The 71,741-nt window shown below is 43.4% G+C and overlaps 2 protein-coding genes across 4 annotated transcripts in view; both read right to left on the reverse strand.

Moving 5' to 3' along the window:
- STRIP1 (striatin interacting protein 1) overlaps positions 1-12,460 on the reverse strand; it is a 22,740-nt gene extending 10,280 nt beyond the window's left edge. Inside the window, exons 1-10 of the mRNA XM_002810474.5 lie at positions 9,566-12,460; positions 6,413-6,482; positions 5,617-5,691; positions 5,069-5,203; positions 4,860-4,980; positions 3,680-3,748; positions 2,740-2,846; positions 2,521-2,648; positions 1,113-1,295; positions 527-744 (exon numbers count right to left, since the gene is read on the reverse strand). Coding sequence (XP_002810520.3) covers positions 527-744; positions 1,113-1,295; positions 2,521-2,648; positions 2,740-2,846; positions 3,680-3,748; positions 4,860-4,980; positions 5,069-5,203; positions 5,617-5,691; positions 6,413-6,482; positions 9,566-9,838 — 1,379 coding nt within the window. The 5' untranslated portion in view covers positions 9,839-12,460. The remainder of the gene's footprint in view (positions 1-526; positions 745-1,112; positions 1,296-2,520; positions 2,649-2,739; positions 2,847-3,679; positions 3,749-4,859; positions 4,981-5,068; positions 5,204-5,616; positions 5,692-6,412; positions 6,483-9,565) is intronic.
- A 7,665-nt stretch (positions 12,461-20,125) lies between these two features.
- On the reverse strand, positions 20,126-59,562 carry AHCYL1 (adenosylhomocysteinase like 1). Of its 3 annotated transcripts, none has more exons than XM_002810476.4 (17): positions 59,153-59,562; positions 34,737-34,848; positions 32,523-32,666; positions 31,428-31,528; positions 30,875-30,977; positions 29,012-29,106; positions 28,338-28,444; positions 27,408-27,524; positions 27,138-27,201; positions 26,289-26,377; positions 25,854-25,924; positions 25,403-25,497; positions 25,220-25,318; positions 24,749-24,817; positions 24,243-24,321; positions 23,010-23,130; positions 20,126-22,190 (listed from the first exon to the last, which is right to left on the reverse strand). In XM_002810476.4, exons 1-17 carry the CDS (start codon positions 59,270-59,272, stop codon positions 22,184-22,186), a joined length of 1,593 nt encoding a protein of 530 aa, XP_002810522.1. In that variant the 5' UTR covers positions 59,273-59,562; the 3' UTR covers positions 20,126-22,183. The 3 variants fall into 3 exon arrangements, with proteins under 3 accessions (XP_002810522.1, XP_054385853.1, XP_003775665.1); XM_054529878.1 differs by lacking the exon at positions 59,153-59,562 and adding an exon at positions 58,780-58,798; XM_003775617.5 differs by lacking the exon at positions 59,153-59,562 and adding an exon at positions 39,763-39,949.
- Between the last annotated feature and the right edge of the window lie 12,179 nt (positions 59,563-71,741).

The following is a 71,741-nucleotide window of genomic DNA, read 5'->3' on the forward strand; positions in this document are numbered from 1 at the left end:
AACTGAGGCTTTACCTGGATCAAGAAAGTGACTTCTATATCCTCTCACATGTTCATCTATTTCTTAAGTTGCTGCCTATCAAACAGACACCATTTATATATCTCCAGGTACCGTCCCATCCATCAATTTACCCACATATATCTCAAACATTTTCATTATGGCTCTAAAGAAACTCTTCCTTAATCTATCATTTTTCTGTTAAAAATCATATACAACCCCAGGATGGGTGGAGACATGTTTGCTTAAATGCTTTTGTTTTTATTTGTTTCCTACCCCCCTTCACTAGCACATCTAACCAAGAGCTAACTCCAATTACTGACTCAGTAGCCACATGAGGGCCATGTTGTGTGAGACCAGCAAGGCCAGCCTCCCTGAGACGCTCAGGACAGCACAGGGTGCTTTAAGAGAGCCTCATCCCAGAGCCCACGGTCAGCCTGTCCTGCAGAGGACCACACATGGTGGCACACGCCAGGTGGCAGGCCTGCGGGTGTGACAGCTATGAGTGCTCTGGAGGTCTGAGACTCACCTGACCTTGGGAGCCCACGGGAGCCCTTTGGGGCAAGTCAGCCTGTCAGTCTGTGGGTGCTGTAGCGGGGGAGGCATCACTTCATCCCGTTCCAGGGGAAACGTCTCCCCCTCCAGACTGTTGTCATCATCATTCTCCTCTTCCTCTTCTCGAGAGTCATCAGCCTTGTAGGGATCCCGCTCGTTGAAGGCATCTAGGTTGTCCTGCTTTATCAGAGCCTGAAACCAGGGAAGGGAGATGAGACAGGAGCTAACTGAGGACGCAGACCAGGGAAGTGCGGCCAGAGGAGACACAGCACATAGGGGTGTCCGGTAGAGGCAAGAACAGTGGAAAAACCAGAGAGGGAGTCAAGACGGGGGCCAAACCATCAACTACTTCTTGCTCCAGTCCCTCAAAAGCACCACGTGCTGAGCACTCACCATAAACTGGACCAGAGCTGGGGACAAAGTGTCCTTGCCGTGGAGGCATGATTCTGACTGGCTGATCAGAGATCATTTCCAGCAGCCCTGCTCCTCCAAGGACTGTGCTGCTGCAAGCATGCACCTTGAGGGCCCTCAGGAGTCACAGGGACCTCTGTCGTCCTCACCTTGTGCTCTCGGCGGCCCCGTTTCTGCTGCTGCTCAATCAAGTCTGAAGCAGATGCTGGTGGAGAGGCTGCCCTCATGTTGCGAATCACTTTGATGCTGTCCTCAGGAAGCGGGGGGAGGCCCAGGATGCTGCGCTTCTCAGCCTTCATGCTCTGCAGCTCCTCAAAGCCGCCTAGTGTGCACTGCATCACAGACAGGGAAGCAGAGCCAGGGTCAATGTGTCCACAGGCTGGTCCCTGACCATTGTGTCAGGCTCAGAAGCACCCATGACATCATGACCCATGTCTTTATAGAGACCCAGGCAACCCCTGAACAACGGACTGAAGCCACTCCCAAGGAGAATTCCGCGACATCCGCGAGGGAAAGGAGAAAAAGGAACAAGGAAAGAGTAGAGACGCAGGCTGACTGACCTGAGTACAGATAACACTAACTCTGCACCTATGACATACTCTTCAATTTAAAAACAAGCAAAGAGCCTAACCCTGCAAGTTCCTAGAAAAGTTGGTGAGACTCATGTTTCACAAGTTGTACATGCAAGTCTTTCAAAGTCAAATTAGAAATACCATTGGTTGCTCAAATTTAAAAGAAAAAAAAGCTTCATCTAAACATCTCCCAAGAAGCAGAAACCCCAGCAACATCCAGCTTTAGACTGCTTAGTTTTACTGTTTCTGAGCAATTCGGCTTTCCTCTCTGGCCTTAGCAAGGCTTTATGAAGAACAGGATGTGTGGCCAAGATAAAATGTGTCAATGACTCTTAAGAAATCCTAAACTTACTGAGCCCTGGCTCCAGAGTTGACCCATTCTGAAAAGAAGGATGAGCCCCAGTGTAGCAGAGGCCCAACTCACCTCCACCGCCTCCCCATGCCACTCCTCCTGGGAAGGCTTCCTGGCATGGCCTGGCTGCTAACAACACTCCAAGCCCAGTGTGCTGGACGGCCCGCACTGGCACCCAGTCCCTCCCTACCCAGACACAGAGTCGGGTTGACACCATACCCTGAAGAAAATGGAGGCTGGCTCAGGGCTCACTTTTGCCCCTTCAAGTCATATCCCACCAGCGCCCCAATTACACCAGCTGTAACTTTGCCTCAAATCCCTTTACAAACTCCAGGTCCAGAGCTGCTTGCTGAGAGGCAACTTGTCTGGGGGAGAGCTGTTCTATGACAGAAAACAGCTTCCAGGGGTCAGAGAGCCAATAGCCTACTCTGACTCAAGGCCTACATCCTCGTTGGCTACAATGGAACAATAGTGGCACTTCTTTTGTCATCTCCTTTTGGCAGCTTTTTAAATAACTTTTTTACCAAAGCAGTTTTACAGTCACATAATTCAATATTCAAAAGGATATTCAAGGAACAGTCTCCCTACTGCCCATCCCCTAGCACCTGAGTTCTCCTCCAAGGAGGTGCTCACCAATACTGTCTTCCAGAGCAGCAAGAGAACTTTCTTCATGGGAAAGTGAGGGGCATGACCACTGCAAAATTTGGTCACCATCCCAAACAGCATGATGGCAAATGGCTCATTGTTGTACAGCGGGGAGCCTGGAGGTGACACAAAGGTATCAGGACCCTCCCAAAGCCTTCCGCCTCAGCTTCCAGGCAGGGCCTCTAGAGAGGATCCCCAGGGTCCTACCCAGCTCGGCTCTGAAGGTCTGCCGCATGGTACTCCACTCAGCCTTGTCACCCTCACACTCCTGATGAACGGTCTCCACTATCAGGTACATGATGTTGAGCAGGACCCTGAGGACAAGAGCCAGCTCACAATGGAGTGGGATGGGGGTGTCAAAGGAGCACCCTAGTGTCTAACAAAGTGCTTACACAAAGCAGGGGCTTACTATTAATAAATGGTAGCTGAATAAATGAGTATGAACAAGAATGGCCAAAAGCATTTACCACCCTAAGCTTCCTGAAAAGAAAAAAACCACAGAGGTGGTAGTGAGCTGTAGGGCCAAAGCAGAACAGGGTCACAGTGAGAACAAAAACAGGGTTTATGATGAGGAAATGGAAAGCAGGAGCTGAGAGGTGACACCCAGGGATCCTAACACCTAGGAGGGAACGCTACAATCACCTAGTCTAAAAACTTCCAAATTCATAAAAAGAGCCAGATTTCAACCCTCAAAAACGGAGGGGTGATCTTGGTGGTCAGCAGTTGCTGTGAGCTCCTGGGCAGCCATGAAACATTAGGAAGCTGTCAGGTCTAACCCAATAAAGATGAGCATCAAGCTGTGTACACAAGAAGGCGGGAGTCCAGGGAACATCATCAAGTGTTTCATCCAAATACAAAACACCCCACGACCAGGTCCTGAGGAACAGTGTGAGTAGGAGGCCCCCACTTAGCTGTGGCTCTAATAAGTCACTTGACCCTGGATTGCCTTTGGGAGTCTCAACCCAGAGTCCCACCTAGGACGAGCCCTCAGCAGTTCCTACTAATCATTCACACTGAGCCCATCACACGTGCAGATGACGTGTACAGAAGCACACACAGCAATGACACCCATAGACAGCCTCCCACACCCTGCTCTGATCTCATCTCTGACTAATGCTCGGGAGCCCAGGCTTGCTGCTCGCCTCACCTGAGGTCTGTGCTGTCAGCCAGGGAGATGGCAGGCTTCCTCACAGCACTGCTGCAGGCGGCACTGTTGCTGCAAGAGATTTTGAGAGTCAGCATCTTCCTCCAAGAAGGAAGATAAGTGATGTCCCTGACAAGTACTGACCAGTGGGGAAACAAAATGCTGTGATACGTGCTTGGACTGCACAAGAGGTCACAGGACACGGTGGTTAAGAAACCAGGCCACGGCTGGGCATGGTGGCTCATGCCTGTAATCCCAGCACTTTGGGAGGCTGAGGTGGGTGGATCACCTGAGGTCAAGAGTTTGAGACCAGCCTGGCCAACATGGCGAAACCTCATCTCTACTAAAAATACAAAAATTAGCCGGGTGTGGTGGCAGGCACCTGTAAACCCAGCTACTCAGAAGGCTGAGGCAGGAGAATCGCTTGAAGCCGTGAGGTAGAGGTTGCAATGAGCCAAGTTCGTGCCATATCACTCCAGCCTGGGCAACAGAACAAGACTCTCTCAAAAAAAAAAAAAAAAAAACACAAAAACAAAAACAACAAACCCAGCCATGCATTAGACTGCCACGGTTTGAATCCTGGCTCTAACTGCGCCTTTGTTGCCTCATCTGTAAAATGGGGATGATAGTAGTACCTGCATCCTTAACATGAATTAGCACATGTAATATTCTGAGAACAATGCCCGGGACACACAGGCACTCAATGGGCAGTCTTAGCTATTATCATTGATGGTGTTATCCTTAGATGAGCAGCAGCTGACCTGTCCACTGGACAAAGGTGACACAGGCAAGGCCAGGCACTGGTTGAGCCCATATGTCAGTTTTCTGCCTGGCCTCCTGCCAAGGTGGAAACTGCAGGGTGAACACAGCAGTGTCTGCAGGTTCAAAAGAGAGCTCAAAGTGAAGAGTCTCCTTCTGAGGAGCACCCCAGGCCTGGGCAGGGCCTGCACTATCTGGTGTAAAAACTCTGGCATCAGGGAGCTGCAGGGACCTGTCATTAGTCTCCATTAGTCTTCAAGATGTAAATGACCAACTCTGTTATTCAACCCTGGTGGTCAGAACACAGCCTGGGACCAGACCTTCTGCCCCATTTAACCCTCTCAAAGCCAGTTAGTTCTGCAAGCTCTGTCCCCCTTCCCACCCCAGCCTCCCCTTCCCTACTCAGCCTCTCAAAAATGCTCACTCTATTTCCATGTTCAGAAGCTCCACCAAAGCATTGAACGTGCCCACCTCCAGGAGGAGAAAGATGTTGTAGCGCATCCAGGACTGCACCTCTGCCTCCGAGCTGCACTCCCCAAACGTGCCTGCAATACAGGGTTCAACTCACTGAGCCCCTCCCTGCATCTGAGTGGGCAGAGGTGCCAGGGAACCCTGGGGAGGTCCACTCAATACCTTGAGCAACATAGAGAATTGCTCGAGCCACCTTGAGTCTCTTCTCCCTGGCAGTGACTTCCAAGCCATCCAGGAGCCTCATGGCATGGGTCCGGTGCTGGTTGGTATCCAGCTCAGTCCACTTCTTGTCTGTCACTGCAGGGCAAGAAACCAGTTACACCTGAGCCTAGAAAAATCCTCACAATGGCATGGACCCATGTTAACTCACCAAATTCAGGACTGCCATAGGACCAGAAAGACAAGTTACGCCCTATGTAAGTGGTAAGATCATACTGCTGCTCTATGAATTTGATTTCCAAACTGAAACGCTGGTATTTTGGGTGCAATTTTAATCACGATTTTTTTTTCTCCCCCAATATGCACATTCTGAAAAGCCCCCACCGATGTGCCACAAGCCCACTCTACATGTATCTGGTTTTGAACCATCAGGGTTCAGCAGGCTTCTCAGGCCGTTCCAGGATGACTCAGGTCATTCAGATGCCTAAAAGAAACCTGCAGCTCTCATTATGCAGGGCAAAGGAAGCAAGAAGTGCAGGAAATCATCTCACCATGGATCCGGAAGTCCTCCTCAAAGCATTTTCGATTCATCAGGAATTCTGGCCCTTCCGTGTAGCTGTAAAGCTCTGTCAGAACAAAGTCTCATCACCATGGGTTCCATGTCTGCATTGCACACCAGGTCTCACAAGTGCAGAGAAGGCAAGGCATTTGCTTCCACTCTCAACTCTGCCCCTGAGTCATAGTGACTCCTGGAATAAGCTCTCTAATTATGAAGGGGATCTTAGTGCTCTGATGTGCACAATAGAGAGAACCAGAGTGCCAGAATGCCATCTGGACACTTCCAGTCCGATGTGCATCCATCCCACCATGCCATGCCAGGGCTGACGGCCACCTGGGATGTGTCTCTCAAATGGCTGCTACCTCTTGAGCAGGATGTGTATTATAGAGGCTGGAGAAGCAGCTCACACCGACCTCGCATTACATGAGAGTGGCAGTGGCAGCAGCAGATGGGCACAGATGCAGGCATCCCTCACGACCCACTGCTGGAGGAGAGACCACTGTCAGGGTCACAGTGGATAGCCAAGGAACATCACTGTCTCACAAGGGGACTGGGCTCTAGCCAGCTTCATAAAAGTAAAGGACAACACAAAGTTATAAGATACACAAGGCTTGAATCAAATAACATGTTTTATACATACATACATACATACATACATATATATATATATTTGATAGAACTAACTAGGGAAAGCAATGAAGAATGAATAAATGATATTCATTCTTAATTTTATTAAAGACCAATAAGGAAAAAACCTCCCCCAAATAACACAAAGGTCTGTGTGTTACCCGAGAGCTCTGCAGCCCACTTGTCCGTGTCAGCATACTCAAACTCCAGGTCTGGTGACTCCGAATAGCCCTGCTGACAAGAGGAGAGAGCTTTAGGAAAAAGGATCATTCTATTTATCAAAGAAACACATGCTTCGAGATGCTGTTGTGTTACAGGACACCACTGCCTCCATTTTTTTTATGTTTTTTCACATTTTGTTCCCTAAAACCTCTCAGAGAATCCTATACTTTTCCTTCAGAGCACTTATCATAACTTATCATTATAGGATGTGTTTAGTGTCTGCCTTTCCACAAGACTGCAAGTTCCCTGAGAACAAGAACATCATCCATTTAACTTACCAATGATTTCACAAGGTCCAGCATGGTACTTGGCATGAATAAGTGAATGAATGAATGGTTTATACTCACATATTTGTTAAATGAATAAATACAAGGTTTCTATGTATTTTGTGCAGTAAATGACCATTCCATAAGATGCTAAGATTCCAGAAGTCTTAACTTCTTTCTGGCTAGTGGGCTGTCAACACCTCAGGACAAAAATGAGTATTGAAACTCTCAGCTTTCCCACCTTTGTCTCAAATTTCAGTGAGAACTGACAAAGGCAGCCGCCAAACAGATCAACTTCCCTCCCACACATAAGAGAAAATGTGACAAAGACAATCTTTTTCCTGCTGGAAATAGGTGATTACTGAGAACACACCATCTTGGAAGCCTTGTACTGGGAAGAGAGAAGTGAGAAACAAATAGGTAAAGTCCTTAGGTTTAATTACAATCTACCTGGGAAGACAAAGACCAGCCACAAAATGACATAACATACCCACAATGGCCAGGCGAGGTGGCTCATGCCTATAATCCCAGCACTTTGGGAGGCCGAGGTGGGCGGGTCATTTGAGGTCAGGAGTTCGAAACCAGCCTGGACAACATGGTAAAACCCCGTCTCTAATAAAAATATAAAATTTTTTAAAATATATTTTTACATGGTGGGGCGTGCCTGTAGTCCCAGCTACTCACGAGGCTAAGGCAGGAGAATCACTTGAGCCCCGGAGGTGGAGGTTGCAGTGAGCCAAGATCGCACCACTACACTCCAGCTTGGGAGACAGACGGAGACTCTGTCTCAGAACAAAAAACAAAACAAAACAAAAAACATACCCACAAACAAGAACTCCACGTTGTGTTCAGAGATAACACAGTGTACACTTCCACAAGTTACTGAGCTTCGGTTTCTTCATTCATTGAATGGCAATGATGAAAATCTACTTTGAAGATTTTTAAGGACTAATCAAAATTATGTAGTACATAGTGGGCTCTCATCAAATGTCAGCCTCCCTGTCCTCCAGGCATTCACTGATCAGGCTCCCAAACTACCAATTTCAGCTATGACTAAAGAAAGATCATGGCATCAGCCTCTCTATAAAGAAATGGATTTAGACAGGTCTCTGCTTAAATGTGTCCATTTGACTGGTCTTTCATGTAATGAGTCTATGTGGAAATTTTTTTTTTTGAGATGGGGAGAGTTTCGCTCTTGTCACCCAGGCTGGAGTGCAATGGTGCAATCTCGGCTCACTGCAAATCTCCACCTCCCAGGTTCAAGCAATTCTCCTGTCTCAGGCTCCTGAGTAGCTGGGATTACAGGCACCAGCCACCATGCCCGGCTTATTTTTGTATTTTTAGTAGAGACAGGGTTTCACCACATTGGCCAGGCTGGGCTGGAACTCCTGACCTCAGGTGATCCACCCGCCTCGGTCTCCCCAAGTGCTGGGATTACAGGCGTGAGCCACTGCACCCGGCCTCTATGTGGAAATTAAAGGGTACAAAGAGAAATTAAAATTCGTCAAAGGGTATTTATTTGACCATTCATAGCTACTCTGGAAAATTTTAAACCATTTTTCAAAATGATAACTCCTCTCATGATGAAGGTAGGTTCACCCCCCTCCACTTTCGTAATCTTCCACACTTGAAAAACTGAGTAGTTGACACTGATGTCCATCATCCCACCATGCCAGGGCTCCTAAAAGGTCAGTGTTTTTGTTTTTTCAAATAATTCACTCCAAGCTCAAATTACATCCACTTCGGGCTTGCCAATTATTGACATGTTTTCTCAGGGGTTTAGGCTTGCTAACAAAAAATAAAAGCTTCTGAGGAACTGATTCCACAGGTCTAAAGGTAGTATCATTGCTCTTTGGTATGAATTGGTACATTATGCTTGGACAACTAGGAATTCCCTCTCATTAACTTGGCTGATCAGTTTGGCTGCTGATCAGTCTAGGAGATGGCATAGTAAGTGCTCTGGGAACCTGCTGATTAAGAAGCCCTAAAACGCTGCGACATGAGTATCTTCATTCATGAATTCTGCAAAAGGAGGCAGTGGGAGGAATTCTTCAATCTGGGGTGAGGTTACTAGTCAGCTCCAGACTATGCCATCCATCTCCAGAACGGCAGGAACGGCTCACCAGCGAGAGAGGAAGGAATGCTGGGTCCTAACGCATGCTTAAAATGTCTATTCCTCATCTTTAACAGTTCAGTATCAGGCGCACTGGGCACAATACCCACCACAGGTACTGTCAACCCATGGCCTGATCTGGCTCAGGTCAGAAGAACAGGGCATGTTTCCCCCTCCTACTCTAGTCTCAGTGATAATTAGCTCGGTCCGGCTCTAAGTGCCTTCCACATCCTCGCCGGCGCCTTCCCTGCCCACACGCGCCTTCCTCTGCGAGCGGCAGGACCCAGGAGCTGGCGCCCGCGTGCCAGGGACAGACGCCCGAGATGATTAGGTTGGGGACGCGGCCGCCCAGCGCCCTGGAGTGCACCAAGACCCCCGACTCCTCACCCCCGAGCTGGGGCGAGGGCGGCTTCCCCAGGGGCTAGGGCCTCGAGGCCACGCCCACAGCCGGGGCCCAGGGGAGCAAACCAGCAGTCGCCGGCTCCGGGAAGCTCTCCCGAGCGGCGGACCTAAAGCAAGGACTCCAGCTTCATGCCCCCGACCCCAGGAGCTGCCAGCGTCGCTTCCTGCTCCTTTCGCTGTATAGTGACAGTTGTCGGACGGGCTCTACCGAGCCCTCCGGGAAGCCCAACCTGGCCCCTAGAGTGGCCCCGGGCCCGGGACCCCCGGCGCCGCCCGACCCAGTGCGAGCCTCGCCCCCCGAAGCTCCTGACCTCTGAGTCTTTGCGCTGGTTGCGGTTGAACTCGCGGGCTTTGCCCCCAGGCAGGAGGCCCGCGGCGGCCCGCGGTGCCCCGGGTGGTGGCTGTGCGGTTGCGGGCGGCGGAGGTGGCGGAGGCTGGGGCTGTTTGTTGTTCACGATCAGTGGGCCCGGACCGCCGGCTGCCGGCTCCATCTTGGCTGCTCCACACCCCCAGCTTAACTCGCGGACAGCCGCCGTGATGCAACTCTCGCGTGATTTTCTCCAGGAAATTTCCCTGGCCGCCATATTAAGTGTGGCAGCCAGTGTTAGAAGCCATCTTAGCTGACCAATACCTCGCGATGTTCTGTCTGTAGTCCTTCCCTTGTTGATCTTTTTAATTTTCTTCCTTCCTTTCAGTTTCAGTTTAGATGTAATTTTATCTGTGAGGCTTCCCTTAGCTTCTTCAGTCAGTTTAGTTACCCCTCCTTCCTCTAAATCGCTTTGCACTTATAACTCATAGCCTTGTTCAAGGCTTAGGCGGAATTTTATAATGAACAAAATGGATAGGATCCTAGTCTTCAGAGAGTTACCGTTGTGACAAGTGCTTGTCATTCATTCATTCAACAAACATTTAATAAATGTCTCCTGTGCACCAAGCAGTGGGATAAAATGAGAAACAAGTGTCTGCAGTCATGGTACATAACAGTGCTTGGTGGGTCAGACAAACAATAGACAAATATAGAGAAATAAATGCTGAAAAGTGTTAAAGGAAAATTTGTTCATGGTAGTAATTAAAGATGGTAAGGCAGACTTTATGTAAGAGAGCCCATGGTGATAGTTACAGGGACCACTACAACCAGATCTTGCAGTGAAGAAGAGGAATTAGACTCAACTCTGACTCCAACAAGAAACAGTGGGAATTTATAACCAAAGAGCAGGATGAGGGTCAGTGGACGGAAAACTACTAAGAGAAACATCAAGGATAAGAAGTTTCTTGCTAAACTGACCTAACAGGATTATTGCTGAAAGCAGGACAGGGTGCTAAGATGTTGAGGGTGGTCAGATACCGAGTGCTATGGTTTGACTGTGTCCCCGAAGTTCCATACGTTGGCAACTCAATCCTGAAGTTCATATGTTGATGGTATTTGGAGGTGGAGCCTTGAGGGGGCGATTAGGATTAGATAAAATCGTCAGGGTAGGGACCCTGTGATGGGACTGGTGGCTTTATAAGAAAAGGAAGAGTGATCTGAGCTGGCACACATGCTCTTGCTTTCTCATCGTGAGAGGCTCTCTACCATGCAGTTTAAGAAAGCCCTCACCAGATGCAACCCCTCGACTTTGGGCTTCCCAGACTCCAGAACTGCAAAAAATAACTTTCTTTCCTTTATAAATTACCCAGTGTTTGGTATTCTGTTATAGCAACAAAAAATGGATTAAGATGCCAAGAGTGGAGAGTTCTTGCACAAACTGGATTCAACAAGGACAGAAAGGGAAGCCCAAAGGGTTAGTCCTAGTAGGCAGAGGACTCACAGGAGCCTGATTAGAGTTTTGGCCAAAGAAGTGAATCTTTGCCAGAAGTAACAAAAATTAAGAGGTTAAAAGGTGGCAGTGGGGCGGGGGGCGGGGGTTGGTGGAGGCAGAGAATGTGGCTATAATACAAGCATGCTGCCCAGGGAAGGCAGGCATGAGGGTGTGATTTTAGATGAGTTCTGAAAGAAGAGAGGAGAAGCCCTGCAAAGTTCCAGGAAGGGCACACAGACAGAGGAAACAGCTAAATGCAAAAGCCCTGATGTTAGAGTGTCTGGAATTGAGTGAGCCAAGGGAGGGATAGGAATTGATAGAGCCATATAATGATAATGCAGGGACCAGAAGAATGCAGGGCCTTGAAGGTAGTGGGAAGGAGTTTGAGTTTTATTCTAAGTGAAATGGAAAACCATTCGAGGGTGTTAACCAGGGAGATGTTATGGTGTGATGTTTACAAGTTCAATCTGGCTGCTTTTGGAGAAGGGATTGGAGAGTTGCAAGAGTGGATAAGGCAAGACATGTTAGGGGACCATGTAGATGGAGATGATGGTGCCTGTACCAGAGTGGAGCATTGGGTTGATATTTCTATATTGTGTAGGTAGGGGGACAGGATTTGCTGGAATCTTATCAGCTGGGTAGGGGGAATAAATAATAACCCCCTTGATCTAGGTTTGGGCAACTGAGTGGATGGCTGTATCACTTTAATAAATAAGTAAGCCTGAGAGTAAGAAAAACAGGTTTAGAGGAAAGATCAAGACTTCAGTTTTGGACACATCAAGTTCGAGATACTCATCAGACATCTTAGAAGTGTTGTGTAATAATAACTCTTACTATTATCTGTTGTTATACTGTGAAATCCTTAAAGGCATTTTATCCATCTTTGTCTCTCCAGCTTTACACATTGCCTGCTTTACACCCCAGGCTCAAGTCCAGAAAGTCCCTGTGATACAACTCTCCAGTGATTTCCCCTGAGGTCCAACCTAGTAGGTGCTTAAAAAGTCTTTGTTGTAAATTAATAAATTAATCCAAAACCACCACACTGCTATTTCCTCCTACCTATCTTCCTGTGCCTATCATAAGCTCTATCACCTGGGAAAAACATTTTTCAGCTAAATTTAGAACAGGGAAGGTTTTGGTTCCATAATTCCACTTCTAGTAATAGATTCTAAGGAAATAATCAGATTTAGATAAAGATAGGTGTACAATAATATTCCAGGCAATGGTGTTTTCAATAGTGTAAAGTTGGGATCAACCTAATTTGAAAAATAGCCAATAAGATAATGGCTAACTTTGAGGGGCCAGGCACCATGGCTCATGCCTGTAATCTCAGCACTTTGGGAAGTTGAGGTGGGAGGATCATTTGAGCCCAGGAATTTGAGACCAGCCTGGGCAACAGAGCGAGACCCTATCTCTAAAAAAAAAAAAAAAAAAAAAAAATTAAAAAAATTTTTGAAAAAGAAAAATGGCTAACTAATGGAATGGGGCATGCATAAGACAGAATATACAGATCTAGAAGGAAAAAGAATCCCAAATGTGAAGGAGCAGAAGCACAGCTGGAGAGCTCACTACTCTAACTTGCTAGGAAACTGTGAGAAAAGCACAATCCAGTAGTGAGTAGAAGCTGTAGGTGTCTTCATGCACTTCTCTTTTTTTTTTCCTTCCCCATCTGTAAAATGAGAATAATCCCGCCTGTCTTTTTGTCAGAGGTGTGTAAACCACAGCAACTCCATCTTGAACAGGGGCTGGGTAAAATGAGGCTGAGACCTACTGGGCTGCATTCCCAGGATATTAGGGCATTCTTAGTCACAGGATGAGATACGAGGTCAGCACAAGATACAGGTCATAAAGAACCTGCTGATAAAACAGTTTGTAGTAAAGAAGCCAGCCCAAACCCACCAAAATCAATATGGTGATGAGAGTGACCTCTGGTGCTCCTCACTTTTACACTCCCACCAGCACCAGGACAGTTTACAAATGCCATGGCAACACCAGAATGTTATCCCAGATGGTCTAAAAGGGGGAGGCATGAATAATCCACCCCTCATTTAGCATATAATCAAGAAATAAGCATAAAAATGGGCAACCAGCAGCCCTCGGAGCTGCTCTGCCTGGGGAACAGCCATTCTTTTATACCTTCACTTTCATAATAAACTTACTTTCACTTTACCCTATGGACTTGCTCTGAATTCTTTCTTGTGAGAGATCTAAGAGCCCTCTCTTGGGGTCTGGATTGAGACCCTTTCCTGTAACATTTTGAGCCGCGGTGGGACATGCCTGTAATCCCAGCTACTCAGGAGGCTGAGGCAGGAAAATTGCTTGAACCTGGGAGGCAGAGGCTGCAGTGAGCCAAGACTGCACCATTGCACTCCAACCTGGGTGACAGAGGAAGACTCTGTCTCCAAAAAAAAAAAAAAGAAAGAAAGAGAAAAGAGAAAACTATAAAGCATTGTTTGTTTTGTTTGTTTGTTTTAAAAAAAGGAGAATTATTACCAAGAGGTGATACCCAAGGTGAGAAGCACTTCCTTCACCACGAGCAGTCATTGTTCAAGAGACTGGAGGAAGAAATTTCATATTTGAGCCATTCTGGTATTGCAGGAGCTGCAAGAACATAGTGGCTGCTCCAGTTGGGCTCTGTAGAAGGAAACTGGCATGTATTCTGTGCCTACAGGGTGTCAGGTACTGGGTAAGATGTTTCACATTCATTGATACCTAAGTATATGCTGGGATGCAGAGTGAGCCTGTTTCTAGCAATTTCCATCATAGCCCTGGACTGTAAATACATTGCTGGTCACTGAAATGCTCAGTATTAATCTATATAGCATATAAAACATCTATGGGTCCAGTCTTACCCTCTAGTTACTGTGTCACATGGAGTTCTCTCCATTAATGGCTATGAGAAGAGGATAATATTAATAATGTTTTGGTTAATTAACTAATAGGGCAGATAACTAATAGTTAATGCTGTCTTCCAAAGGGACCAGCCAGCTTCACTCTGTCTCAGGTAAGATTAATTTATAAAATCTCAGCTTTCTTATATACAACAGGAATTAGTCAAAAGACTAAGTCAAAGCTGGTCATGGTAGCTCATTCTTGTAATCATAGCGCTTTGGTAGGCCAAAGTGGAGGGATCACTTGAGATCAGGAGTTTAAGACCAGCCTGGGCAACATAGTGAGACCTGATCTCTAGAAAAAAATTATAAAATTAGGCATTGTGGCACGCTTGTCATCCCAACTACTCAGGAGTCTGAGGTGAGAGAATCGCTTGAGCCCAGGAGTTCTGGGCTGCAGTGAGCTATGATCCTGCCGTTGCACTCCAGCCTGGGAGAAAGAGCAAGACCCTGTCTCTAAACAGAAAATTTTTTTTAAAGATTAAGTCAAAGTATTATGTAATATACTGTGTCTTTAACTATTTCCTAAACACCTGGGAAATTCTCAATTTCAAAACATAGGAGATTCAGGGAAATAATTCCAGACCTGTATTTTATTATCCTTTGTTGGCAAGAGACCCTGACAACCAGATCACATGAGAAAACGCGCCATCTGGTGGTTGTAGTGGAGAGCCACGCCACAAGACAGCCAGATGAGGAAGAAAGGCCTGGATCAAAGAAAAGTACCATCAGGGCCACAACCCAGGACAATTCCTTCTGGAGGACATTTTAAAATGTCTTCAAGGGCCGGGCGGGGTGACTAACACCTGTAATCCCAGCACTTTGGGAGGCCGAGGCGGGCCGATCACGAGGTCAGGAGATCGAGACCATCCTGGCTAACGCAGTGAAACCCCGTCTCTACTAAAAATACCAAAAAAAAAAAAAAATAGCCAGGCATGGTGGCATGCGCCTGTAGTCCCAGCTACTTGGGAGGCTGAGGCAGGAGAATCGCTTAAACCTGGGAGGTGGAGGTTGCAGTGAGCTGAGATTGTACCACTGCACTCCAGCTTGGGCAACAGAGTGAGACTTCTCAAAAAAATAATAATAATCATAAAATAAAATGTCTTCAAGGGCTGCCTGTGTGGACAGATGAGATGCTACTTCAGCTTAATAAATTAATATTCAATATATTAAAGTAACAAAAACATTACCTAAGCTTTTCAAAGTTCAGCTTATAGGCCAGGCACGGTGGCTTGCACCTGTAATCCCAGCACTTTGGGAAGCCAAGGCGGGTAGATCACTTGAGGTCAGGAGTTCAAGACCAGCCTAGCCAAGATGTTGAAACCCCATCTCTACTAAACATACAAAATCTTAGCCAGGAGTGGTGGTGCATGCCTGTAGTTCCAACTACTCAGGAGGCTGAGATGGGAGCATCACTTGAACCCGGGAGGCAGAGGTTGCAGTGAGCCGAGATCACGCCACTGCACTCCAGCCTGGATGACAGAGAGAGACTCCGTCTCAATAGAAAAAAAAAAAAAGTTCAGCTTATAAATCTTATTGTAAAAACCTAGCAAATATTAATGACTTCTAGGGGGTTTTGAATATCCCACTTAAAAACTTAAACTCCTTTAAACCTTTTCAAATATGTTTATACATTTAATATATTAAGTTACCTTTTGGGATTACTTCAACTGTCTGGCACAAAATACAAACAAAATAAAAGCAAACAAAATACTGTTCTTTTTTCTTTCTTTTTCTTTTTTTTTTTATTTGAAACAGAATTTTGCTCTTGTTGCCCAAGCTGGAGTGCAATGGTGCAATCTCGGCTCACTGCAACCTCCACCTCCCGGGTTCAAGCGATTTTCCTGACTCAGCCTCCCAAGCAGCTGGGATTACAGGCACATGCCGCCACACTCGACTAATTTTTTGTATTTTTAGTAGAATTGAGGTTTCACCATGTTAGCCAGACTGGTCTCGAACTCCTGACCTCAGGTGATCCGCCCGCCTCGGTCTCCTAAAGTGCTGGGGTTGCAGGCATGAGCAACCATGCCTGGCTAAAATACTATTCTTAAAAGTTCTGATACTGTGTACTTATATGTTTCCAATACATAATATAAATTTACAATACTGTATGTAAAATTGGTTGCAACTTAAAATTGCAAGTTTAAATTGATTACTCAAGTGCATATTCTAAATTGCAATAACAATTACCTTCCCAAGCACTGTCTGAGTTGCTTTATCAGTTTGCTGAGATTTTCTAATCCTAAAGTGAATCCTGGCCAGGATGCAGGTGAATTTAGCATCTGCAACCTAGACTGGAAAACTCTTTGATATCCTTTTCTTTCTAATATGTTCATTCTCTGTTTCTGCTCTCACACAGAGATCCCTCTTCTTACCTAACAGATTGCACATCAGACGCATTCTGATACATCTTTCCCTTTATACCTGACACAACCTTTATACCTGGGATCAGCAAACTTTCTGTAAAGGGCCAAATAGTAAGCATTTTAGGTTTTTTAGGCCATTTGTTTGCACCTATTCAACTCTACCACTGTGGCATGAAAGTAGCCATAGACATTTCATAAATCAATGAGTGGGGCTATGTATAAAAGTTCCATTTATGGACACTAAAATTTGAATTTTATATAATTTTCACGTCACACAATATTAGTGATTTTTTTCCAACTGTTTAAAAATGTAAAAACCATTCTTAGCTTGTGAACTACACAAACACAAGCAGTAGGCTGGTCTGGCTGGTGGGAGAGCTATAATTTTGCCAACTATTGCTCTAACCCAGTGTTTCATACCCAGTTAGCAGAGAAGTACCGACCTTAATTCTTCTTTTACGTTCTTTCAAAATTTACAAATTTCTCTAGAAATGTCCTGAATTCAGAAGTTATTTGGTGGGGAAGACTTTGTTCAGTATCCATAACCAAGGAACACTCTGGAGTAGTTTCTTGCAACCCCACTTGTCACTTTTTTTTTTTTTTTTTTTTGAGACAGGGTCTCACTCTTCCACCCAGGCTGGAATGCAGTGGCATGATCAGGGTTACACTGCAGCCTTGACTTCCTGGGCTCAAGCAGTCTTCCCACATCAGCCCTCAAAGTACTTGGGACTACAGGCGTGCAGCACCACACCCAGCTAATTTTTTAAATGAGTCTCACTAATGTTGCGTAGGCTGGTCTCAAACTCCTGAGCTCAAGCAGTCCTCCCACCCTGGCCTCGCAACATGCTGGGATTACAGGAGAAAGCCACTGTACCGGCCTCCACTTTCTTGTCGAACCCCCTGGTCTGTGTATTACTTTAGTTGTGATGTATTGTCAATGAAATACTTTTTTTGTATAGACATGTGAAATACTGTTTTTCTGTTGATTTTGTTTTATTTTCCTTTACTAATCCAAAAGCCTTCACCTTTATTTTTGGTCTAAGATGTCCCTAAATAGAGCACAATTGATTTTTAAAATTTTCTCAATCAAGATGGTCTGACTTTTTTATCTTCAAATTCTCATTGAACAAAATTTTAACTTTGAAATAATCAAACTAACAAAAAAGTAGCAAGTATATTACAAATAATTTTTTTTCCGGACCCATCTGAAAGTGAATTGTTGACTTGATAACCCATCACTTCTAATACTTTAGTGTTGATTTCCTACAAACAAGCATTCTCTATAACCACAGTTCAGCCATTAACATTTGGAAATTAACAGATATTACTATCGTCTAATCCTCTATGCCCTTTCAAGTTTTACCAGTTGTCCCAATAAGGTCTTTTGTATCTTTATATAGCAAAATGAACAAGTTCAGGATAGCATTTAGTTGTTGTATTAGTCTCCTGCAGTTCTTTAGTCATTCTTTGACTTTGATACTTTAGAATATTATAGGCCAGTCCTTTTGTAAAATGTCCTTCAAAGTGGATTTGTCATAGAAGGGATGCTGTGTTCTTCTCAATGGAACTTATCTAGATTTGTCTAGATCTTGTGAAGATCTAGATTTGTCCCATTACTGAAGTTCGTTTCTTTCCATTGATTAAGGTGGTCTGCCAGCCAGACTTCACTACTGTGAAGCTACTCTTTTCCCCATTATTGTATTTAAGAAATACTTTATGGAAGGCTACTTTGAAAGTATACATAGGCCAGGCAGTGGCTCACGCCTGTAATCCCACCACTTTGGGAGGCTGAGGCGGGTGGATCACCCGAGGTCAGGAGCTCAAGACCAGCCTGGCCAACATGGTGAAGGCCCATCTCTACTAAAAATACAAAAATTAGCCAGGTGTGGTGGCGGGAACCTGTAATCCCAGCTACTGGGGAGGCTGACGCACAAGAATCGCTTGAGCCTGGGAGGCAGAGGTTGCAGTGAGCCAAGATCATGCCATTGCATTCCAGCCTGGGTGACAGAGTGAAGCTCCATCTCAAAAATAAATAAATAAATAAATAAAATAGAAAAAAATATATACATATACAATTCCTCATTAAACTTCTGTTTACTTACTCATTCATTTCTATTAGCAGAGTCATAGTTTTCTATTTTGTTCAATGGGTTACAAATCATTACTATGCTGATGCTCAGGTTGTCTCAGATTTACCCCATGTAAACCCCTTAAAGCTGGCTTGTGTATACTTTTTTAAGCCCTTCCTTGCTTTCTGGCTTATCTTGTACTTTTTTTTGCTCTGCCATGGAATCAGTCATTTCTCCAGAGTCCTGGCTTCTTTCAGTGGAGAATGTAGTGCCTAGACCTGGAGGTCAGGTGTGTGCACTGGGGGAACAGGGGAACCGCTGCCCCAAGGCTTGCTTAGCAGAGAGAGCTAGGGAGTGTTTGTACACACACACACTTACACTGACATCTGTATTTCTTTATCTAGGTTGATATTTATGACTTCACACCATCATCACTATTCAAACCCAACAGCAGAGTTCATTCTAGTGTTTTCCCTTTCCAGTGTGTAACACCTTCCTCCAAAATGAGACAGCTGGCTTCCACTACCCTTAATATTTTCACTTACAGTGATCAAATCGCTTATCCCTAACTAATCTGCCATTGCCATTCATCCCCTGCATGGATGCATTCCCAACGCCACTTGGGATCTGACTCCTTGTACCAAGCTACATCCCCAGTTCCCACAAGGATACCACCCACACTCACAGGCTGCAAATCCACATGAATCCCTAGCTTGCTCTGTCTTACCTAATGGCCAAATTGTGGGTAAAGGAAAAAGGGAAGGAATTTGGATCTTGCTGGAATTTTACGTGAACACCACAAAGGAAGAGATCATCTGATTTAAACTGATGTATCCCCAGTATCTAAAACAGACTTTGGCATATATGAAGTAATAGTTAGGTCCTTTTTGCCCTTCTACCTTCTGCTATATGAGGATGCATAAGAGGCACCATTTTGGAAGCAGGGAGCAGCCCTTTTCAGACACCAAATCTGCCAACGACTTGACCTTGGACTTCCCAGCCTCCAACTGTGAGAATATCAATTTCTGTTCTTTATAAATTACTCAGTCTCAGGATTTTGCTGGAGCAGCAGAAACTGACCAAGATAAATACTTTCTTACATCAGAAGACACTGGCCAATAATCCCAGCGCTTTGGGAGGCAGAGGCAGGAGGATCACTTAAGCCCAGGAGTTTGAAATCAGCCTAGATTTCATGGCGAAACCCCATCTCTACCAAAAATACAAACAATTAGCTGACACTGTGGTCCCAGCTACTTGGGAGGTTGAGGTGGGAGGATCACTTGAGCCCGGGAGGCAGAAGTTGCAGTGAGCTGAGATCAAGCCACTGCACACCAACCTGGGTGACAGAGTGAGACCTTGTCTCAAAAAAATAAAGAAAAAAAAAAAGACACTGAGACCACTTCAGAAATGGATACAGGTGTGGGAGGAGGCTGAAGCTTACATAACTTTGGGGGCATTCTTTGGAAATTAGGTCTTAGAAGGACTATGCAAATGAGGAACCCTGAGGCTTAAGCAGCAAGTCTGCTTCCTGAAGGAAGTTAGGAGTGAAAGTACCCAGGCCCAGTGCTTGGCACAGAGCAGGCATACAAAACTTCAGGTATTACTGAAGAATCCTGTATCCAGCCTCTGCATATTAGGCCCTCAACAAATCTCTATTAAATGCTACTGACCTATAACTTGTCTCACCCTAGAAAACAGGTTCTAATGAAGTTTTGCTGTTCAACAATGACACATACAGACTGCCAATAAGGTCTTATCATTTTAATCGATTTTAATGATTATTGCTCATCTGCAAGGATTAATATTGCATTCATTAAAAATCATTCAATACAAAATGAACTTGTTCTTCCCAAGTTGCTCTCCACATGCTCCCTCTGATGCCAGACTTTTTTTTTTTTTTTTTACAGTGTCCTTTGTTACATGGCTTGACAGAGACAGAGCCCTTACCTATTATTCCTATGGACATGGTAATAGATATGGGATCAAGGGGCAGGCCAGAGGGCAGGTGAATGTGGGTCCCTTCCCTCCAGCAGGCTAACGTGATGGATACACTGTTGGCCAGGTTACCTCCCCTAACAGATGTGGTGTTCTGATTGGCTGGTTAAGTGCCTGAGGAAAATAGGCCTTAACTGTTAACATCTACAGAGAAGAAAGCATGGTCACACTGGCAAGGAGTAAGAAGGGATTGGGTGAAAGAAAATGGGAGAGAAAAGGGAAAAAAGTTTTGGCAAGACAATTGTCCCCTGCTAAGAAGCTGCAGGGTGAAAGCTTTCCTTTCTTCTATTTTTGTTTTTAATGTCTGTCTCTCTGATCAGTGGAAAAGTGAAAATTTCTAGTATCTAGCACTAACGTATGACCCAACTTTGAAGGATCACAAGCTAGAACAAGTTGAGGATTTAAAATCCTGGATAATTATATACTTAAAGCTCATGAGCATAAAGCTCACTTGACCATGCAGAAATGCTGGGAAGCAGGGTGCATGGCATGGGAATACATCTCCCTGATCTTTGAGAGAGCCTCTCTGGATATTCTTTCAGAGCATGAGCCAGGATGTACTGACTACTTTCTTTACACATCAATTGCCCTTTATGATCTCAGTTCATAAACTCTTTGTGGTATGTAGCAATCAAAAGTCGTATTACTTCTGTAAAACTAACATTATATAGGGTGTATAGTCCCAGACAAATTATATGAAGCTAGATTTTTCTTGCCCTGACCCAATTTATCATTCCTCCTCCTGCCCACACCTACCTCCCTTTAAATATTTTAGGTTGCAGAAGCACAGCTGACCAGAAATTTGCTCTTAAAGATAAATCCTAAAGATAGAACTCAGTGCTTTATACTGAGTAATGGCTCAAAAAATTCACCTTCAGCACAAGCTGTATGGGACAGAGCTGATAGAATTTGCTGTTATGGCTCCAGTTCACTGATGCTATGAACTACGGGCTAGAAACAGAAGGACTTAACAAGGCTTGAGACTAGCATTTCTCTAGACTCAGCACCCTTAGCTCCAAAGGTTCAAAAGAGAAATTGGTAACAACTAACCACTCAAGCAATTCCTCAGCATTAACACTAAAAATTCTCCTTTTCTTTTTTTTTTTTTTTTTTTTGGACAACAGAAATAAATCCTAGAGGACAAAATTAAACTCAATAGAGTATAGTCTAGTTAAAAACTAGAAAAATAAGCAAGTCTGGTGGGAGTGGAGGAAGGGCTATACTATAAATCCAAGTGGGCCTCCTGATCTTAACAAGCAATGCTCATGATACACATCTCTTAACTGGACATACCACCTTTACACAGGAAACAGGGCTTGGAACTTCTAAGGGAAATTAACATGCACCACCTACATCTAACCTACCTGCCGGGTAGGTACCATTCCTGCTTCTCTGAAGAAGTGAAAGAGCACTGATTTCAGCAGCTAAGAAACGGGCTCTTTTAAGGCGATTTAGACATTGCAGATTGTTCCACAGAGAAGGTACCTTAGCATTTCCTGTTAATAAGGTACCTAATTAAGACTAAAGTCCCCAGAAATGGTAAAGAAAGAATCACCTTTCTGGGCTGGGAGAGTAAAATCCTTCTTTAGTGACTAGGGTGAGGAACCCTGAACTTCTATTTCATCTAAAGAGCCATGAAGCAAGTTCCTGTGTGGTCTGCAGAACTTGGATAATGAGATGAAAAAACAAGAATGAAATTATAGGAAAAAAATCAAGAGGAAAGGAATAAGAAGAAAATAAAAGTTATCTTAAAAAATATTTCTTTAGAGTGTGTGGTTCAGGTGGACTGGTCCTTGGTAGTATGGTCCATTAGTATCTGTAAAGAGAGAGAGTGATTGGTTAACACTTATGTCTTCCATATGAGAGTTCCAAAAAAACAATCGGAAACAGAGCACCTTCTCCAGGGCCCCTCCCCAGCCTGGGTGGGATCCCTGCAGTCATTCCCCAGGGCACCAGTCTCCCTTGTTCTTCCACAGGGTCTCTGACAATGCCATTTCTGGTGTTACTGCCTGTTCCCAGGAATGAGTCAGTGTTTTTCAACCCTGACTAAACATTACAATAATCTGGGGAGGTTTTACAAAATAATGTTTTGTAAATTTGGTCCCATCGCAGACCAAATATATCAGAATCTCTTGGGGTGAGGCCCAGGCTCCAAAATTTCAAAAAAAACTCTAACTCCCTGACATCTCCCACAATTTCTCTATCTACCTTGTTAACTGGAACAGTTTGTTTGTTTGTTTGTTTTTAAGACAGAGTCTCATTCCATCACCCAGGCTGGAGTGCAGTGGCGTGATCCCGGCTCACTGCAACCTCCACCTCCCAGGTTCAAGTGATTCTCGTGCCTCAGCCACCTGAATAACTGGGATTACAGATGCCCGCCACCACACCCGGCTAAGAGATAGGGTTTCGCCATGTTGGCCAGGCTGGTCTTGAACTCCTGACCTCAAGTGATCCATCCGCCTAGGCCTCTCAAAGTGCTGGGATTACAGGCGTGAGCCACCGTGCCTGGCCTGGAACAGATTTCTTGTACTCTTCAAAATCAGGTACAACATTTGATCTTTATGTCAGAAACAGCCTAGCTTGCTTGGTTTAATACTGGGAAAAAGAGCTTTTCACTTGCCTCTCCCCAGGTTACCTGTAATAATTAGGTTTGAATGGCCCATTTTTGTTGAGTCCCAGATATTTTGCTTGGTCATCTGTCAGCTCTGTAAGGTGGGCATCAAATGATGGCAGGTGCAAGCTGGCAACGTATTCATCTAGGAAGAGCAAAGTGGCAGGAGAGCAGACTCCTTTTCAAAATGTCTCTCAAGTTATAACTTCCCATTTTCATTTGAAGCTTTTTTAAGAAAGCAGACAAGGGATGGAATAACTCTGAAAGAATCCACAACTTGAAATATTTGCTTAATAAAAAAAAAACCCACAAAGCTGCCTTTCTGGGCAGGGTGCTTCTCTCAGCACATCTCCAGTGCGTTCAGAAAAGCCACTTACCAGGGTAACAAAAGGGGGTGGGCTTTTACCTCTCTATCCTTCTCTGGCAAAGCAGGGGGCTTCCCTGCGGTGGCCCAACATGTCACATGCTACTCCTACCTTCCTGCAGCAACCTCCTTAACTAGATTAAATTATAGTCAAATTAGCAATCAAAGTGGACACCAGTAAGCTAGAAAGACCCTGTGTCAATAACACTCATTTAGGATAAGATCCATGGATCTTAGGATCATGAATTTCTAAGGTAGTCGGCACAGAATTTTTACTTTTCCATAGATAAGCTTCCCTTTTATAATTATACACTGAAAAAAAAGAGTCTGAAGTAAGCTATTGGAAGAGAGGAGAGCAAGAAGTATTTTAGCATTAAGAAGTCAGGGATTTGGGCTAGCCAAGGAGATATGGGAGATGGGTACACCGTGCAGAAAGGTAAAGGACTAGAGATGATGTATTATGTCACATGAACACAGCATGGGTTGCTTACAAGAGATTGGATGGTTTGCATATCCTCACAGAAAATGGACAATAAAACCTGTGTTTGTTTCTCTCATTTTGTTCCAAGGCTGTATGTACTCAGCTGCACTGGGAAGTTTACTGAACTTCATAAGGCTACTTAGAGTAAGAACATCTCCCTAAACCATTGTGTTAAGCACTGTTACTCATTAGCTGTGATTCTCACACAATTCTACAAGGTATGTAGTATTATTCTCATTTTACCAATCAAGAAACTGAGGATCATGGAGATTAGAACTTATCCTGAGGTCAAACAACCAGTAAGCACAGGAACAGGAATTGGAACTCTGACTGTAAATCCAATGCCTTTCATGGCAGTCATTTCACCAAATTATGCAGCTGTCTGCATAGGTTTCCACTGTTTTTCACTCACCCATTTTCTTAGGAAGCAAGTACACATCCTGCTTGTATCGTCCCTCGGGTGCATTATAGAGTTCTATCAGTGCCAAAGCCTAAGGTGGGAAAAGAAGGCCAGAAAGCACAAAAATATTTCTTAGACAGGCACATAAAAATAAAACCAGGTTTAACAGCATTTGGGTAAGTACTACAGTGATCTACTACAGTCACAGCACCTAGGACTTTGCCTATACTAAAGGGCAGCACACATCCTAAGAGGATTTGTTGTTTTTGTTTAGTTCCTGACAAAAGAACAAATCAAATAAAACTAAGCTGAACATTATATTCTCAACTAAAACAGCCAATTCAACAAACACTGACTTAGTGACTCTTTTGTATACTTAAGAATACCTGTCTCCACAATTTATTACAGAAAAAAAGAATAGGATGATGAGAACATAGTACAGTACACCCTCACTGGAACTGATCTACGCCCAGTTCCACAAATTGCAGTGCAGTGTAAGCAGGCATTTTGCCACATACCTGTGTTGTGGCTGTGATGGACAGAACAAAGGTGGGAACTGTGGAGCAGCTCAAATTGAGTAGACGACCCTGGAAAGGTAAGAGAGAGCCCTGGGATGAGCTCTGTCTCAGATTCCAATGGCATACAAGTCAAGCCAAAGCGGGAGAGGACTTTACACCCCTCTAGACTCAGTTGGAAGAGGAAGAATTACAGTTCCAGATCAGGACTCTAGGCTTTTTCCTATTTTCTGCAAATCCATCTGAGTCTGAAAGGTTAAAGAATCAGCTGTGGTTAGGAAATAGTGTTACTTACTAAAATGTAGATTTTTTTTTTAAGTGGTTTTATTTTGGGGACCAATTTGTGAAATATCTCTCTCTCCAAAGATAAAATTCAGGGAAACATAGGCCCAATATTTGTTTCCCTCCCCTCTCCCCTCATGGATCTAACTACTCTGCTTGTGCTGCTCTGCCAGAATCCTTCTCTGTGTGTACCTCTGCCAGGAGGACAACTCGTTTGCCATCTGGCCAGATGACATGGTCCACCTGAGAACGTACTCGCTCCCACGTCAGCTCCGGAGTGCGGAGGCTGGTCTGAAAGGAAGAAAGCACAGTTGACTATGGTTATTAATGAAAGGTAGTAGAGAAATGCCTAGCAACAAATGACAGAAGCCTTACCACATCGATTTCTGTGTTGGAGTGGCCCATATTGCATACGATACAACTGTTTTTCATGCGATCCAAGTGCTCCCGTGTCACTACATTCTTATTTCCTAAAAGAAAAGATGGGTGGCTAAGGAAAGAGATGCCGGGCAACAAAGGTACTGGCTGACTTTCAGGTAGAACATAGGAGACAAGAGGCTTGCTGGCATTAAAGAACATGTAGACATTCTGAGAGAAGACATGTATAACCGCTCCTTAGGCTACCTGGTCTTCAGATCAAGCAGTATAAAAAGTCACCAGGGAAAAAAGTTTTTTACTCTGGAAAACATGTTAAGGTTCTGATAGCTTATTCTAGTTCTGAGATCTTTATACTGAACAGAGGTCTCACCTCCTTTGTATGAAAGTCACTCAGACTACTTTCAAGATTTAGCCTCTGAATAAATACTTCTCTATGCAAGTTATTTACCTGTGCAAGTTATTACGACATCGACTTGCCGGATGACTTCATTTAGCTTTACCACCCTGAACCCATCCATGCTGGAAGAAAAGAAAGGAACACTATGAGTAAAGCAAGAAGGCAGTGGGAGGGAAGATGGTCATGAAATGAGACGAGATCCCCTTCTAAAGTTGGATCCAGTGCCACCTCACAGGAATGGTGAGTGATAAGCTGTGCTAAACTATATACACGGGCCTCTTCAGAGTCCCCAAGACTCCCTCCAGGAAGGAAAAATGCCAAGAGGCTCTAAGAGAGCCCTAGGGTTAGAGTGAGAAGAACAGAGCAGTCCTAGCCTTCTCTTCCCCTAGGTGATTTCTGCAAAAATGATTAATATACTCAATTATGAACTCTCAGTAACATAAAGTACCTAGAGTGAATCTAATAGTATTATCACTCTGTTCTTACCAGGCCTGCAGAGCACAGATGGGGTCGATTTCGGTAATGTAGACAATTGCTCCAAGAGCTTTGAGAGCAGCACAGCAGCCCTTGCCTACCTGCAGAACAAAAGAAAGGTCAAGTCGTTAGGTTAAGTCATGGATATTTAGGGTAGGTAGGTTATTTGTGAGACAGGAATTAACCTTCATGAAATAGCCTGTCATCTGGTGAGCAGCTGCACAGATGCTCCAATCCCAAGCAGAACAGAAACAGACCCAGATTACGTTGTGAACCTCAGTTAGAGAGGTAATTTAGCAGACATGTCATAGGAAGGACTGGGGCTTTGCATAGCAGTTTTCATCAGGGAAACAAGTCTAAGCAAAAGCAACTTACTCTAAGCAACCTCTAATTTCTTATTCTCTTACTTGAGAAGAATCTACTCAAGGATACCCTCGTAGCTCAGGAACTTCTTTGGGTCATTGCTGAAGACAACAAAATCTGTGACCTATTCCAGTTTGGAGATATTCAACTATATGCCATTTCAGATTCCACCCTTAATTCTACTGCAAGTTACTTGTGGGGCTAAAATGCTATATATTCACTTGAATTAAGTCTCATTAAAGGTTATGGTTATAATTGGGGAAAATGATACTGATATCTATTCCACAAGGCAAAATGGTAAAATCTGAAAACTCAATTCATTCTGTAAGTTTCTATTCATAAATCTGAATAAAAGACTTTTGCTATTGTTTGAGATACATTATCTAAAAAAATTTAAACCTTGTACCAGTGACTCTAGATTGACAGCACAAGCCTCCTTTACCCAATATTTCTAATAAGTACACAAAAAGAAAGAGACACTGAGACCCAGCTATTTACCTCACCATAGCCACACACCACCACTTGTTTCCCACCAAACATCACATCTGTGGTCCTCTTCAGGCTGTGGAAACAGACAAGGGCTCAACTCAAACGTTAATAGCTCAAACTCAGTCCCTCTTCACAAAGTTAAAAGTGTGGGCCAATGCCCATGAGAATATCAATTGGAAGCTGGTTGAGCTCAGTATGAAATGGTCCCTCTAATAAACTTTTAAAGCCAAAGGAAGACCAGAGCCCCTAGAAGTTTGAATATATATACATTCAACCTACCCATCCAAAATGGATTCTCGGCAGCAGTACAAGTTATCAAACTTCTGTTTGGTAACAGAATCATTGACGTTCATGGCCGGAACACAGAGCTTCCCAGCTTTGGAGAGCTGATATAGCCTAAAGGGAGAAGAGGTCACAAAAACAAACAAAAACCAAGTTAGCTGGCACAACATAATTTGCGGCAAAATCTGCCTAATTCTCTTCAAGTTCCATGCTGCCCTTCCCTGTCTCATTTATTGCCCAAGGATATTAGAAAACATGATTATTTCCTTGTCATCCCTCCACACTTCTTTTCATTTTCTTCTCCCTTTACCCCTTTTTTGGAAGAAAAAAAAAAAAGCCTTTCAATTGAAGAAATGTACTTCTCTTCCCTTTATAGGGAGTGTTATTTCCTTTGATCAGCATTTTTCAATAGAAACCCATGCCTACTTCTGATAAACAAAGACTATCAATGATTCTGATATGGTTCCATGTGTGTGAGAGTAAGCATGCGCAATGTGCCCCCAAGAAACACTCTTTCAGATATCTTTTCAGTATTCCAACAAGCCAAGAATATTTTGCCCAATTTTACTTTTTGTAGTGTGTATAACATGTAGTTTTACAATAGGATTGTTTTTCATATTTCAAATATAAAATGATAATACAATATTGAATACAGTTTTTCAAGATACACTTATTCCCTAACCGCCCCTCAACACTAGTTGAGAATCGCTCAATGGAGTAAATGGGAGAGAAAAATGTATGAACTAGAACCTGAAATAACTTCCTTCTAGGATCAACTTGATTTTTCAAAAGTAAAAACTCAAGTTTTATCTAATGAAGATATTCCCATTTAGTTATAAGTCTGAAACACAGTCCTAAAGCCTAACAGAGACCAGAAGAGTTTGCTGAGGCAAGGACACAAGGGGCAGCTACTCCAGAATCTGTTACCTGTGAACACCAGTCACGCTCTCTTCCACAATGCCTCGGATCTTCTTAAACACGTTTGGATACTTCTTATAAACCCAGTGGGTTAAGTCTCCCCCATCATCCAGGATCTATAGAACAGCCAGAAGACTTCTATGGGCATTCAGGCTGCTAGGGCTGGGGGGATCTTTGAACCCACTTTCTGTACTAGTAAGAGAGCCCTGTATGTTTTGGAAGAGTAGTCCTCAGAGCTCCTTAGAGCAGGCTTAGAGAGTGGAAATATAGTCAAATTTGTAGGTGTAAAATGGTTAAAAGGATTCCTAGGTTTGTTTTAGGCTACAGTGATGAGTATTAAGCTAATCACAGACTCATTTTTAGTCTAGAGTCTTGAAATATATAGCCCCTTTGAATGCAAAAGGAGAACTGGGGCAGGAAGGAAAGAAAGCAGAATCCTACTCCAAAGAAGCACCACTATTTTGTTCTGGTGTGTTTGAGCCATGTGTTCAGCTAGTCTTACCCTTCCCCCACCTTTCCATTCAGTACTCAGACCCATTCTGAATAGGTATCAAGCTAAACACTTTAGCAACAAAGTCAGTGCATAAGACCAAACATCCAAAATATATTTAGGGAACCATGCTTTGAGGGAAAAAAAGGAAATAAATCTATTGTCAAAGTGTAGAATGTATACGCATTATTACCATGTTGGCCTGCCACCCATCCATGTTCACACAGCGGTCAATACACCACCAGAAGTCATCTTCTGACTCGCCCTTCCAAGCGAACACTGCAACTCCTGTAGAGACAGAAATGAATCAGCTGATTCCTCCTTTGAGGAGTGTCCTGTACCAAATCACTTTCTGAGATCCATGTGAAGAGAAAAAGGCAAAAGAAACAATTTCAGAAAGGAAAAAATTTAAAGCCAAAAGTCAAAGAATCACTTTTGGTTCAGAAATTAATTAGGTTAAGAAATTAAGGAATTTTTGCTTTAAAAGTAGTTTGGAACCTTAAAGTGTTCCTTTCTTTGGGCTAATTTTATACTTAGAAGGAGATAAAATGAAGTGGGAATTAATAAAAGTTGTTAACTGGAGCATTATTGATATTAGTAAACATCTTGAAACAACCTTAAATGTTCTCCATTAGGAAAACAGTGAGGTAAAATCACATAGCCATATGAATGAGTATTACAAATGATGCTGTCAAAGTTTTCAGTGACATGGAAAACTACGTCTGAAAATATGTATTTAGGTTATAAAACTGTATATATATCAGAATTTATTTCATCCATGTAAAGTAGAAAAAAGGAAAAGGAAAAACATTAATCAAATACTCTATGTAGTGGGATTGTAGAGTTTTGGGGAACTTCCTAAATTTTTTGCAGTAAACACTTATCAGAAAAGAATAAACAAAAAAACCCAAAAGTATTATAAAGTTGCTTTCTGAGTATCTTAGAAAGATGAGAGGTCCGGCTGGGTGCGGTGTCTCACGCCTATAATCCCAGCACTTTGGGAGGCCAAGGTGCTTGAGGTCACTTGAGATCAGGAGTTCGAGACCAGCCTGGCCAACATGGTGAAACCGCATCTCTACTAAAAATACAAAAATTAGCTGGGTGTGGTGGCATGCAACTGCAATCCCAGCTACTCATGAGGCTGAGGCACGAGAATCACTTGAACCCAGGAGGCAGGGGTTGCAGTGAGCCAAGACTGCACCATTGCACTCCAGCCTGGGCAACAGAGTAAGACTGCATCTTAAGAAAAAAAAAAAAGAAAGATGACAGGTCCTCAAAGAAACTTCACGGTGATTTTCTTCTGAATATTTGAATAATAAAAATTATTATTATTGTTTTTAATTTTTGAGATGGAGTTTCACTCTGTCACCCAGGCTGCAGTGCAGTGGCATGATCTCGGATCACTGCAGCCTCTGCCTCCCAGGTTCAAGTGATTCTCCTACCTCAGCCTCCTGAGTAGCTGAGATTACAGGCGCACACCACCACTCCCGGCTAACTTTTGTATTTTTAGTAGAGGTGGGGTTTCACCATGTTGGCCAGACTGGTCTTGAACTCTTGGCCTCAAGTGATCTGCCCGCCTCGGCCTCCCAAAGTGCTGGGATTATAGGCGTGGGCCACCAGGCCTGGCCTGAATAATAAAAAATTATTTTACGTTTAATTAAACTCACAAATAGCTCATATATTTTCAATGCCATACTGAATACCAAATTATTTAATGCACTATCAATATAAAAGGTACTTCTTACTTGTGCTCTCTCACAAAATTGATGGCACTTATATAGTTTAACATTCTTCCTTGTTCAACTAACACTAGAACTGGGCATGTCCCCATGCCATTAGATTATTTTCAAAGGCCATTTTTAATGACTACATAATATTCCATCATGGATATTCATCTTAATTTTATTATCCACTTTCTTCCTGTTGAGGTTTTTATCATCCGCAATTTTACAGCCTCTAGACATATACGATATTGTAACGACAATTTTGATACATAAAAGTTATATGTTTGGATAACTATTCTGGGGCAAAGTTGGTGGGAAAAAACCGAACTTACCAGCCTCAGCCAGTGCTGCAGCTACTTCATTCTGAGTTGAGTAGATGTTACAAGCAGACCAGCGGCACTGAGCCCCCAGGGCACAGAGTGTCTCAATCAACACCTGTGTAGAGGTGTAGGAAGACAGGGTGAGGAAGAGAAGAGCCACCCAGGAATGGAGAGCAAGCCTCATAGATAGATTACCTGATAGATAACAATACCTATCAACTCTGCACCAACAGGCACTACACTGGAAAGTTACAAAGGGGTGTACTCCAGCGAGGTGGTGCACTGGTATTTAACTTTGCATAAAACATAGGTTTCTAAAAGTCTTTATAACATTTTATAACAATCATATGTTTGCAAATCTAGATTTTCCTAGGTCAAGTTTGCTGAAAGTGGGTTTACATATTAAAAAAAAACCCAGAAAACCCCATTATTGTGTAACAGGGAGATCCTACTAATAGTTAGCATTTGGAGGTTGGCGAGTTAGGAAAGGAAAAGTGAAACAAACAAAAAATTGATTTCTTTCTTCCCCGTATCAGAAGTCCCTCTTTTCTTCCAACAAACTCACCGCTGTCTGGGCTGTGATGTGTGTACAGCCCACTATTTTAGCACCAGCCAAGGGCTTCTCCCCCTGAGCACGTTTCCTGAGTGAAATCAGAGCAGACATGTCTGTGAAAGAACAGAGGATTTGAGCTAGGTCTGCACTAGCAGTATCATCAGTTCCTGCCCCAGGGCTGGTCTGGATCTGTTGAGATATGGTGAGATGAGGCAGAAAAACTTTTAAGCCTATTTCCATGACGACTGGCAGCTTCAACAGCACAGTAATAGTAGAGAGCAGTCATGCAACCACTTGGAGTTTCTCTCTTCCTCTACTGCTTCAGCTTTATACACAGAGGACTGAACAGAGAATGAAGTAAATCCTTAAAACTGATCAAAATGAAGGGTGAGTCTCATCATTCATTTGGAAAGACAGGAAAATAGTCAAGGCATTGGCTAATAGATTCCTATATATAATCATCAGACCAGAAAGACTGTACCCTCAGCCGAAACCACTAACTTCTGTTTTTCTATGCTGTCTTACCATGTCCTGTCAGTCTGTTTGGTTTCTCTTACTCTCTCTCAGTATAGAACATGCCTTCAATGTATAAACAACACAAGAGTAAAGAGGAGCTTACTGGGAGTGGCTGGGGTAGAGAAACCAAGATTTAACTGTCAGTCACTTTTACTCTGCTCCAGCAGAGGGTGCTCAGGACCAAACAAGACTCTAGGTCACCACATCTTTACCTTAAAACCCTTCCTCATCAGCTGCTTCTGGGCAATCTGGGTCTCTGCCATTGGCAGCTATAGTAAGATCCCATATAACCAACTACCACATAGTGATCTAGGACTCGCCAATTCTGCCATGTAAATCTTTGAATACAGTGGTGGGGTGAGGCAAGGAGGAAAACAGAAACTACTCTGTGTGTAATTACCACATGCTGAGAACAGAAGGAAGAGAGAACAAAATCCCGAGACTTAAGTTCCATAGAGAGAGAAGTGTTTATCCGAAAGTCCATAATACTGTCTTTCTTCCCAGTATACTTTCAAGTCTTAAGTTGTTTGTGGATTCTGATGGCCAACAAGAGGGTTGTTTCTGGTCCCCTAACCCACTCCCTTTCTTTACCTTGCTCTGCAATCTCAATCTCCCGGCGTCCAAATTCTGCCTGCTTGATGTTCTTCACACAGAAATTGCTGCTGCCCTTGGAGTTGGTTTGCTGCTTCTCTCGGGGAGAAACTTCATCATCAGAGCTATCTGTGTAGGATGCAGCTAGAGCCAGGAAAGAAAAAAAATAAGGATAGAAAAACCTCAGTGGTCCCCAACTCTACAGAGTGTAGTTCCCAAGGGACTTTCATTTAAGTTAAGGGAACACCCTTAATTGGAGCTACATTTTACAACGCTCTCAGTTCTGCTCCTCTAGGTTCTAATAGGTGGTATGAATGAAACTGTTGTGGATGCTTCCATGTTGCAGCTCTTTCACCCACCCTAACAATACTGTGCCATTAGTGCCTGTGACAAGGGACCACTGATTCTAAACCTGTACCAGCTATAGTAATCCCAGATAACAGAGGTACTTGGTCCCATCTGGATTGGAACCAGACCTGGCAAAAAAAAAGAATAATAATTTAGGGCAGATAAGGAATGCTATTTCTATAGATCACTGGTTCTCAAATTCAAGCATCTATCAGGATCACATGGAAGGTTTGTTAAAACATATATTGCTAAACCCCATGGCCAGTTTCCCATTTGGCAGGTATGGAGTGGCACCTAAGAATTAGTATTTCCAACAAGTTACCAGGTGTTGCTGATGCTGCTAGTCAGAGGACCACACTTTGAGAACCATGGATATAGACAAAAGTGATAAGATAGTCTTACAAGGGATTTTACACTAAGTTGTGCTCAAGGAATAGAGAAAGAAATGGCACAAAAGGCAAATAGCTCTGGGTCTATTGATAGCCCTGGGAAAGTATGTCAAAATGATCAACTTTAAAAAGTGGCTTCACATAAAAGCGAAAAATACCACTTATCTGACAGATATGCAAGAGGATATACAACAATCATTCCTTACCTCTCAAATCACTTCTTTCCTCTCTGAATTGAGTACTTTCCTCATCACAGTTTCTGCTAGTATACCTGGACTCTCTCACTGACTGACTTCTATGTACAGGTCCTCCTCCTGTCCAGCTAACACAAATACTACCAAAGATTATCATCCCCACTATGACATTTTAACCATATCACTAAGCTTTTTAAAAGGCTCTAATACATTTCTGTAACATGGCCGTCAAGATCTTTGAAGACTTTTTAAAAGCCTTCTTCAGTCGTTTTATCGTTCTTCCTCTCATAACTCAATTTTTCACAATTAATTTTTCTTCTTTCTTGGCTACGATTAGCCTGCTTGTCACACACCACTTTTTATCTGTCACTCCAGGATCATATGTAATGGCTTTTCATTTATGTTAATCCTTAATGTTGATAATACAATGCAAAAGGTATTCTGGCAAAGGACAATGAATGGCTTTTGGTACAAATATCTCTGCTGACATTGATAGCAATCTGTAACCTCTTAATCTTTTAACAATGAGTCTTCAGTTAAACAATGACAAGGTTGTATTGGATGCCCCATTAGATGTCCCTAATGTTTTCTCCTGTATTCATCTGCCAAGATTCTACATTCTTTTCCATGCTAATTTTCTAATACATGCTCTATAGTTGGGAAAAACACAATACAAAAGAGAAAAAGACTTTATTTACAGAGAGTTAAGACAGGAGGAGAGAACTAAAAAAAAACGGAGCTGGAGTCACATTACAGTAGTCTGAATCTTTCCTACTCCAGAGGCTAACAGGGGAGGATATTCCAACAGAAAGAATAACCTAATAAATAAGAGAAGCCAAAATACTAATTTTATTGTTACAATCTAAGCAGTCTTGGAGACAAGAAAGAAAGAGATAGGTGGCAGGGTATATTTTATACAAAGAAATCGTGCTTCAAAATGCACTTCTTTTTTAAGGCCAATTCTCTCAGCCAAAATAGCACTGATTTCTTCCTTTTGAAATGGGTGGATCAATGTGGGAATGGGAACTAGCCCAGTCCTACCAACTGGGCACTGGCCACAGACCACACACATAGACAGACAGGGGGAAGAAAGTCTCAAGTCGACAAAAGCTTCCCCAGCTACTAGCTTGGCTGCAGAACATTCCCACTGCCCAGCCACTAACAGTTTTCAGCACAAAGGTGGGCAGTCATAACATGAGGTATTTTCAGATTGCTAAGTGAAGAGCACTGGTAGCAAACAGGGAAGAGAGATTAGAGAGGACATGGAGTTCATTCACACCTACCTGAACTGTAGCTGTCAGTAGAGGATTGTGAGATCGAGCGAGACAAAGATCTTCGGCCAGTTTTGGTGGGGAATTTGGTGAACTCCTGCATGTCATCAGCAAACTGGATTTGCTATACAAAAGGAAGACAAAAAGTTGAAAACTTATAAGGAAAATCCATGAAATGTTTTATTTTTTTTAAGGTTATACATTGTCTTTCCCTAAAAGCCATGTAATCACATGGCTCCTACTAAGCCAGCAACTTTCCCACCAGAAATGGGGGAAGGCCGAGGCTACCTCTGACTTCTCCCAACACGTCAATCACTGTCTCCTCCCAATTGTTTCTGCAGGATTTGGGAGGAGGGGCTAAGGTTAAGAATCAATTTCTTTTAGTATATGTTGAATTTTACAAATCTTTCTCACATTCCACCAAGTTTTTTTCCCCTCTTATAACCCTGACAGATTAAACTCTTTATGCTTCTTCCCAAATCTTTCAGAAAACAGAATCTCATAGTGCTACTGGGGTTTTTGGTTTTTGTTTCAGAATATTCCCTTGTAGCGCACTCCTGAAGTTGGCAATGGTCTTGCTTTCTGAAAGAATTATGAAGAGATGCCTAGAAATGGTGATGGGCATTAGGGTGCCAATACCCAGAGCCCAACCATATGTCTATACTTCACAAAGCCAATGTAGTATCTCCAGAACCTCCTACCCTAGTACAAATTTAAAATACCAGAATATAATGATAAAAAGAAATTTAAAAACCCACATACACTATAGTAAATTCTAACTCATTAGGACTAATTTGAAGGAAGGAGAAAATAATGACTTGGTAAACTTTGTATTAAAAACTTCCTTAAATGGGCCAGGTATGGTGGCTCACGCCTGTAATCCCAACACTTTGGGAGGCCAAGGTGGGTAGATCACGAGGTCAGGAGATGGAGACCAGCCTGGCCAAGACGGTGAAGCCCCGTCTCTACTAAAAATACAAAAATTAGCTGGGCTTGGTGGCGGGTGCCTGTAGTCCCAGCTACTTGGGAGTCTGAGGCAGGGAACTGCTTGAACCCGGGAGGTGGTGGTTGCAGTGAGCCGAGATCGTGCCACTGCACTCCAGCCTGGGTGACTGAGTGAGACTCTGTCTCAAAAAAAAAACAAAAAACAAAAAAACCCCCCAAAAAACAAACTTCCTTAAATGAAATAAGCCAGAACTAGATAATTCTTTGAAGAATAAAACTGGCTCTAATCAATAGCAAATAGCTTGCAATTGATATTATTTATAGATTTATAAAGTGTGTAACACTTTTATTACATGGTTTAAACCTTCCTCCCGAACTCCTGTTTAAACTCTGATAAACCCTTTCTTAAAAATAAAATAAACTTCACCACCCTGAAATAAGCAGGATGGTTTGAGTATGTGAACTGAGATTCTGTTCACAATCCGACTAAATCTGAAAAGGTTCCCATAGAGAATCCATTAAGCTAAGTCTTTAGCAAATACTCTGGAAATGTAAATGACTACAGATTAAAATCTTCTCTGTATAATACTGGCAACATGGTTACAGCCACTTTAAAGCCAGGAACAGTAAACTACCCATTAGTTACAGCTGCAAAAGCTTCCCCTCCACTTTCACATGTACCCTTCAGCTAGAGGAGCGCCAGATTGCAGTGTAGGAATCAGGTTTAAGCGGGCAGCCTAGGCATAAGCAGCTAATATAAACAAATTGGAAACTGATTTCTACAGTCAGTAAAGCTAGTTTCACTGAAGAAATTAATCCAGGACCAAGGTAATGACTTCCAACTCAATATGCTGTTATTTTGATGATGGAAAAAAATACACAGTCAAGAGACCATCAACCCCTCTTAACACTCTCCAGAGGCAGCCCTTCCTCCACCGGCCTCCCTGCTGCCGGCATATGCAGCCTATTCTATTTGGAAGCTACTCTCCCCTCTGCTATGATTCCTTCCCGTTTGCCTTTTTTCAAAGGATTCTGGGCATGTTCCCAGATACCAGGTACATGGAGGGTGAGGGTGGGGGAGGGAACTGCAATAACACTTGCAGTTTTTTATATGGAAAGGTGGCTGTGGCAAGAGAGAAATGTGTTTCTTCAGCAACTTAAAAACTGAATAGTCATAATTTCCCCTTATATTAATAAAGCTCATCAGTAGCCTAAAGCTAAGCAAAATCTTTCCCATCTAAAAATACTGGACTGTGTTGCAAGCAGCTTAGCAGCTTACTAACCAGTGCAGTGCCCCTACCTCCCCATCTCTCAAATAATGAATATGGTCCATATTTGAAGTGGGTAGAATGCAGTTAACCCAAGCCATGGCAAGGATGAATGGACTGTGTATTCTTGCAGCTGTTTAACATTCTCACCACTTATAAGGTGTCCCAGCAATACAAAGATGCATGAAAACCTGGTCTTTTCTTCCACCCCAAATTACAGGCTGAAGAGAATCTGTGTTACAACTGATGCTGTGGAATACATCTGCTCTGCCAGTTTCCTCCAGACCTGCTAGCTCCACTGGTTATCTTCACAGCTAGTAGCTCTGTTTTCTCTTGGTGAAGTATCTCCTGGAGCATTGTTCACCCTCACATTGTAAATATAAACACTGCTGCCAAAAGCAACTTTTGGATATCACAAGTTTTCTCTCCAGATCTCAACAACAGCCTTCTGATTGGGTTGGACTCACTCATTTAAGGCAAATATGATAATCTGGGTAAGACGAAAATGAAGACTACAAAGTTGTTCTGTTTCTATTAATTCCTATCATAATTTCTTCCAAACATTAAGTCTTAATTACTGTGCTTTCATCTTTCTTCAAATCTACATCTACAAGGAATACTACACCTAAATAAAAAGTAGGATTGGGAAGAGAAGGAATGGAAAGGAAATAAAGTGGCTGAAATGCAGAAAGTATCTTTAAGTAAAAAGTCTTATGTTAAAGAACGATGTTATGCTTGAGTACTCACCACCCCATAAACAGCCTTACCCACAACTGAACAAGCATACCAGTGTTCCATTCTTTCTTTTTTTTTTTTTTTTGAGACGGATCTCGCTCTGTTGCCCAAGCTGGAGTGCAGTGATGCGATCTCGGCTCACTGCAAGCTCCGCCTCCCAGGTTCACGCCATTCTCCTGCCTCAGCCTCCTGAGTAGCTGGGACTACAGGCGCCCGCCACGACGCCCGGCTATTTTTTTGTATTTTTAGTAGAGACGGGGTTTCACCGTGTTAGGATGGTCTCAATCTCCTGACCTCGTGATCCACCCGCCTCAGCCTCCCAAAGTGCTGGGATTACAAGCGTGAGCCACTGCGCCTGGCCTCCAGTGTTCCATTCTTACACTAAGAGCATATTTATGAAAGGCTAGAAGGTCAGATTGACCCATTCTTCAAATAGCACACCCAAATACAGACGTCTACTTGCTGTGTCTTAAAAACCCAATTAAATATCAGGCCAGTTTAATATGCTATTTAAAGCACCTCTTCAAATAGCTTAGCAGGTACAATGGGTGACTTTCTTCCATGTGATACTGAGAATGGTAAAGAAAAGCTCTACCAAACGAATAATTTGGGGTATATCCACTACCTAGTGGGAAGTCTGCTGACAAAGTGAGCTAAAAGAATTGTGCAGACCTTACCAAGAGAAGTGGATCAGAGACAATCCAAAAAAGTTACACACCTCAAGAGAAGAAAAATTGTATGCTATTCATTTAGTTGATCCTAATTGATTTTTTTTTTTTACCATTAGAAGCTGAGTTTACTTTCATAAACACACATCCTATATTCTCAGATGTTAAATAGCCCAGCTACAGTCCTTCCCAGGGCCCACCCAATTTTGCCTGCTATCTCCTGAATGAGAAAGAATTAACAGCTACCAGAATTCCACAACAACATTTTAGCCAAGAAATGGTGATCAGGATAATATCTGTGATGCATTATATTCTTTAGTCATCACATTTGCTAGGCACCAACTAAGTATCCAGTGCTACTCCAGGAAAGTTCTATGCAAGGAAACACGGTCCCTTAAAATCTGTAGACATGTTTTGACCCACAGTATAGTAATGTAAGTGGCTTTGGCATGGAATTTCACTGTTCCATGAGGAAAATGCCAGGTATTATAGTCTTCATAGCCTTATCTGGATATTGTTTAACTTAGGTTTAACTTAGACATCTTGTCAAATTCGTTATTTCAAATACCAATCTAACAGCTTTTAATTTCCTCAAAAAGGTTTCTTCCTAAGTGTCAAGAACTAGATTCAAAGATAAACAGCAAATTACTAGGAAAACAAATCATTAAGAAAGTGTAATGTAGAAGTGAGCAGAGCAGTCTTTCTTACTGCAGAGAATTACTTGAAGGGCTAGGATCCCTCTTTTGGTACACTACTGATTCTCTGGGACATTCCTAAATTTATATATTCTGTCCCATTGTCTGTCCTAGCATATTGTGTGTAGAGATTTTTCTGTTTAGAAATTATGGTCAGCATATTTCTTAGCAACTGAGCAAAAAAAAAGTAACAATAAAAAACTAGATATTTTAACAAGATCATCATTACTAAGCATAGTGTGTCAGAACACTTTTCAAGATTCCTACATCTTTTCTAATCCCTCTTTCACACATATTTTCTGGTTAAATTATTTTTTCTTCTACAGATTCTACCCTCACCCACTCCTTTTTCAGAGGAAAGGAAGAGAATATGGCAGACAGCCAAAACAGGTGTAACACCTTTACTTCCTTACATTCTCTCTCTTTTTAAAGAGACAGGTTCTCACTATGTTTGCCAGGCTGGCTGCAAACTGCTGGGCTCAAACAATCTTCCCACCTCCTGAGTAGCTAGGACTATAGGCCCACACCACTATGCCCAGTTTTTCTTGATATTTACCAGTCTGATTCCCACTTCAGATGAACCCAAAGAAACAGTTATCAATAAACACCCACTCCTTGGTACAAGAAATACACAAGTCTGAATACCTTTCACTTCAAGTAAAAAAAAAAAAGTGTTTCCCAAAGAAAGGAATTCCCTTCCCAACACAATGCTCCCAGACACACCCACCGGAAAACAACTTATCTCAAGGGAATCAATCTCAGGCCAGAGTTGAATCCACAGCCACCTCCAGTCACTTCTTCCATTCCCTTGTGCAGAAACCAGTCTTCTGAGACTCAGCAAGTTTTGGCTGCTCCCTGTTCTCCTTCCCTGTCTCAAGTTTCTTAAGTTCTCAGTCTCCCCAGATGGGGCCTGAATTTATGGGGGGAGAGGGAGGGCAGGCTGACTAATCTCAGCACATATCTTCCCCCTGACTCCCGCCTCTGTGTCTCAACAGTAACAGGATATAACACACACACAGCTAGAATCCAATTCCACAGTCAGAAGCAATACTCCTTTCAAAGTAGGACTCAACTAGATCTTCTGTCAATGCTCGCGGCGAGAAGAGGTGAGGCAATACCAGGCCCCAAACTGCTGAGTCACTTCAAAGGTAAGGAACACACAGCTTGAAAAACTCTGCCAAAGAGTAGTTTGATCCTTGTGAGTTACTCCCCTCTCTTCCTGTAAGACTAAACACTTCACTGACTTCACTTCACTATTATCTCCTAAAGTGCTCCAGTCAATGAGTAATCGAGGCCTGCAACTGCCAACTAGAAGTGAAAATAAGAGGTTAGAAAAAAGGCAATAAGTAGGACAGAAAAGGGCTTCTCAATCTTTTGAACACCACAATTTGCAACAGAATGTAACACACACCCAGATTGTTTCAATGCCTATTTAGCTATCTACTACCTACCTAGTTGCCTGACCTGTCCATACTTCTCTTTTCTCAGTCCCACCACCAATATTATATAAACACATGCCAGTCATCTGTTTCTCCCGATATTGATTTATCATCAATTCTAGGTTTTAAAAAAAGAATCAGTACAGGTGACTGAAGAAATCCTGGTTCCTGGAACATACCCACTACTTTAGTGACAACACTAAAGTCTCCTCTCCCACCCCCTACCCTCCATCCCCACTCGCTAGCACCATTGTTGTACTTTACTTTTCCAACTTTATTATAATCATTTTCAGCATATAAAAAATTTAAAAGCATAGTATAATAAACACCTGTACTCTCCACCTAGAATGAATCTTTCCATTTTCCATAATAGTTTTCTCTCTCTCTATATATATACACATACACATGCATACTTTCACATGGTCCTGTAAAAATAAAGGTTGCAAACATGAACATTACCAATAATTGTTCAGAATTTATCTTCTAAGAATAAGAATATTCTCCTACAGAACCATGATGACATATCACACTTAATATTAACAATTATTCTATATATTCATATATCCAGACTGTCCAGATTATATTCAAATTTCCCCAATTTTCTCAAGAATATTTATTTATATCCCAACAGTCTCCTCAACCCTACCAACCCAGCATGGATTCAAGGTTCATTAAATGCAGTTGGTTGTTAGGTTCCTTTAGCCTCTGCTAATCTAGAACAGTCTCTCCAATGTCTCTCACCCCCTTGTGATACTGACTTTTCTTTGAGGAATCCAGACTAATTGTCTCATAAAATCACTCATGTTTCGAATTTTTCAGAGGGTTTCCTTCCTATAAACTGAGGTTCTGTTCTGAGGTTTTATTTGAAAAACGTTAAAATTCAGTTCTGAGGTTTTACTTGAAAAACGTTAAAATTCTGGCAAGAATATTTCCTGGATTATGTAGTATATTTCACCTTGCATTATTATCAGGAGGCACATGTCGGGTTGTTCCACTATCAGCAATGCTAAGATTGAGTCCTGGTTAAAGTGAGAACATCAGATCTCTTCTTTGAAAGGTACATTTTCTCTTCTGCAAGTAAAAGTTAATTTGTAGGGCGATACTTTTTTCATCATGTTAATATCCTATTCCCTAATGACTTTACCATCTGTTAATAATCCTTGCCTGAACCAATTATATTGGGAAGGTTATAGAATCGCAACTTCTATTTTTCTATCAATCCTTCCACATTAGCTGGCATTCTTTTGTAAAGAAAAATCTTCTCCCTTTGTCATTCAGATTTTTATGTATTTAACAGATTACACTTAATTATACACTAATTGCACTGAATACTCATATTGTCTCAAACTGGGCCAGTGGGAGCCTCCTTCAAGCTGGCTCTGCTGTCCTTTGACATGATTCCATTACAGTCCTTCCACTCTTTTTGACGAAAGAAGATATACCAGGCTCACCTTGTTCTTCCTCTTCTCCAAACCTGGAATCAACCATTTCTCTCAGGAGCCTTTCTTTTAGGAGGGAGTAGTACTTAGAAGCTAATATCTGGTGTAAGAGGTGTGATAATTGCTATTAGAGATGCCACTACTCCTAGGTTCTTTTGGTAGAGAGAGAAATCAATCCTTTTACTTATGAGTTCATATTGATATTTCTACTTCAGATTTAGTATTACCTTTTTTTTAAAAAAGTTTAATTTTCCTATTGTATGTCTTGTCTCTAATGTTTATTTATTCTATAATGCATATAAAAGTTTCAAAATGACAAGACTAATGTTATTATGCACCAAAATTTACTGAGTGACGTGTCAAGGTTTCATTGAAGTTCTTCTCGTCCTCAGAATATATTTCATAAAGATATATAATCAACGTACTATTTTCTGCGTGACTGAGTAATCAATTTGATATATTAGGTTAAGATTTTATATTTTGGTTGGGTTCATTCCTTTGTGTTTGTAAAAACTTAAAGCTTTCCTTTTTTCTCTTTGATTTTGACATATAAAACATTTACATGTCTCAAAACTTTAAAAGGTATACTCAGAGAAGTTTCACTGCTATTCCTAGCCCTGATACTCTACGTGTCCCTCCCCATTTTCATTGGTTTCGGGTTTATCCTTTTTATGTTTCTTTTTAGGAGTGTGGGAAGCAAATACATATTATTTTCCCTCCCTTACTCAAAAGGTAGCATGATAATATAGTCTGCACCTTGTTTTTTTCACTTGGGAATCATTTTGTATTGGTTCATAGGGTATAAGAACCAACTAGTATAGGCTCAGGGAAATAAAAAGCTGTCAAGGCAGGGCATGGTGGCTCACGCCTGTAATCCCAGCACTTTGGGAGGTCGAGCAGGGTGGATCACCTAAGGTCAGGAGTTTGAGACCAGCCTGACCAATATGGTGAAACCCGTCTCTACTAAAATTACAAAAATTAGCCAGGCGTGGTGGCGTGTGCCTGTAGTCCCAGCTACTCAGGAGGCTGAGGCAGGAGAATCGCTTGAACCTGGGAGGCGGAGGTTGCAGTGAGCTGAGATCATGCCACTGCACTCCAGCCTGGGCGACAGAGCGAGACTCCGTCTCAAAAAACAAAAACAAAAAAATTAAATTTTGTATAGGAAAATATTGGCAAATTTTGTCAATATATATCACTGCTAGAATATCACTGATCTAAATATTTTACAAACCATTTTTGTTGAACTCTTGGCATACAAAGAACAAGCATCACTGGTAACACCACCTGATAGCGCTAGATGGAGACTTTTACTTCAAGTTGATTGTACAGGAAGTTTGAAATCCACACTTACTAGTAGGGTGGACACCAAGATCCTGAATGCCTAGATTTATATGACTTTAAGTGCTTTGCCTCAACACCTGTGGCTTACAGTTTACAGAGGGTTTGTATTTTCAAAACATTCTAGAATCCTTTCAATGTTGCATCTATGCTTCACAAATGAGAAAACAGAACAGGGGTTGGGGCTAAGTGACTTGCTTAAGGCAATTTGCTACCAACACTGAGATTTAAAAAGCAAAAAGCAAAAAAACAAAAACAAAAACAAAAAACACCCACAAGCCCAGTTCTATTTTCCTTCTTTTGGAATAGGCTGGGAAAACAGCAGCTTTCCCCTTTATTTCCAAGGGGTCAGTTTACCTTGGAGTGGTCTACTGTTGCACTATAAGCTTTCTGAGCTTATAATACCAGATAAAGATTTGTAAGCACTGGTAAAGGAAAATAATTCTTTCAGTTCCAAAAATCTTTATTAATTTTCAGAAAAGTAAAATGATGCAAAGAAATGTAATGTTTTTAAGTTGCCAACGAATTGCCATTGAGAAGTACTGCTCCGTAGATCTGGAAAGGGTGAGGAGAGCCCAGTAATAGCAGACCCCAAACACTGTGGTAACAAAATGTTCCATTCTAGAATACACTTCCATTGTCTTTTGGGGATGGAGTAAGGAGGAGAATGCATGGGCAATCTAATCTAGACTACTTTACTAGGACAAAAGAAATTAATTCAGAATTCCCTATTTGTATCATTTCCACCTGTGTTTAAGCAAAATTTTTAGTTTAGTATGGTCAAATTAACCATTGATTTTTTTCTTTTTCCTCTTTTGGTCACTGGGGAAATTCGCTCGTTATTTCATGAGAAGTTACCATATTCTAAAACATGCAACTGAGAATATACTTTAAATGTGCTTTTTGAAGAGGTTTATCCTGTGCTGAATGGTGCTGGAGGAATATTTCACACATGAACACTTAGCACAATCAGAGAATTTCTTTTAAACTAAAAACATTCCATTAGGTTCCTTTCTCATCTGTGGTGTGCCACTCAAAAAGCACCCTTTCCAAGTCTTATGTCTAAAAGATCTAGCACAGCTGAATTCTACCAACAGAAAAAGAGTTATATTTGGCCAGGTGCAGTGGCTCACATTTATAAACCAAGCACTTTGGGAGGTCAAGGAGGGAGGATCCCTTGAGCCCAGAAATTTGAGACCAGCCCTGGCAACATTGTGAGCCCTTGTCTCTACAAAAAATAAAAAAAAAAAATTAGTGGGGAATGGTGGTGCACACTTGTAGTCCCAGTTACTCGGGAGGCTGAGGTGGAAGGATCACTTGAGCCTGGGAGGTCGAGGCTGCAGTGAGCTGTGACTGTGCCAGTGTACTCCAGGGCAACAGAGCAAGAACCTGTCTACAAAAAAAAAAAAAAAAAATTTTACCATTGATATACTTCTACTTTCTGGTACCACCTGACTACTACGACTAACAAAAGTTCTTGTAAGGCTATTATTTTTATTGAAGTATTTTGGATTTAAGTAACATGATATGTGATTACTGAATCTTGGTTTCATAGTTATGGTAGATATTTATTTAAAGTAATCAATTAAATAATCTCACTTTTATGTGCAATCTAAAAAAGCCAAACTCATGGAAGCAAAAAGCAGAAGGTTCTTACCAGGAGTCAGGAAGGTGGAAGAAATGAGGAAATGTTGATTAAAGGGTACAGTTTGGAGTTATAAGATAAATAAGTTCTGGAGAGTTAATGAATAGCACAGTGACTACAGTTAACAATAACATATTGTATACTAGAAATTTGCTAAGAGTAGATCCTAAGTATTCTCATCACATACAATACACACACATACACACAAAGTAACTATGAGGTGATGGATATATTAACTAGCTTGACTGTGGTAATAATTTCACAATGTATACATCAAAATATCACACTGTACACCTTGAATACTTTTTTTTTTTTTTTTTAAAGAGACAGAGTCTCACTGTCACCTAGACTAAAGTAAAGTGGCAGGATCACAGCTCACTGCAACCCCAACTTCTGGGCTCAAGCAATCCTCCAGCCTCAGCATCCTGAGTGACTAGGATAACAGTCATGTGCCACCGTGCCCAGCTAATCTTTTTTTTCTTTTTTGTAAAAGATGGGGATTTCACTATGTTGCCCTGGCTGATCTTGAACTCCTCGCCTTGAGCAATCTTCCCACCTCAGCCTCCCAAAGGCATGAGCCACCACTCCAGGTCCAAATACATACAGTTTTCACTTGTCAGTTATACCTTAATAAAGCTGAAAAAAATATCAAATACTCAATTAACGAACGGAGAAAATTTTCCACTTAAGAATTTTTATGGCCAGGCTCAGTGGCCCACACCTGTAATCCTAGCACTTTGGGAGGCCAAGGTGGGTGGATCACCTGAGGTCAGAAGTTCGAGACCAGCCTGGCCAACATGGCAAAACCTCATCTGTACTAAAAATACAAAAATTAGCCAGGTGTGGTGGTGGGCACCTATAATCCCAGCTACTCAGGAGGCTGAGGCAAGAGGATTGCTTGAACCCAGGGGACGGAGGTTGCAGTGAGGTGAGATCACACCACTGCACTCCAGCCTGGGCGAATGAGTGAAACTCCGTCTCAAAAAAATAATAATTTTTATTTTATTTTTATTTTTTAGAGACAGGGTCTCCTTGTGTTGCCCAGACTGACCTCAAACTCCTGGGCTCAGGGGATCCTCCTGCTTTGGCCTCCCAAAGTGCTAGCATTACAGGCATAAGCTACCATACCAGGCCCAAGAATAAGAATTTTTAATTATACTTTTTAAGAATAATTTTTCCAAAAACTTAGTAGCAAGTTTTAACTACATAACTTCACAAGCTGAATACAACTGCAAAACAGTCCCAGTCCCAGGAAGTGAGGTGTGAAATTCTTTTGGTTATTTTAAAGGGCTTCTTTAAAAATAAAAAATAAAGATAATTGGTATGTGATTATATTCTCTAGCTTAGGCAGCCTCAGCTTTAATGCATCACTGAGCAAACAATGAGATGTCTTTATGTAAGTAGCTGGTTGGAAGGTTTCATAGCAGAACAGTTTTACCATATGCTGGAGAGCAGTTATAACTGGAACCATCTAGAGCTTCCTCACTCCTCTGGGGAGGACTATGGGCTCTGTTCTCTAATGAGATGAGTTTATACAAGTTTAGCCTGAACACAGCCCTTATTCAGCTATCTTCCAGTGTGCATACGGAAAGTCTCCCTTAGATATCCCTGTAAAGATCAACCTAAAGTAAAGAGGTCTTGGCCTGTGGTTATACTAAAGATCAGATTTCAGGGAGGTAAAGGTGGAACTGGCACAGGACTCTGTGTGCTCCAACCTCTAAATCCGGCTGTGTCTTTCTACATAATTCTCTCTCCCAGTGTCCCATTTCATTCATCTTTCTGCAGTACACGTTATACACTGCACTAACCCTCAGGCAGGGTTTGGCCATTCTTTCAAGTTTAACACCAACTTTTCCAGCAACAGAGATACATTAACATTGGTATAAATGTTAAGGCAAACCCTTATCTGCCCTCCCGCTTTTTATCCCGGGTACTATTTGGTAACAAAGCAACAGTGACAGACCCCTTCAAGACCAAAAAGGAGTATTTTTCTGCATGAGTCTCAGATCTGCTCACTTTGGCTTAAGGAGAAAGCTGCTCTCCTGGCTACTGGCTCACCAGCTTAGTCGACTGTCTGAGTTCTGCCCTCCTTTTCTTCCTGTCATCTTTCTCTAATCTTTACTCTGGCTATTTCATCAGCCCCTCAACTCCTGTCACTTTCTGTGTTTTTGAAGCCAGAATTTCACTAAAATGTCCTCATGATCTTTATAACTTTACTATCATTCTCAGTCTAGGAATTCATAACATAAATTAGCACCTTAGGGAAATTCTTATTCTGACCTGACTTTTAATCTATTGAGCACCAGAAGCCCAGCCAACTAGAAACTAGGGTAAGAGTGAGAACAGAATCAGAATCATTCTTAGCATTTCACATAAAACATAGACTCTTTAGCTTAGAGAAGGCTTAGCCATTCCCTCTTTTTCTAGTGATACCCTTGAGTTGTTTACATACTGGTTTGGCTGTACAGATCAAGAAACTACAACTCAGTCTGGCGAGGAGATAAATGGTTCCAAACACCCAATTCAGGGCCTGGCTTTATCCCAATCACCACATCCTCAAATCTAGACAAGTCTTCTAGGTTCCTAGCCCTGGGTCCATGGATGGGTTTCAGGCTGCCAATTCCCCCTTATAAGGTCCTGTGCTGTGTAATGAAGGTTGGTCAACGATGGACCACATATACAGTGGTGGTTCCATAAGAATATGATAGAGCTGAAAAATTCCTATCGCCTGGTGACACCGTAGTGCAGTGCATTACTCACGTTTGTGGTGATGCTGGTATAACAAACCTACTGCGTTGCCAGTCATTTAAAGTCTCTCTGATGTTTGCACAACAAAATCGCCTAAGGGCACAGTTTACAGAATGTATCCCCCTTGCTAAGTGACACATGACTGTGTGCATTTTGCTGGAATATGTACACATCTCTCAGAGGTTTCCAAACCCCAAATGGTTAAGAACCACTTCACTGGACTTAAATGATCCAAATAATAACCTCACAAGAATGTCAACTCTATAGAGTATGAATCTTTGTTTTGTTCACTGATGCACCCTAAGTGCCTAGCACAGGTCCTGGGACACTGCATCCTGAGCAGACGGGGCTACATGATTTCTGGTCATGGTTTACTCTGAATACATGGAGCAAAAGAGCAACGGTAGATTATTTTCAGGACCTTTCACATGAGGGAGGACCAAGATTTCTCCTCATGATCAAAATCATCCAGGAGAGTTGGTAGCTGCATTACCATCTTTTTTTCTTTTTTGAGACATAGTCTTGCTCTGTTGCCCAGGCTGGAGTGTAGTCATGCCATCTCGGCTCACTGCAACCTGCTCTGCCCCATGGGTTCAAGCGATTTTCCTGCCTCAGCCTCCTGCGTAGCTGGGACTACAGGCCCCTGCTACCACACCTGGCTAATTTTTGTATTTTTAGTAGAGATGTTGGCCAGGCTGGTCTCAAACTCCTGACCTGAGGTGATCTGCCTGCCTTGGCCTCCCAAAGTGTTGGGATTACAGGCGTGAGCCACCGTGCCTGGACCATTACCATCTCAATATCAGATTTCCTAACAATGTTGGCCAGTCTTGCTAGATAATCTAAAATAATGGTTCTAAATCTGGGAGCTTTCAAGTTTATTTGGTGAAGCTGTTTCAAAATGCCAACCCATTCTCCATCTGTTCTCTTACTCTCAGCTCCTCCCCCATTCTGATTACACAGCTCTAGTTTAGAGCCAGGTAATGAGTTATTGCGAAAAAGCTCTCTATGTGACTGATACCTTCTTCTCCTTCCACAGAATAAGAAGTGCTGATCTAAGAAATAATCTAAGCAGGATCTGAAAAGGAAACACAAGTACACTGAGTTTACCAGGCTCTTGAAGCAACTTCCAATACAGGGAACAAATGCATTAGATATGCCTTGTTCAGAAATAAAACAATAAGGCAAAGGAAGCAGAGAATCTACCTTTAATACCAACTCCATCTGTTAGGAACAGACAATCCATCAGATGGATCCTAGGGGTTAGGAAAACACGACAAAGAGACTGTCTGAGGAAGACCAAGACTGTATTTTTATTAGTTTAGTCCAAATTCAGTAAAAATTGGCAAAGTGCTCTCATTCCAGACATGCCCAGTGCTCAGCTAATCCCCTCACTGCAGAGTAAGAAAAGAATGTACAGAATTATGAACCCCCTGTTCCCCAAATAGGAGGGGCTCCACCTCCTGAATGCAAGGGCCGAAACTAATCTCATCAACCATCCCCTCCTAATTATAAACTAGGTAGAGAAATAAGGTGCTTAACACAGGTGTTCTCCTTCTAAACTTTATGATTTCTAAACATGCTTTATCCCACTTCCACTAAAAACCCAGCCTTTGCCAACCTCAATTCATTATTGATTGGCAAACAAGAACAGAAACTATCCCCAGAATAACGTTTCTCTCCGGAAAATCTTGGGGAAGGGGTGCAATAAGGTCAGCCCCACCAAGATGCATTTTCCTTGGTCTTACAATACATCTTATTACACTGAGAACACCATGTTCCCAACTAGCTTGGTCTCTTTTCTGTTACAAACCTGAAGTAAACAGATTCTACAGCAGCTACAAGTCTGTTACCAAGGCCACTGTATTATCAATATAATTAACATTCACAATTCATCTAGTCCAGCATGACAAGCCAGCTGGGCTACTTCTCATAAATGAACACTGGGAATCTTCATGTCTTGCTTGCTAAGAAAGCTGGTGCTCAGAAGCTGGGCACTGAACCCTCAAGTATTGAATAATAAGTGGGATACCACCTGGCCACCCATAGGAAACTGAATTAGTTACCAAAGCAACTGGATACATCTGCGATCTCTAGGAAGCACCTATTTCAACTTCCAAAATAGCAAAATTCGCCGGGTGCAGTGGCTCACGCCTGTAATCTCAACACTTTGGGAGGCCAAGGCGGGTGGATCACCTGAGGTCAGGAGTTCGAGACCACCCTAACCAACATGATGAAATCCCATCTCTCTAAAAAAAAAAAAAAAAACACCAAAAAAATTTGCCAGGTGTGGTGGCACATGCCTGTAATCCCAGCTACTTGGGAAGCTGGGGCAGGAGAATCGCTTGAACCCAGGAGGTGGAGATTGCAGTGAGCCGAGATCGTGCCATCACACTCCAGCCTGGGCGACAAGAGCAAAAATCCATCTCAAACAAATAAACGACACAAAATAGCAAAATTCTGAAGGTCTCCCTTTCCCCTGAATCTTGCCTAAGTTATACACTTGAAGTGAAACAGAACACACAAAATGTAGTGCCAACTAGAGCCTGAGCTTCTGGCTAGGATAAGCATTGGCCCAGTTCCCAGAAGACTGTAATTCTAAAGAAGGTGTGTTTCAAAGAGAGAAGGGCATGTATAGCTTTTGAGCATCAAACTCAGCCTTTGGCTCAGAAGGGGCAGCCAGGGTTGCAGAGTAGGAACCAGAAGTTTGCTCATCACTGCCGGGCGGAGCTGTTGTTTATTACTTTCAGAGTTCCAATGTACTTTCCAAAATCAAACTATTCAACTCATCACTAATCCCCAAACCTCAAACACCCTATGTGAAAGCCTCCCTGTTCTTTAAATCAAGAGCATGTATAAACCAGGATACCAGTTTCAACTTTGGGCAGAGTGTCCCTAATGCTAAGGGTTTAAAAGTTGTTTCAATGGTGAGAAATTCAAGTTACCTTCCCCATTATTTTCTAAGGATATCCCTATGCCCACTGCCACTGGGCTAAGAAGCTGGAGGCATATATTCAGATGTCTTCTCCCTGACCTCCTATTTCTGGCATTATAAAGGGATCTATTAAGTTGGAAATTCTCATCAATTTCTCACCTGCAGTTCTCGGTACTTCCTTATACCTATGTGAGAGGGCTCTAAGTTAGAAAAATCACCCCAGCCAACTGAAAGGGAAAGTGAGTCAAAGCCACCACAGAAGTCCAACTTACTTTCTCCTAGGAATGATTATCTCACATTATTTTATTCAATAAACATTTATTGACAGTATTATGTGCCAGGTACTATATAAACATGCGTGAGATACAGTCTTTGCCCTCAACATGTTCCATCTAGAAAAGTCAAATGAGTAAAATTCAAATATCAGGTCAGTCCTTAAAATATAATAGTTCAAGAAGTACTACATTGAAATCAAACCTATTTTTGAGAGATATACAGAAGCAAATTATTTTATTTAGTTTTGATAATCTACTATGTGAGCTACTATTTCAAACACTCCTATGGAATCGGCTCTGGAGCTTCACGGGCTTCCGCATTTCATATGAAGAGCAGTAGAGTTGAGATAATACCAAAAAATCCCCAAAGTGGCCGAAATGCCGGTTCAAATGTGTGTTAAGTTCCTGAGCTGAACTCTCAAGGCACTTATAATGAGTCTTTTGGGAAGCTGAGGAGCATCTCAAAGAGGCAGCTGACAATGCCAACAACCTCAGCTTTGTTCCAAGCCATAAGGACAAACTGCAGGCTGGAAACTTAATCTCTTAGCAGTTTGTGGACTTGTAATGAAAAGAGATGCTGTGGCTTGGAGGCCTGGCCTTCTACATCAGGGCTTTAAAACCCAGGATCCATGAGTTTCAGAAGTCCCATAAATCCTCTAACAGAATATGCAAATTTTTGTGCTCCTGAATTTTCCTGAGGAAAGAACCAGGATTTTCATTAAACTCTTAAAAGGACCTCTGACTCAAAGAGTAAGAGCCATTGTTCTACAGTCTCTAATCCAGTGATTCTCAAGAGCATTCCCTCAAATAGGCAAAAGAGAAGCATATTCCAATTCTCTGTCTTCTACACAAATCTGTCTACTTACTGACCTCTCTTCTAAAATTAGAAACAAAGATGGGGATGTGCATTTTGAAAATTCAAAGTAAATCTCTATTCTCTACATCCCCAAAATAAAGCTAACGTCATGAGAACCTGAAGTCTTTTCCTTAAAGTCTTTGAGAAAGGAGAAGGGGTGGGTCTGGTCAAAGAGGGCAGATCAGAATCTCTGTCCTATTAACTTTTTTTTTTTTTTGAGACGGAGTCTCGCTCTGTTGCCAGGCTGGAGTACAGTGGTGCGATCTTGGCTTACTGCAACCTCCACCTCCTGGGTTCAAGCGATTCTCCTGCCTCAGCCTCCCAGGTAGCTGCGACTACAGGTGTGTGCTGCCACACCCAGCTAATTTTTTTTGTGTTTTTAGTAGAGATGGGGTTTCACCATGTTGGCCATGATGGTCTCAATCTCCTGACCTTGTGATCCGCCTGCCTCGGCCTCCCAAAGTGCTGGGATTACAGGCGTGAGCCACTGTGCCCGGCCTGTCCTATTAACTTTTATGATAGGTCTCTCTCTCTCTTTTTTTCCCCCCCAAGATTTCTGGAACCACAAAGGCAACAGGTCATGGCCCAAAAGCTTTGACGTGAGGTCTTGACGTGAGGTCAAGCCAGTCCTGAGGGAAAAGGGACAAAGTACTTCCCATTATGCACATGGAAACCTATGTCCCAAAGGTTCACCTTAATACAATTAGTAAGTACTAGAAGAGTTGGAGCCATTTATTAAAAACAGAACTTCCAAAATCCTCTCATTGCTCAAAACTCAGTATGAACGGCTTCATTCAGGAAGTCTAAGTGAATGAAAGATGGGTTATACTCATCTCCTCCAGCCTCTTGCCCCTTTACTCTGCCACTCACAAATTTACCATGTAGTTCACACTGAGCCACGCATCATTGTGGATCAGCACATTAGCATTTTCCTTGGCACACAGGCTCAGAGGGATTCCACTAATGCCATCGTACACTCGCAGGTTCCAGAGAGAAAAGAAAAACATGTCAACAATAGGGTGTGCTCTTGCTGAGCAGTTCCTCAAATTGTGAAGAAGTAAGCCTGAGGCAGGTCCAAGATGAACAGCATGGAACAGAGAGCAGTCCCAGACCCCTCCTGTTTAATATGCCCCATTTCCATCACACAACTGAGTACAGGCTGTCCACTTTAAAACAAGTGAACTGGCTTGGGCTGGTAGAGAAGAACATGTTAAGCCCATTAAGCCCCACAGGTTAAGTACACAGGCACATTAGCGGAGGCGTTGGGGCTTTTATGATAAGAAGCAGGAGCATCCTTGGAGAGTCTTGCACCTGTGGTTCTCAAAAGTACTTTTCCAATCTCTACCCCAGATTTCCAAATACTACCTTTTACCAATGGTTCATTAAACTTTTACTTTGTGTCCCATTTGGGTAGTGAATGATTAAGCCCCCCAATGTATACTGATAAGCAGTATCAATCATTATCTACGTTCTGAGATTAAGGCACCAGGCTAAATCCTTTAGAAAAATTAAACAGAGATAGAAACAAAAATGAAAGCAGTCTGAGTCTCTCAACAAAGGCATAGGTGCTCCACTCTAGTTCTATGAGTGGCATACAGCAAAGGCCACACATTTCTACAGGAGAAAATCAGTTATACATAATTAGAAGCAGGCTGTTAAGAGCAATGAGAAAACAGTACCTGCAGGGATGGGGGCGGGGGTGCTGGAGTACATACCTAAAATGATAAAGTCACAGTTCAGAAGTCTTTGGAATTATTTCATGTAATTCAAGGATTCTAGTTTGGGAAAACCCCAAACACCTGCAGTTTAAGGAAATAAACTCCTGGACTGAGACTGGCCCAGTGTCTGACAAATACCCACATTCTATGAGTGCATTATGTATTACAGGGGATGAATGGGGAATGGTAAGGTAGAGGATATCTCAACTCCATCAAAAGCTCTAAGATCTCTGTCTACGCACCCCACCCCTGTAGTTAACAAAATGTTTTGAGGTTCAGTAGCTGTAAGCTCTATATAAAATAACATTTTTGTCAGAAAAAAAGTTTCTTATTGAAAAGACATTCCAATAGAAACTTCTTTGTTTTGGCTCTTTAACATTTCAAAATTAGGCTCTCATTTGCACTATCATGTTGCATCATCCACAGAGTTATAAATAGGGTGGCCACATAAACCAGGGTAACTTTCAGAGCTACGGAGACAGTCATTGGACTGCATGCTAGGATAACAGGTATAAACCAGAATTGCGCTGGGCAAACCAGGATATATGGTCACTCTAGGTACAAAAAAAACCCCACTAATTACTATTTACTAAATGCTAACCCTCTCAATCATCTATATAGGTAGCACTATCATTGTTCCCCATTTTATAGATGAGAAAAGGACGTCACTTGTTGAATGTCCCACAACTATTAGATGGTAGAGACTAAAGGTAAAACTGACTCCAAAAATCAGTGCTTACCTTATGTTGTACTACTACTCACAGTTTTAGGAACAGAAACGGGAAGTTAAAGGCATCTTATGTAACAGCCAAGCAACAGTGGGACAAAAGAACTACTTGAGTGAGTCAAAGGAAAATATGGAATCAGAAAAGGAAAGGCAATTGCAATTCTATGTGAATTTTTATTAACTGCTTACTACACAATAGGCACTGATAGTATTGACAATAATCAAAAGGAAAATTTGTGGTAAGAATTTGTCTTCAACTGGGGATTCTCAGATTTCAGGCTAGAAAAAACTCTGGTCTGTGCACATAGGTTGTCCTTCACACATGACATTCTGACGCACCTCATTAGCATGTGTTCTGAATTACTATTCAGTTCTAAATTATAGTAAAATGTGTCCAGTATAATCAGGGTTGACATTCTTTATAAAAATGCAATACTCACATTCCCAAACGAGAAACAGGCAGGTATAAATGATTCTCCTTTATTCACCAGTTCCTTTAAAACAACCCCAAGAGGGCATTAAAGTGCTTATTTACAGATCATTAACTACTTGGAGTGGCAGAGTACACTTGCTAGGAGTCACAGGCAACTAAAGACCTGCATGATTCCATGTATCAAAATATCCTTTATAGACAACTTTCCAAGAATATTATATTGGGGTGGGCGTGGTGGCTCTTGCCTGTAATCCCAGCACCTCAGGAGGCTGAGGTGGGAAGATCGCTTGAGCCCAGGAGTTCAAGACAAGCCTGGGCAACACAGGGATTTCCCCATCTCTATAAAAAATAAAAATAAATTTTAAAAAAGAATATTATATTGGGTAAAACACTCTGGATCCAAATGACACACTCCTGATAAAAGAAAAGGTATACATTTGTAACCTTGGCAGCAAAAGATCTAGACAACTACTGATCTAGAAATCTTCTAACAGATTTCTTTCTGTTACAAGCTAAATGTCTAAAGGAACTTGGAACAAAGTAATTTGGAAACTAGAGTGTAACTAACTAAACCAAACAAGAAAAAGAGATGTAATCAATACCTGTGGAGAAATCTTAAAAAGAGGATCTTCTTACACCCCAACTCCTCTTTTAAAGACTGCTACTAAAACAGCAGCCACTCTAAGGAGAATCAAGAGATACTAATGATGTGAAGATAGGAAATGCCAACCTATGAAATATCCTTTCAGTGATTCTGACAAGTCCTGGTGTAAGTTCTATACAACTGCACCAAAAATTATCCATAAGATAACTCTGATGACAAAAGGAGAAACCTGGATTTTACCTATCAGGTTAACACCCAAGCTGTACCCATTGGGGCTCTACTTGGTGTGCTTGCTAAGTCTCAGCTGACCCTTTTGATGAATTAGTGGTGCACAGCTTCATTCAAATAAAGAATATCCTATAAACAAAAGTAGTTTCTTCTGTGCTCTTCTCCTTCCCCACATTTTGCTGGTAGGTCTGACTGCACAGATCCTAGGTCAAAATGTTTAATGGATCACTCTGGAGAGTGCCTTTAATGTTCAGAAGTTCAGAGAACAGCAAATGTTCTGAAAGGCCTTCCAGAGAAACATGCTTATTCTAAGAGCTCTCCAACAAGCTGGAGATTTGGGTTAACACTATGAAAAAAGAATCAACTTGACACAGTGTCAATTTCCAAAGGTCCAAGGACAGTTACCACTCCTGTTACACAAAGTAGCAGCAAAAGAGGGATAAATAACCAGTGGTTATGGGGAACTAGATTACTTACTTGGTTTGAGGGATAACTGCCAACATTAAACAAGGATCTTCTTCAGTTGTGGTACACTTAACTCTTAAAACTCAAGGATTCCTTTTCTTACCTCAAATTTTCCTAGCCATACCATCTGAAATCACCAGTGACAGTCGTGAACAAGCCTTACAATGTGAATTATACTACAGCTATTAAGACAGTCCCATGAAAAATTATTTTAGAACTCTGTGTCAGGAAAAGTTGTCCTCTTGAGGAACTGACATGTATAATTTCCCAGGCCTGCTAAGGAGAATGTAATTATGATTCTTTTTATTCTCTGGCTGCTAAAAGTTTAAAGTTGCATGTGATCAACCTCATCAACTATCTTAGCCCTCGAGGTTAACAATATTTTTTTCATTCTTTCTATAGTTTTTACTTCCTTTTATATCACATATATGTTCTGTGTTATAAGCCACTTCAAATGCCCATTGAAGAAAGAATATAAATATACGAATAGACTTAAAAAATTACACTTGCTATCTTAACTCCCCAACATGCCCCTATCTCCACCTGTTCCAAAAAAATAGGCACTTATTTGGCAGATGAGGAGATGCAGGTACAAAAGCTAATTAATTTGCTCAAGGTCATACCGCTTTAGTTGACTTCTCGACACCCAGACATCTCAAATCTTCAATCAAACCAACAAGTCCTATTTTGTTCATAGCAGTGTGATAGACCTTGGCATACAAAACTGAGTACGTCATGATTATAGTTGAAGAATCTAGATATTTATGCTTTTAACTGATGGACATCCACTCTCTCAAATGAAGCAAACAAAATGAATAAAAGCTGACTCTGTCTCAAACAAAACAAACAAAATGAATAAAACCGGACCAGAAAGTGACACTGGGATCTGATCTAAATGAGGACCATCAAGGTCACCCCGAAGTAACCTACATCCTCTGGCATCAAGAACATCCTCAATTCCTGAGGGGCCTCAGGGCTTCAGAATAATCCAAGGATCCCTGGTCTAGAGCCAGGGTAGAATTCTCACAGGTGAAGGACTGCACCATCTGAAGAGGGCTTTTTCTCACACCATTAAGTACCATGCCAAGTTACTTCTTCCCCTCTTACTTTTCCCATGCTTTCACATTATCAACACATGGCAGAGGTACAAAAGTGACTTAAGTCATACTGTTCAATTCAGCAGTTCTGAAAAACAGATTGCCTAGGACTTGCTATGTGACCTTGACTAGTCCTCAACTGATCCATTAACTAAATAAATGTCTTTTATCATCACTAGGGAAAGGGTAATTAGTCATCATAAAACACTTTATTACAAAGTACTACGTAAATGCTAAACAATAAAACTTAGAAGAGAAAGATTAATAAGAAACACGGTGGGGCACATTTACTGGCAAATGGAAACTTAAAACAGGGTCTTCCCACATTCCTGGCAGAGCCTGCTTCTTTTAGCTAATGCAATATAAGTCTAAAATCATCAGCACTTGGCCTGACAATAATACACATTAGTAATATTCCTCCTGGGAAGAAAAGAGGAAATGGGATAGTTATTCATGGTAGGTAGCCACATGGACATCTCAGTTACTAGTTAGCCAGGTGGGCAATTAATATTTGAGTACCTACTATATGCTGGGTACAAAGCTAGGCACACTGGATACAAAGGTGAACAAGAATCCCTGCCTTAATGAGTTTTTACAATCTACAATATAGACTTTGTCTTATCAACAGTTGTACTTTCAAGAATACAGATTTACTAACATAAAGGCAAGTAACAGCAAAGATGCCAGAGTCTGGGAAATTCAGGTATTAGGGCTTTCCCATTCTTTCCTCTAACTCATCTAAGGTCCCACTCTCAATCATTCTGCTTATAAGGACTGTGACTGTTTCTCCAAAGAATAGTGCAGATTGCAAAGGGCCACTGTCCCAACAAAGCAGTCAACTGAACTGACAGCACTAAAGTTAATCAGATGCCTCAGAGTCAAGGAATCTTCCACAATCTTTTAAAGGAATTAAATTCTTAATTTTGTGAGAAAACAGAGCGAAAGCACACAATGGCGACTTGTCTTTTTTAATCTTGCATTTGATTTCTGGAGTGGCAGGTTAATTCACTTAAAAAAAAAGCCATCTCTTCCACTTAAGACAGCTTAACTAGTTGAAGCCTCAAGGACTTAACTATTCCTGCAGCCCTTGCTTTGTTCAGCCCTGCATCCGATTAAACACTGGATGCAGGCAGAGACAGCTTTGTAAGACTCCGTCTTTATAAAGAAGGGAGACATTTATCTGGGTTCTCACTGGCTTCAGGAAGGTCACCTCTTTGTAAAGGTTCTCTGGTCTACTGCTAACTGGGTGCCAGGTGTATGGAAAATCAAGATGTGGCTGGCAGTAAATGATCAGAAAGCAACAAGGATCCCAATTCCACCACTCAGAGAGCTAGTCAGACTAAAATCTCCAAAGGTTGCCATTTATGAGAGAATTCGAAGGGTGTCCTTTGAGCTCAACCTACAGCACAATAGATCAAACTTGTTCTGCCTCAAAAGTACAGTCAAGAGTGAGCAATCTTTCCTTACCACCCACTACTCCAACCCACCCAAGCTCCTTTCTCCAGGGATGCCTAAGTGATCTATTCACATGACTCTAGGATCCACCTGTATCCATGACAGTGTCTGCTGTCACCAACCTCCAAATGTCAATTTCTTACATATTTCGAAGTAATTGGAAGGCTGTAGAAAGTGAAAATCATAGATTTTCAATTTCATGTTACCCTCGTTGCTTTCACCTGTGTATCAGAGCTAGCTTCACGCATTCTTTTCTCTTGCCTCCCAGCTATCACGCAGTTGTTGGATAAACGGGCCACTGCTCCCAAAGATTTGACGGAAGTTCTGCCAGATTTACCCACTCACCTGAAGGGAGATTTTCTGTACACCCCATGCCCCCGGACTGGTCACAAGGGTCAGCTGAGTTGGTTCACCCCCTCCCACTCTCGTCTTCGAGGCCCTTCATCCAGGAAAAGTCAGTCGCAAATTTAAGGCCTGGCCCTGTCGGGTTTCAAAACGATCCCGGAGGACTTGGGCCGAGGGACAAAGGAAAGCGAGGTCAGAGGCGGCCTTTCAGCCCGGGATAGGCCTGGGGCCGCACAGCCGCCACCCCCTACATCACCTCCGCCGTCCCCACTCACCCCCAGAAGTCCCAAACTAGCCAGAGCCCGGGCTTGCTCGCGTCCCTTCCGCGAGGCCGGAGCCCGAGCCCCGCCCCCGCCACCCAGAGCCCCCGCACCTTCTTGGGCGCCTTGGTGACGGTGGCCATGAAGGAGTACTTCTCGGCGTCCTCGATCTCCTTGGCCTGCTTCAGCTCCTCCCCGACCCCGGGCAGCGGCATCGCGTCAGGCATCGACATCCCCCGGCCGGCCCGGCCAGCGGCTGACCCGCCGCCCCCGCCTCTTTCCCCCTCTGGCGCCCGCCTGCCTGCCCGCGCGGCGCCCTCCGACACGCGATCGCCCACCCTCCTGCCGGGCCCTGCGTCGAGCTGCGTCGGCTTCTGAGGTGCTGGGGCCCACGCCTTGTCTGTTCGGCAGCCCAAGGCAGCCGGACAGCGACGGCGGCCAGAAGAGAACCAGAAGCAGCAGCTCCGAGCTCCGACCTGCCCGCGCCGCCACCTCCGCTGTACGCAAACACGCACGCAAAGCGAGGGTAGAGGGCGGTGACGCCACGTCAAGTACTGGCAGCTCCCGGGAGGGGGAAGAGGCGGGGAGAAACGGCGCTCTGTCGTGACGTCATCACGCTGGGCTGGGCCACAGAAGCCGCTCCTCTCCCGCTCGAGAGCGAAGTTCCCAGGGTGAGCAGGACCCTTTGTGCCACCAGGTGGCACCATCAGCCCTAGGAGCAGCGCGAGGTTCATGCAATGATGCTGCGGAACGGAAGGTCTTTGGGCTGCGGGGTTCCTGGCAAGGCCTCAGAGGAGCATGAAAGGGGTGTTTGGGAGCAAAGCCCAGAGCCCCACACGACACATCCTACAGCCATTCCTAGGAAAAGTCCGGGGCTCGAGACAGCCCACTCACTCACTGGCCCAGCCCCAGGCCCTTTGGATTAAAGCTCCTTCCCAAGGGGCAGTGCCTGTCTCTTTGACTTCATAGGGGGCAGAACTGACTCAGAGCAGTCTGGTTTCTGCACAACGCTTTGTGACTTCCTCCACCACCATCTCCGACTGGGCCTTGCCTGTTTACAAAACCCTCATTGGGATAGGGCTGATGGGTATGAGGGTGGATACCAGGAGAGCTGATGGAGAAGTCCCCAGCCAGAATGGCCTTCCGGTACTTGCTCCACCAAAGCATTAGACCCTTCCAGCTCTCAGTGGGCATCCAGGACATTTATGGACCGTTCACACCCTTTTACTGGGCCTACTATGTGCAGTGTCTGTGCTAAGGCCCTGCTGGCAAAAGGACATGTGACGCATTTTATGTTTTGCAAGGCTTAGTTCAGCTGGAGAGGCAAAGCCTGTCTGTATCCTAATGTCAGCTGAGGTAGCTTGTCCTTTGAGATTCAAATGACATTGGCTCCAATTACCATGTCCTGTGGAAAGTCCATTACTGGGAGGACTTGGATTTTCATGGTCACCTCTGGCTCTAGTTTTTTTGCCTTGTCTGGCATTTTATTCACTATTCTGGTCTTGTGACTGTTTCTGTAGCTCCTGGGGTCAATTCAGCCACTTCTCCTTTCAACCCCCACCCCATGCTAAACAACTACAAAATAAGGCTGTAACATGTAGTAAAACTTTTAATAAAGGTTTGTGGGTCACAGGGGAGAGATTACATCACACAGCAAACAATTTAAGAACACATTTCTGAAATGTTCTGAAAAGTTATTTTGGCTGTCTTACCACCCGGGGATTTCTCAATGGCCACAAGATCCCACCACGCTCCCTAGCCCATCGCCATCTAATCTAGCTTCCTCCTGTTCCTCCCTTCCCATCTCTGCACCTCATCCTTCCCATCTCTGCACCTCATCCTTCCTTCCTTGATAGACTCTGGGAAGCCAGATTCTCCTCTGCTGTGCTGAGCAATTCCGGTCTTCCCAGTGCCCTTTCCCTAAATTCCTCCCCAGGACCACCTTTTTTTTTTTTTTTGAGACGAAGTCTCGCTCTGTTGCCCAAGCTGGAGTGCTCTCAGCTCACTGTAACCTCCGCCTGCCAGGTTCAAGTGATTCTCCTGCCTCAGCCTCCTGAGTGAGTAGCTGGGACTACAGGCATGCACCGCTGTGCCCGACTAATTTTTGTATTTTTGGTAGAGACGGGGTTTCACCATCTTGGCCAGGCTGGTCTCAGATCCTGACCTCAAGTGATCCACCTGCCTCAGCCTCCCAAAGTGCTGGGATTACAGGCATGAGCCACCGCGCCTGGCCAGGACCACCTTTTAACATCCAGAAACCTCCCAGGTTTTTTAACAGGGCCTACCCTTTCAAGAAGGAAGTTTTGGTTTGAAATGACATTTTCCCCACTGATTTGTGTTCAGGGCTGGGGAGAGTGTGAAATATTCACCTCTAGGGCCCTAAAAGTCTTAGTCAGGGAATCCTGTGTTCCAGCCACCTAGCCTCATGAGACTGTCTGTTTCAAAAGGGCTGTAGAAGTGCCTGGAAGAATGCACCCTTTGCAGATCTGCAGACCTTGGTCTTGAACTGTTTGTATTCTTTCATCTGCTCACTTTTTTGAGCACTCAGACTTCCCTGTCAGGGGCATCACTGTAGCAGAACGGGAACAGAGATGGAGACCAGAATACCAGGTTCATCCATGAGGGTGCCAGACTGGCATCTTTCAGCTAGGGGTCAGGAACCACACCTGGTACACTAAGGACTCTCTGAACATAAGGCTCACAGTAGCTTTCATCCTTGTGGGTTTGCCCAAACTGTTGGCAGAGCCCAGGGATCAGAGATGCCTGCCCAAAGACTCGAGGCAGAGCCCATTGGAACCAGGGATGAAATCTCAAGTCCCTATAATAGAAAAACATGCGACTTAAGATGATCTTTTTTTTTTTTTTTTTTAAGAGAAGCATCAGTGTATCTGTCTTTTGGATTTGATTTTTAGAACTCACTTTGTCTAAACATGTTGTCTCTTAGTCCCCCAGTTCTGCTGTGCATTTAAGCATGCAGACTGTGAGCTTCCTGGAGATTGAAGTTCAGTCTTTACTCCTCCTGGACCAGGTCTGCGCTAGCACCAGGCTCACAGTGTTGTCTGCTATTGCGGCTGCCACAGAGGATGACAGACAGGGCCAGGCCTAGAGCATGCATACCTTAGCAGTCTGGGCTAAGAAGGAGATCAGCAGGTCAGACTCCACTCACCTGAGTGGCTGGCCTGAGGGGAGGTTGATGAGCTGATGTAGGAGAGTTGGGGGACTCAGACTGGAAAGGGGAAGGGCAGCACCCCCTACCCTGGTGGAAAGCATTAGGCCTATGTGGTTCAAGTGAGGCCAGGGGCCCGGGACATTCTTGGAAACCAGCTACTGCAGGGGGCATGAGTGGTTGCCATCCCTTCCATCACGTGTGTGCTGGAGAGCAAAGAGCTCACCCAGCCAGGGAGTGTGACAACATAACATCCCTGAGAATCATTGCATCCTGTCCCCCACCCCCAAAACCAATCCTAAGATAGCCTCACATGGCACAGCCAAGGCGATTGCTTCTCATGAATGCCAAGAGATGACTTGTCTTCATCCTACCCACCCACCTGACTCAGCACCTCTACTGGCAAGCTCACTGCCCTGAACAGCGCATCCACACACAGGTGAGAGACCCCTCTACAGGGCAATTGGAGAAGAACGTGGACCCAAAGACAGAGGCACCTGCTGTGTGTGGTGGTGGGAAGTCTCCAAGGGCCTGGAGCGAAGACCCTTGCTAGAAAGGAGTGGGCTAAGGGCAGTGGTGAATTGGGAGATGCTGTCACCAGAAATGTAGTGGCATTGGGCTACCACACATGGGCTTGGTCTTGTTAATCAGATTCACTGTTTGTCCACCCCAAAATTGATGTTCCACATTCAGTCATTTGTTCTTTTATTTATAAAATATATATTGAGTGCCGAAGAAGTGCCAGCAGCAGGGCTAGATGTCAGTCGGGACTACAGAGACAAATAAGCTGAGGTGCTGATCTCTACGTGGGGACAGGTGATGGGGGTGGGGTGCAGTGGAGGGCAAAGGGATGACACAGAGGGAGACGCTGCCAGAGCTGAGTCTTGACAGATAAGCAGCTGGGCAAGGGAGGGAAGATTCTCCAGGCTGAAGAAACAGCCTGAGAATAGGCATGGTGATGGAAACAGCTTGGCATATTACGGGAACTGTAAATATCTCCATGTGGGTGGGGCACAGGGTGCAAAGCAGGGTGAAGTGAGCGCTGAAGCTAGGGCCAGATCCTGCAGGGCCTGTTAAGCCCTGGGTGGGTGATGGTGATGTCTGCCATGCTGGGGAGCACAGGAGGAGAAGCAAGTGTGGCTAGAGAGGTGGAGGGGGGCTGCCGAGAGGAGTCAGCTTGGGACATGTTGAGTTTGATATGTCTGTGGAGGGCACTGTCCCTGAGTCTCAGGGGAGCCCAGGTTGGCACCTTTTGGAACTGCCTGCTCCCTGCCAGTCAGGCTCCCCACCAGGGGGAGGCTGTGCTCCTCCTGAAGGCCTTTCACCTCCTGTCGGCCAGGCATCATGTTAGCCCTCTGGAATGAAAGTGCAGAGATCTTGGGTGACAATGGAAGTCCGGAAGAAGGTGAAGAGGGCAGTGGCTCTGCCTCTAGCTCTCCAGCATGGGCAAACCCTCCAGCTCCAGCCTTCTTTCTGTCCCAGAACTGCTACCTTGCACAGCTCTAGGAGGCACCACTGACATTGTAATTATTGTGAAAGGTGCCCTGGAGCACCACTTCAGATTGCTTACCTACCTAGCTGGCCCTGAGGGACCCCCAGAGGCTGGGCTCCCGGTTGCGCCTCTGTGGCTGTGGGTGCTGGTCCTCAGGCTTCCTGGCTCCTACTTCCCACCGAGCTCCCTCCCTCCCTACCCTCAGCCTCTTCTCCTTCCCCTTCTCCAGTTCCAGTGGGAAAACATTCCTCCTTCTCTGTCTCCCCCTCTGCTTATTATTATCATATTTATTAGGATCACTTACTCTTTATTATCATTTTGAACATTATAGGAAAGAAAAACCCATGAAGATTTTTTAAAAATTTCTTTTCATCTTGTTAAGTTCACTCCTAGTTCTTAGCAATTTGCAGAAACTCATTTTTACATACCTGTGATTGGTAGGTTCATGTCCTTTTGTATTCTGCTTTGATCAAATTACAACATTTCAAAAACACATGACCCAAACGGAGAACATTGACATACTTGTTATTATTGTCCATGTTTCCCAAGCTTTCTGTCATATTGCTTTATGAGTTTGCTTAACTGTTTTCCTATTGTTGGGTATTTGAATTGTTTCCAACTAGTGCAATATAATGGAATGGAGGGAGGTGGTTTCGGAGTGGGTGTGGGGATGGCTTTCAAGCAAAACAGGCGAAGATGGGTCACGGCACCAGGTCCTGCCAGAGAAAGGGAGCAAAAATGTAAGTAGTGGGGCCAGTTGTACTGACTGTAAACAAGGACCAGGATAAGGAGGCACCTTTTGGCCCTAGAGGATCTGAGGTCCTGTGTCTGGAACTCGTGATAGCTGACTCATGGCGAGGCTGCATGGTGTGAGGAAGCAGGAAAACTGGGCAGAGATGTGGGCTCAAATCTTCACTCTGCTACTAACTTGGCCACTGGCATCCTGGACCTTTTTTGACCTCCTCTTCCTCATGCAAGACAGGTTGGTAGCTCTCCATCTGGGGCTTGTGATGACCTAATCCAGTAAGATCATAAATATGCAAGAGCTTTGAACAAGTTGCAAATATTGTGCAAATGTAAGGTACTAAGATGTGAGTCCAGGCTAACCATGGAGGGCAAAGGAGCTATTGTTGAGAATTTGGAATTCTCTCTTTGCTCCGCTTCCCAGAACGACAGGAATAAGCAGAAACCCGTCTGCTGCAGGAAAGAGTTGTCATTGCTGGTTTTGAGTACTTGTTGACATGTGGATGTGTTTCCTCAAAAGGGAGGGCTGACACTGCCCCAGCCATGAGCAATTGCTGCTTTCCTGGCCCAACCTGGCCCCGGGGTCTGGCTGTGTGACCAGCAGCCCCTTGGAACTTCCTCACATGCTTTTTTTCTAGGTTGGACCAGAGATCCTGATGTATCTTACTTCAGTTCCCAAAGCTGCCACACATTGAAGTTCATACCGAGAAGGCATTCACCAATTGTAAACAATGTTCAAGAAATCTGTTCTGATGACTCTTCGTGCTACTCTGTATGTTTTTTTCTGCTCTTAAGTGTGTGTATGGGATGGGGCAGGATGGAGGTGCGGATGGTGAGGAGTTTACCAAAAAAGTAGAAATTGTGAAAGTGGCCTCGGACTTTGGCCTCTGCCCAGTCAGTTATTTACTGAGCGTCGGCTTTGTCTCGGGAGCTGTGCTGAGTGGCAGGGATCCCACAGTAAACAAGACAGACACAGTTCCTGTCCTCATGGGGCTTAGAGTCCATAGCAGAGCTTTGTCAGAAAATCAAGGTTCCCAGTACTATCTGAGAGGGCACACCCCCTCCTTGCTGTCTCCATGTGCCCCACCCTGAGCAGTCTTCCAGAGTGTGTGGCATGCTTCCTCTCCCTGCTTCTGAGGCTGTGTCTAGCCCCATGCTAGGAAAGGAAGAGCAGTCTCTCTCCCGAGTTCAGAGATGCTGACCCACCCTTGAAGTAGCCCCAAGTCTTTTAGAAGCTTCTGGGATACTGCTTCCCTGGCAGATGTGCTCCCCCAGGGCAATGGTGAGTGGGCTGGCTAGATATAAGTGTCAGCTTCTGGGATAAGGGAGGACACTGCCTGTCTTTGCCTCTCCCAGGCCTGCCTCTCTACCCGCAACCTGCAACCTGCCTCTAGGACTGGAAATAGTCCTGGAATTGCAGAGACACAGGTGGCCAGGATGGTTCGATATCCTGGTGGGTACTCCTTCAGGATGCCTGCTGGGGGCTAGTAGAGGATTTGTCTTGACTGGAAAGGCTCTGGGGCTGATGGAGTGGAACAGACAGAAGCTGCCATCTCCCAAAGCTCAGGTGCTCAGGGTCTTGCCCTTTTGCCCTGAAGGGCCCGGCCTGTGGCTGGTTTGCTGGAGCCAGAGGAGAGTGGTCGGCTGCTGGTGGTGTGGAGGCTGCTGCAGGGTGGGAGCCTGCCTTCCTCACCCTCTCTGGTGTGCAGGGCGGGCCCCATTGCATCACCCTTGGAGTCTCTGCTCCTGGCTTTGCAGCCAGCTGGGCCCCTGGAGGAGGGACTCTCCCTGTTTTTCAACAAACCATTAACCATTTCACCCTCTCAAGCCCTCCCTGCAACCGACCTGGATTCCCAAGGCTGCTCCTCATGCCTCTCAACCCTGGTCTTGAAAACCTCCCTTCTGCTCCACAATTCCAGGAGCTCTGCCTGGACAGCCTTTTAAGGGTTGAAGGCTCCACGTGCACAACGCAAGCCTGGCCTCTTCCCCGGGGAAAGAGTTAAGCCTCGTCCTCCACACCCTCAGCATTTGTCCCATTCTGCAGCAGTGAGGACAGAGCTCTTCAGCCTCCAACATGAGCTCATGCCACTTCCACACTTCCACAGAGTCCTGACGGAGGGTCAACACAATGTTTTAGACCAACAGCAAGAATGGATCTCATGCCAGAGACCGGGAGCTTGGACCTTGGCCTCTCCACAAAGGCCCTTCAGCCATTTCCTGCCCACCAGCTTGGCCCTTTGACCTCTTTATAGGGGCTCAGGGAAGGAGTGGGTGACGTGAGGGACTGGAAGGGCTCAAGAGACTGATGGAAGAGAGTCGCAAGTACACAGTGTTTCCCTGTTTCTGTCAGGGCTAGATGAGGAGACATCAAGGGGTGGGGATGGAGAGGCTGTTCCAGTCAGTGAAGCCCAGGCCACATTCCCGCTCAGGTCTTTTATCTCCCAACCCCAACATTCCCTTCATCGCCCCACCCATTCCAGGGCCTGAAATAGCCTGAAACTTCATCCAAGCCTAGGCCCAGGTCCCAATTTTAGTTCCACAAACATTTGGCTGCTCCATAGCTTGCAGGATCCTGAGCTGGGTCCTGTGGGGGATGCAGAGATGAATGAGGCCCAGCCCCTGCCTTCAGGGAGCTTGCAAAATGTGTCCAGATGACTGCAGTCAGAGGCGGAAGATGCCCGTGGAAGAAGAAAGAAAGACGCTCCCCATGGAGGGAATGGGGCAGGCTTGTGAAGGAGAGTTGGTTTTGTTGAATCTTAAAGGATGACTAGGATTTCAAGAGGCGGACATGAGGAACACTGACTTTAGATGGAGGGAACAGCAACAGCAAGAATATGGAGGTGTGAAATGTAGCGTGTGCTCTGGAACATGGCCAGCAATCTGGTTTGACTGGAGCACATGGGAGAATGTGGAGCTGCTTGCAGTTTCCGTGGATGTGTGAGTCTGTCTAGATTCCCTACAGGCTGAGGGCTCCCAAGTACCAATGACCCACAGATTCCCAGAGCTTTACAGAGCAGCCTCTTTGTTAATCCTCTATTTAGGAACAGAAAGGTGAGAAACTTGCTCAGAGCTATAAAGCACATTTGTGACAGAGCAAGGACTGGACCCAGGTTCTCCCACCCCCATCTGTTTTGGCTCAGTTCAGGTCCCTTAATCCAGGGGGCTTCGTCCTTGGAGTTGGCTGACCCAACAGACCCTGCCATCCCTTAGGGGTCCAAGGAGATGTATGAAATGAACAACCAGTGATCGTTGATGAACACATGAATGCTCCTCATGGTGTTGCATATTTGTGTATTAATGAGGAAGGAATAGCTTCATGACACTTGATGGGAAAGACATACCAGTATTTTTTATTTTCCCACATTTATTTAAATCTGGTCCCAAATCCCATCCACAGTGGGTGAGAAGTCTAATATCATTTTTAGGGCTTCCTCTCTTGGCTCATTGGATTTTACAAAAAATAGAACAAAACTAAAACCCCCAAATAAACAAAGAGTTTGTTCTCGCAGGACTGGAGCAGCTGGTTGGGATTCAGTGGAGCTCGCCACTGCTAATGGCTGCCCCTCAGGCTGTATGCAGGTCCTCCCTGTCTGTGGGTACTGCTTCTCCAGGCAGGCTGGGGAGCTGCCCACTCACAGTGGTCTCTCCCAGCAGCAAGCTACTTAATGGGCTTTCTTCCAGCCTCCTCACCCCCAGCTCTACCTCAGGTTGTGCCATCCCCAGGGTGGAGGGAAGAGTTCCAGCTGGATCTCAACTGCTGCCACTTGTGGACACCCGTGATCTCCCAACCTCTTTCCTGGTGCTGGAAGTCACTGCCCACAGTTAAGGCTACTCTGCTTTTCAATGGAAAAACCACCTTCCAACCTCTTTGACATCCTGGACTTGAAGCCCTGGCTGCCCCCTTGGCAGGATGTGGAGAAAATGCTTCACATTCTTTTCTGAAGAGTCCACAGCCAAGAAAACCAGATATGGCTGATTTCTCAATCACGTTATTATGCCACACTAAATGTTCAATTAATCGCTATGTTACACTTACAACAGCAAAAGAAAAGTTCAGCAGTAAGTGACTAAAAATACCGTACAGTCATAGAAGGCCATACTGTGTAGCCTGGCAGAAGGATATTTAATGACATGGAAAGTTGTTCATGATATTGGTAGCTGAAAGAAAGCAGTTTTGAAAACAGCATCATGGTGTGACCCAATTTTTTGGTAAACATGAAATTATATATTTATATAAAGAAAAAATAACTGAAAGGTAAACACCAAAATGCATATTTCCTCTATGTGGTGAGATTACAGATCATTTTTATTTTCTCATTTTTGCTTGTCTTCCTTTTTCAAAAAATCTGCAATGAGTGTGTGTTACCTTATGTTGCTGAATAATTCAAATTAAATTTTAATTTAATTTTTTTTTTTCCTGAGACAGTTTTGCTCTGTCATCCAGGCTGGAGTGCAGAGGCACAGTCATAGCTCACTGCAGCCTCAAGCTCCCAGGCTCAATTGACCCTCCCACCTCAGCCTCCCACGGAGCTGGGACTACAGCTAATTTTTTATTTTTAGTAGAGATATGGTCTCACTATGTTGCCCAGGCTGGTCTCAAACTCCTGGGCTCAAGCAATCCTCCTGCCTCAGCCTCCCAAACTGTTGGGATTACAGGCATGAGCACCATGCCCGGCCTAAAATAATTTTTTGACCTATAAAAGTAAAACATACTCATTGTAAAAAATCTAAACAAACAGATGTACATGCAACAAAAGTGGAAAATTTTCTCTCTCTCTACTGACTCCCACACTCCAGGTGTAGAGTGGGGGAACCTCACCTCCACATCATATTTTCATATGTGGATTTTAAAATTGTACATATGGTACTAGCCACATTATTTGGCAAGCCCTCCTGTGATAGTTTCCTAATAAAATCAAGATAACAATGATACCCACCTTATTAGGATATTTATCAGGATTAAATTAGTTAATACATGTAAAGCTCTTAGAGCAGTATCTGGCATATAAAAAGCACCACATGAGTTTTAACTATTTTAATATGCTTATTAATCGTTTATTTCCCACTCTACTTCATAAACATCCCTCCACATTAGGACTACATACATTTAATACTTAGGAAAAACTTAAAAATAGTTTTTTAAAAAAATGGAACAAGAGAAATGAGTAACTAACTTCTTGTCTATTCTTCCCACTACTTTGAGAGGGGCTGCCTGGTGGAAATTTCCCCCTTTGTCTGCTTTCACATGTCCTAGCCGATGACCTGGGATGGCCTTTATCTGAACAACCATGGGCCTCAGGTGGGCAGTCTCCTCAGCCAAATGCCATGCTTGGCTAGAGGCCTGGGTTACCTGACCTATATGTACTTTTCTGGAGGAAAAGGAAACAGAAATACCCTCAGCTCCCTGGAATCTACATAGTTGTGAAACGCACAGAGGTCTTGTCTTAGTTGACCCAGTTGGTAGATTTTGTTCCACTTTGGCTGTGGCTATGAAATAGAAGAAGAAAAAGCCATCAAGTTGGCCGTGCAGCTATAGGAAACTGTAAACATTTGTTGCATCAGTCACTGAAAATGTGTCAGCAGGAAAAACCCATTTTAACAATTATGATAAGACAGCGAGATTATAAAAGTCAGTTATCACCGAGAATAACATGACTATCATCTGTTTTTGAAATTCAGGAGCAAAACATAGTCATATTCAATTCACAGACCAACAAATGCTGCCAGGAAGTGTCTTTTACGGGATGTTTGCAGAATCCTTGTCATTTCTTAAGTTCCATCCTTTAAAAATAAAGCATTGGTACATGAACAGGATATCATTGTACCAAGACCAGAAAAAATCAGAAAACTACAGACCAATATCTCTCATGAACATAGACACTAAAGGATTTCTACACCATGCTCATGTGGGGTTTAGCTAGGGAATGCAAGCCTTGTTCCATATTTGAAAATGAAAAAAAAAGCAATCAATGTAATCCCTATATTTGCCATTTAAAGAAAAAATCCATTGCAATTGATGCATAAAAAGCATTTGACAAAATGACATCTATTTATGGTAAAAATAAATAAGAGGCATACAGTTTGGACAAGAAGAAATAAAACCATCTCTATTCACATATGACATGATTGTATATGTAGAAAAGCCTGAAGAATTCACACACAAACACACACACACACACACACACACACACACACACCGTATAACTAATAAGTGAATTTGACAAGGTTGCAGGATGTAAGGTCAACATATAAAAATCAATCATATTTCTATATACTAAAAACAAAAATTGAAAACCAAATTCAAAAAAACCAATGCCATTTCCAATAATTAAAAAATGAAATATTTAGATGTAAATATCCTAAAACATGTCCAGGACTTACATGCTGAAAACTAGAAAACATTGATGAAAGAAATCAAAGGAGATCTAAATAAGTGGAGAGATAAACCATGTTCACGGATTGGAAAGCTCAATCGAGTATACATTCAATTCTCTGCAAATTGATAAATAAATTTAACTCAATTCTAATCAAAACCCTGGCAGATTTTTGGTAGGCATAGACAAGCTGATTCCAAAGTTTATACAGAAAGTAAAAGGAGCTAGAATAGCTAGAAAAATTTTGAAAAAGAATAACAGAAGCAGATGAATCACACTACCTGATTTTAAGACTTACCACAAAGCTACAGTAATCGAAACACTGTGGTATTGGAAACAGAAGAGATACAAAGATTAATGAAACAGAATAAAGACTCTAGAAATAGGCCCGGCGCGGTGGCTCACGCCTGTAATTCCAGCATTTTGGGAGGCCGAGGCGGGTGGATCACAAGGTCAGGAGATCGAGACCATCGTGGCTAACATGGTGAAACCCCGTATCTACTAAAAATACAAAAAATTAGCTAGGCGTGGTGGCGGGCGCCTGTAGTCCCAGCTACTTGGGAGGCTGAGGCAGGAGAATGGCGTGAACCTGGGAGTCGGAGCTTGCAGTGAGCCGAGATTGCGCCACTGCACTCCAGCCTGGGCGACAGAGCGAGACTCCATCTCAAAAAAAAAAAAAAAAAAAAAAAAATCTAGAAATAGACACAAACAAATATGGCCAATTGATGTTTTACAAGGGTGCAAAGACAATTCACCGGAGAAAGGATAATCTTTACAACAAATTGTCTTGGAACAGATGGATATCTGTATGCAGAAAAACCTCAACCTAAACCTCACACTACACAAAAATCAATTCAGAATGAATCACAGATTTAAAACATAAAACTATAAAACTTTCAAAAGAAAATGTTAATGACCAGGAATTA

The sequence above is a fragment of the Pongo abelii genome, chromosome 1 (genome assembly GCF_028885655.2).
Source record: "Pongo abelii isolate AG06213 chromosome 1, NHGRI_mPonAbe1-v2.0_pri, whole genome shotgun sequence".
NCBI classification, from domain to species: Eukaryota; Metazoa; Chordata; class Mammalia; order Primates; family Hominidae; genus Pongo; species Pongo abelii.

What these genes read in the sequence shown, in the direction of transcription:
- AHCYL1 (XM_002810476.4), bottom strand. Translation starts at nt 59,272, where the DNA reads ATGTCGATGCCTGACGCGATGCCGCTGCCCGGGGTCGGGGAGGAGCTG. An exon ending in ATGGGTGGCAGGCCAACATG is followed by an intron (nt 28,445 to 29,011) that starts GTAATAATGCGT and finishes GCTGTTCTATAG; the next exon opens with ATCCTGGATGATGGGGGAGA. An exon ending in CCAACACAGAAATCGATGTG is followed by an intron (nt 25,319 to 25,402) that starts GTAAGGCTTCTG and finishes TCTTCCTTTCAG; the next exon opens with ACCAGCCTCCGCACTCCGGA.